General features: G+C 41.3%; 9 protein-coding genes and 1 long non-coding RNA gene across 10 annotated transcripts; 1 reads left to right on the forward strand and 9 right to left on the reverse strand.

Annotated features, from left to right (window-relative positions):
* Window positions 1-225: 225 nt before the first annotated feature.
* LOC308385071 (lactose-binding lectin l-2-like) lies at window positions 226-1,458 on the reverse strand. The gene is made up of 2 exons (XM_080863806.1): window positions 1,321-1,458; window positions 226-668 (listed from the first exon to the last, which is right to left on the reverse strand). Exons 1-2 carry the CDS (start codon window positions 1,406-1,408, stop codon window positions 241-243), a joined length of 516 nt encoding a protein of 171 aa, XP_080719932.1. The 5' UTR covers window positions 1,409-1,458; the 3' UTR covers window positions 226-240.
* Window positions 1,459-7,242: 5,784 nt separating this feature from the next.
* On the reverse strand, window positions 7,243-10,211 carry LOC308385072 (lactose-binding lectin l-2-like). Its single transcript, XM_080863807.1, has 2 exons — window positions 10,088-10,211; window positions 7,243-9,676 (listed from the first exon to the last, which is right to left on the reverse strand). The coding sequence occupies exons 1-2, from the start codon at window positions 10,161-10,163 to the stop codon at window positions 9,243-9,245; spliced, it is 510 nt and encodes a 169-aa protein (XP_080719933.1). The 5' UTR covers window positions 10,164-10,211; the 3' UTR covers window positions 7,243-9,242.
* A 530-nt stretch (window positions 10,212-10,741) lies between these two features.
* LOC308385073 (ladderlectin-like) lies at window positions 10,742-34,124 on the reverse strand (the record flags this gene model as incomplete). The annotated part of the gene is made up of 2 exons (XM_080863808.1): window positions 10,742-11,337; window positions 34,037-34,124. 2 exons carry the CDS (start codon window positions 34,122-34,124, stop codon window positions 10,904-10,906), a joined length of 522 nt encoding a protein of 173 aa, XP_080719934.1. The 3' UTR covers window positions 10,742-10,903.
* Window positions 20,909-22,210, reverse strand: LOC308385070 (lactose-binding lectin l-2-like). The gene is made up of 2 exons (XM_080863805.1): window positions 21,989-22,210; window positions 20,909-21,405 (listed from the first exon to the last, which is right to left on the reverse strand). The coding sequence occupies exons 1-2, from the start codon at window positions 22,074-22,076 to the stop codon at window positions 20,966-20,968; spliced, it is 528 nt and encodes a 175-aa protein (XP_080719931.1). The 5' UTR covers window positions 22,077-22,210; the 3' UTR covers window positions 20,909-20,965.
* Window positions 34,125-42,628: 8,504 nt separating the features above from the next.
* Window positions 42,629-43,561, reverse strand: LOC308385040 (C-type lectin mannose-binding isoform-like; the record flags this gene model as incomplete). Its single annotated transcript, XM_080863754.1, has 2 exons — window positions 42,629-43,062; window positions 43,474-43,561. The coding sequence occupies 2 exons, from the start codon at window positions 43,559-43,561 to the stop codon at window positions 42,629-42,631; spliced, it is 522 nt and encodes a 173-aa protein (XP_080719880.1).
* A 580-nt stretch (window positions 43,562-44,141) lies between these two features.
* Window positions 44,142-45,463, reverse strand: LOC308385041 (ladderlectin-like; the record flags this gene model as incomplete). The annotated part of the gene is made up of 2 exons (XM_080863755.1): window positions 44,142-44,735; window positions 45,376-45,463. 2 exons carry the CDS (start codon window positions 45,461-45,463, stop codon window positions 44,302-44,304), a joined length of 522 nt encoding a protein of 173 aa, XP_080719881.1. The 3' UTR covers window positions 44,142-44,301.
* Window positions 45,464-48,932: 3,469 nt separating this feature from the next.
* LOC308385039 (lactose-binding lectin l-2-like) lies at window positions 48,933-50,618 on the reverse strand. The gene is made up of 2 exons (XM_080863753.1): window positions 50,481-50,618; window positions 48,933-50,070 (listed from the first exon to the last, which is right to left on the reverse strand). The coding sequence occupies exons 1-2, from the start codon at window positions 50,566-50,568 to the stop codon at window positions 49,637-49,639; spliced, it is 522 nt and encodes a 173-aa protein (XP_080719879.1). The 5' UTR covers window positions 50,569-50,618; the 3' UTR covers window positions 48,933-49,636.
* Window positions 50,619-52,938: 2,320 nt separating this feature from the next.
* On the reverse strand, window positions 52,939-54,128 carry LOC308385042 (galactose-specific lectin nattectin-like; the record flags this gene model as incomplete). The annotated part of the gene is made up of 2 exons (XM_080863756.1): window positions 52,939-53,379; window positions 54,041-54,128. The coding sequence occupies 2 exons, from the start codon at window positions 54,126-54,128 to the stop codon at window positions 53,063-53,065; spliced, it is 405 nt and encodes a 134-aa protein (XP_080719882.1). The 3' UTR covers window positions 52,939-53,062.
* Window positions 54,129-56,077: 1,949 nt separating this feature from the next.
* LOC308384862 lies at window positions 56,078-57,400 on the forward strand. The gene is made up of 3 exons (XR_013969414.1): window positions 56,078-56,253; window positions 56,411-56,551; window positions 56,702-57,400. It is a non-coding gene; the product is annotated as an uncharacterized lncRNA (long non-coding RNA).
* Window positions 57,401-65,364: 7,964 nt separating this feature from the next.
* Window positions 65,365-66,727, reverse strand: LOC308385016 (lactose-binding lectin l-2-like). Its single transcript, XM_080863730.1, has 2 exons — window positions 66,593-66,727; window positions 65,365-65,987 (listed from the first exon to the last, which is right to left on the reverse strand). Exons 1-2 carry the CDS (start codon window positions 66,678-66,680, stop codon window positions 65,554-65,556), a joined length of 522 nt encoding a protein of 173 aa, XP_080719856.1. The 5' UTR covers window positions 66,681-66,727; the 3' UTR covers window positions 65,365-65,553.
* Between the last annotated feature and the right edge of the window lie 3,461 nt (window positions 66,728-70,188).

Raw genomic sequence — 70,188 nt, forward strand, 5'->3', positions numbered from 1 at the left:
ACTGTTTTGTGAAAGTTGATAAGTGTCATTAGGCCAACAGCGTTGTACAGACAGGTCTGCGTGTGTGGATTCTTTACATTCTGTCATTCAATGGTTACATACATACAGAAACAGTAGGAATACTTTATCAATTTAAAGCACAGATCAACAAAACTGACATAAAAGTTTACATTGTTATCTTTTTTGTGGAATCCCCATACATGTCAACATACCATGCCATTGCTGAATTAGTAACTTGGATTAGTCTTTGCGTTTTAAACAAACAGATGAAAAACTGAGAGAACATGGGCAGTCATTCCACTTCTTATGTGAGCTAAAGTTGTTTGTAGCACAGTGCTCTTTTCCTGCCAAGTTGTTTGGCTGGCCTGCATTCCAGTTAAAAAAGCATACCACAGAGCCATCAGACCACATCCATCTGCCCTCTCTGTGAACATCACTGAGTCCAATCCAGGTGAGTCTCTGAGCAGGATCGAAGTTCCTGATCAGGGATCTGACAAAGTTCTCTTCCTCCATGTTGTGGATGGACACCAGGTTGGCTCCCTGTGACAAACAGTGGAACTCTGCATCAGACCAGCTCATCGGTGTAGCTACATACTTATAGCAGCGGCCGTTGAAGCTCCACCAGAACGGGGGACAGTTTCCATGCTGCAGCTTCACTGCTCGGTCATCTGAAAAAGACAGAAACAAGAAGAGGAAAAAGATCATGATTTGTTTTTTAGTAACAGAAGAAACCTGAAGAGACCTGGTGTCAGGCTGCTTTTCTGTATGTACTTCAGGGAATAGAAAGAAACATTACATATTAGCTTCTCTGCGTCAGCTCCCTGCTAAATCCAGATTAAAATATAAAATCTTTCTCCTCACATACAAGGTATTAAATACTCTGTTCTGCTCTCAGACTGCTGGTTTACTTGTGGTTTTGAGGTAAAGTGTACTGGGAGGCAGAGCCTTCTACTTTAAGCCTCCTCTACTGTGGAACCAGCTCCAGTTTGGATTCAGGACACTAATCTTACTTTTAATATTAAGCTTTTCTTTTTGATGAGGCCTAAAGTTCCACCAGTCACAGCAAATGGCTGCTCCTGTCTGAGCCTGGTTCTGCTGGAGGTTTGAAATGTGGAACCAAATTAATGCATGTATCCCCAATTATACTAACACATATTTATCCTGAGCAAAACAAAACAAGAAACATGATAAAAGTGCATTTAAAATCTATTATTTGCTAAATAATATTAAAAAGACAAAAACAAAAAAGAAAACCCCCACAAAAAATAAACTACAATGAGTAAATGAAGGAAAAGAGGAGCCAGAATGTGGGACAGTTACCAAGTTGTAGCTTCACTTCATTGTCATCAGAAGGAGACTCAGAAGGAGCACCCAGAGCCAGACCGAGCAGGAAGGGGAGCAAGATCATGTTGGAGCTTTAAGTCTCAAAGTGTGATGAGGAGCTGCTGAAGCTTCTTTGTACAGGATGTTCAGATTTCTGCAGAGAGTTGGAGCTGCTTTCTTTTATAGCTGCCTGAGAGGGTGTTTTCAATCCACTGTAAACAATAACACTAAAAATGAGCCAGAAAAATACATCAAATTCCAATGAACTGAGCTGATGTGTAATTTATGTTTATGGTACCACAAAGCTATATCAGCATAATGATTAACAAACAGGGTGAATCAGATCTCTAACAGGAAGGACCAAATAGAAACTCCTGAGCTGCTCCAGTAAACAAAGACAGATTGAACTCTCCCTCTCAGAAGGATCCTCTCTATGTAGTCAACCCAGACAGAGATATGTGACTCTGCTATAGCAGCCAGTAAAGTTGAAGTAAATACACATTTTAAAATAAATTAAATAACATAATTCGGACCTTTGGTATATAGATGGATTTTTGAATACCATCCATCCATCCATTCGCTTCTGCTCATCCTTTTCAGGGTTGTGGGGGGCGCTGGAGCCTATCCCAGCTGTCATAGGGCGAGAGGCGGGGTACACCCTGGACAGGTCGCCAGTCTGTCGCAGGGCTAACACACAGAGAGAGAGACAACCACTTTCCCTCCTGCATTCACACTTATGGGCAATTTAGATTAGTCACTTAACCTATCCCCACAAACTGCATGATTTTTGAATACATGTGGTCTTTATCAAGCTTTTTGTGATCTCACAATGCTTTATATAGACATCAATGGATATCAATAAACTCATTTATTATTTGATTGCATATTGAATATCGCCTGACTGCCTCTGTGCAAGTATGCAAAAGGAGAGAGACAGAAATACTTACTTTTTACTCTACGCAGTAATAGTAATAGTAGTAAGTACACTAATAATGTTTTCATGCATTCAGATTGATACACACCTGTTGGATATGTGTGATATTTATCATGATATCAAACCAGCTGTTAAATCCTTGTCACAAAAGCTACATGTCATTAGAAAACTCTGGCATCATGACATTGAGCAGTTTATAAAAGTATTTTTGGTCACATCTTATTAATATTAATCTGAATAATTGCAGTATCAAAAAACAGACCTGAGCTACAACAGAGAGGATGATTAATGTAGCTTTGTTTTTGGCAACAACAATAATATCCAGTCAGCCTCCCCCCTCCTTATTTCATGTTTTGGTTTGGTCCAGGTGCACGTGCACGTGCTCCCAGCTGATGCTGAGCCTAGAACTGGACCTCAGCAGGAGAAAGAGACAGTAGGATGGGTCCAGTATAAGTAAGCTCTGCTTTTCAAAAAAGAAAAGCAAAACAGCTGGAAATTAAACTCATAGTGAAGTCCATATGAATGAAACTGCTTGTCTTTCCTAGTGTTAGTTAGCTTACTTCATTTCTAACAAAAGCCTCAGGACAGACATATTATTTATTTATGAGATCATCGTTGAACTTTTAGTCTTTTTTTGCAAAACTGATTTAAGTGTGTTTTGGTAAAATTATCCACAACTCAAAGACATCACTTAACTACTTATTGACACGTGTTGAGCTCTGGCCTTTTCCAGAGAACTTCACTGTTTGTTTGACTGAGTATTTATTGATTTATTATATTATAAAATCACATCATCAGCAAAATGCTTAACAGAATAGGTTACTATACCAGGAAGAGGAAATAGAAGTGTGCGATCATTCTCAGTAAACAAATCCAAAACAAACCTTGTGCACACTTTTTATTGCAGTGAACACATATAAATGAAGTGATTGTGGCCGGCCTGTTCAGAGTCAATAAAAAAGAAAGACCGTCTATGTAACTGTAAGAGTTATACACTTAATCACTCTATACATGTCTAAATAAACAAGTGAACAATGAAGAAGAAACACTGCAACTAAGGCATGCAAGGCACGAGCAACTACAAAAAAGAAAATGTGATGCACAGACAAAAAAAGAAAAAGCAAAGGCCCCCCTTTTTACATAAAAATAAAGTAAAAGAAGCACATTTTAAAAATAGAGGAGAAAAAAAAGTACAATTAATCTTTAATTTTTGTTTTTACTTTGCCACTTTATTTACAGCTTGTACAAATGTTTAAATGCCCTTGTGTCTGTTACAATTTTTAAATAAACCAAACAAAACAAAAAGATTGCAGTAAATAGACTTTTAAACTAAAGCAGATCATAACCACTGCTGTGCCAGCTAGGCTGTCCTGCAGATATTTGACACTCATGTGGGGGGTTTGTGTCGCTTTCTACCCTAAATTGTGAAGTTCAGCCTTAAAACTTTCTTCATCTTCCAGCTTTCATCTTAACTCCCACCTTATTGGTTTAAGTTTTTTAAAATAACATTTCTGACAATGAAAATTGACAGTTGGAGGTGCATTTCTATCTTTTTATAGCCTTTCAGTGGTTTTATTTAAATTATTTTTAAAATGACATGTCTGACCGTGGTTTGTATAGACAGAGGTCTTTAGTGACTCTATGTTGGCCTCCTACTCATTTTGATGAGGCTTTACTGTTATAAAAAAAGGAGAGTGAAGAGCTCACATTTTAAGATCTGATCTAAAGGTTCCACTTTGCCAAGAAGGACCTTTATGATACAATAAAACTACAACAAAGTGCAGGTACTAGGGCAGTAGTATTTAGTTACCTGAAAACATTCCTACAATCAAATTTTAGATTGTAGTAACACACATTCATCTGCCTATAAGATTTAACTGCTCATTAACCGAGGGAACCAGAATACAGTTCAGGATCCTTCCAGCCCACTTTAACCGCTGGTCATATTTAACATAAGCTTGAAAAACAGTCAAACTTCTTCTTTGGATGTTACCTTTACAGGCTGTGGCTGTAGACACTCACTGCTGTACCTCTCTCCTCACCTCCTCAGTGATATTATTCTGTGTGTGTTTTTTAGGATGAAGCCAAACTATAGATCTTAACTACATTAGAGTTTTTTCTGGTAACGATAAAGGTAGATGTGAATAATCTCCATTTGTCTCCTTTTGTAATACTTAGTGTTTATTAAATACTACTCATGAAATGTGATTACTGATGTTGCAGACATGTGTCTCGTAACCCCAGAGATACACAATGGAGGCACTGATCATGAGTTTTTATTTATAGCTTTTCAGTTCTTTTACTTTAGAGCAGTTTTAACTATTTATTTGTTCACCTAAAACAGTCTTTGCTTTCATGAATTTTGACATTGAAACGATGAGTAAATATTCCCTTTGAATGCAGCTTCCAGTGGTGTCACGGTTCTGGGTCAGTTTGACCCAGTATTTTGAGTTGTTATGTTTTTGGTGTGTTTTTGCATTTTGGATTCTTTTCTTATTATGATGATAATGATGATTATGACTCTATGTTTCCGTTATTCTTGTTTAGGGATTAGTTCGTAAGTTTTTGTGTTCTCATGTTTATTGCAGGTTTAGTTCAGTGTCTAGTCTGTCTCTCTGTGTCGTGTCTGCGTGTTTGTTTAGTGGTGTCTTGTTTCCTGTTTTACTCTGAAGGTTCATGTTCCCATCTTATGTCAGTGTTTCTAGCTTTGTTCCCCCTGTCTCATTAGGTCTTATTCCTCCCAGCTGTGTTCCCCTGTTGTCTCTAATTCCTTGATGACTTCCTCAGTGTATTTAAGCCCAGTGTGTCTTTGTGTCAGTGTCAGATTGTCTGTTATCCTCACCTCGTATTTTCGTGGTTTCCCTTATTGTGACACTGTGTTTCATGGCCTGCTTAGTTACTCTGTGTTTATAGTTTTTTCCATAGTTCCTTCACAGAGTGTCTTAGCCTTTTTAGTTTACACAGTGTTCTCTGTCTTCTTAGTTTTCCCAGTTTCCGTGTTTCCCTAGTGTTTTTGTTATGCCTTCAGCCACAATAAAGGCTTGCCTTATTTTGGAAACCTAGTTCTGTCTCCACTGTGTCTGCTCTTGGGTCTACCTCATTCTTCACACCGGCGCACCCCGCTGTGACAGTACGATCTGACTATGTCAGACCCAGCGGACAGTCTGGACGAGATTGGGGAGGAGCTGCAACGGATCAGTCGGCTCATGGCGCGCATCTGTGGGTGCACGGACCCCAGAGTGGTGTCCACTGGGTTGGAGGCCATTGACGCCATCCTTCAGAAGGCGCCACAGCTCCGGCAGTTTCCCCAGCTTTTTGAGGTGTTCGACTCTCTGGCCCCCCTGAAGGAGGAGCTTCGCGCCCGCGCGCTGGCCCAGAGGGTGTTAAACGCCGCCTCCGCACCTACGACTCAGACTCGTAAACGGTTGTCGTTGTCGTCGCCGCTGCCTCGCGAGCCGGAGGCAGTCAGAGTAGGGACTCTGAGGCTCACCGCTGCACCGCCATCGACTCACAGTTCGTCTCCGCCACTGTCAAGCTGCACAGCCCAGCGCACCAAGATGGTGGAGGCCACAGATTTCGACGACGATGAGTGACAGCAGGTATTGCTAGCTTTACGGGAGGACGAGCTTCGTTGGAAGCCCTGGCTCATTTCGGAGGAGGAACTCACAACTGTTGCACCGCCTCGGACCAGCCGCTCGCCCTCTCCACCCCGCTCGGACTTTACTTCACCTGCCTCTTTTCTGGCAAGGATGTGGGCGGACAACGAGGAGATCGCTGCCACATCACCCTCTGCTTCGGTGGCTTCAGCATCCATCCTTCCAGAAAGAACCGGCGTCAGTGCCGCCGTCGCACCGCGCTACCCCCGGGGGTGAGTGACTGTGTGTCTGCGTCTCATAATCCTTTTATAGAGAGGAGCGAGATGTGCATTGATTCGCCGGGGCCGGAAACTATGACTGAATCGTGTTCTGAGACTGACAGTACAGTGTTTAGTTGTTTAGAAAGACCTACTACGGAAATCATGGAGTCCGGCCTCTGTGAGCGGCAGCAAGCAGCTTGCACCCACGTAGAGGAGGAGCTCCGGGGAAAGCCGTGGCTCACCCCCGATTGTCAGCACATCTTTCGGGGAACACGCCTGGCTCTCGGGGGCCCTCGGAGCTGCCAGGGTCTGCCACCCCTCACTTCCCCAACAGCCAATGCTTCAGCCTCAGTGGTTTCTTCAAAGAAGAGGCGACATCCACGTCGCCGCAGCAGCTGGAGGTTGGTGGAACTCTCGTTTCCTCTCGGACTCCGTTAATAATAGAGGTTAGTGACAATCTTTCGCCTCAAAGTCTTCCTAAGTTGCTGGAATGTGACTGTCATGAAGGGTTCGCAGACGCTCCAGAGATAAAGACAATTTCTACATGTGCTGGAGGAGCGATATCGACCCAGTGCTCCTCAACACCACCCATTCTCTTAATAAACGATGAAAGTATTGATCACGAGCTCATGTTTGGTGTGAAGGGTGGTGATATAACCTCTGGTCATGAGCGGTGTGACTTAAATAATGACACCCTGTCTGTACCCGGTGATCAACTTGACTGTTCCTCAGCTCATTCATCTTGTGACTCTACTACTTGCTATGAATTGTGTAAGACCAAATTATTAGGTAAACCAGAGGAGAACAATTCAAAGCAACCTCTGAGTGATGCTCTCACTCCTGTACTCAACAAGCACAATTCACCTGAGTTTTGTGTTCCAGGTCAAGAGAACAGTAATGGGAATGTGGTTTATGTGCTGAACTCTAAAAGTGAATTGTGCCCCCCAGAAGAAGATGGGGGACACATGTCTGAACCATGTAGCTCCAGCACCCCTCAGGGCGCAGTGAATGCTGAGGCTGAGATCTGGGCCTCCGATACTGTCTCTAATGATCATGTTTTACCTTCAGTTTGTGTAAATTTGGAATCATGTTCTTTTGTTTCTAAATCATTTCAGGATGGGGTGTTGGTTGGGAGTGCTACTGATATAGTAAGCTCACAGTCTGCACCACCACTGGCAGCCATAGCTCTATTAGACTCTGTGTTAGCTGCACCTCCATTCATAGATGACTCAGAGTCTCTAAGTCAGCTTCTGGTGGGGGGCTAGCTGGGGAATGCAGGCCTGAGACTGCCAAATACCAGGCCGAGCCGCATGATTCCTGTCAGTCAGAGCGTAATGAGGCTTCAATCCCCTCTGACAGCGTCACTTTTGATTTGTTTGTGCCTAATGTGGTCTCTGCTAAAGCTAATGGCTCTGTCAAACCAATCACAGAAGAGTTTATTCAGACTCTTGGCGTTAACCTAGTGCCAGCCATCCCATCAGAAGTAAGTGTAACTGCAGTATGTGTAAGCACAGACTCTGATCAGGTTACAAGTCCACCACATGACTGCAAAATGAACGTGAATGAGTCTTCTTTAACCAGTTGTGCCGACTTAATGGATGTCCAGGAACCTAGCCATGAACTGATTAATCATGTTTCTATGAACGGTTCAGTTATACATGCAGCTCATGTGGTCGAACTAGCCCCTTTGGTGACTGAAACCCTGTCACAGGTGGAGACTGTCACAGGAAGACAACGTGACGTTTCTTCAGAGGAAATGAACTGTACTGAGAGCCTTGGGGGTCCAACTTTCGAACAGGGTTTTTCCATAACAGTTAACTTGCTTGCTAAGAATGGCGAAACTTCCGCTAGAGCTGATGCAGAGACTGTTACTGATTCTGGGCAATATTATGGGGTAGATGCTGCCTGTGTGTCCAAGATTAATCTATGTAATTCTGGTGAGGGTGAGGCAGCCAATCTGAGTTTGTGTTTTTCTGCTTCTGAGTTAAAAGAACCAAAGACTGAGACTAAAGACTCTGTCTTTATGTTTGTGAAGGAAAATGAAAATGTGAATTTGGACAAGACCTCTGAAAGGAACACACACATAGTACTTGGCTGTGACACCACTTTTTCTCAGACTGCCATGGACATTTCTGTTCTGGGTTCTGAACCACACGGTGAACAAATGAATAATGTTTTCAGGGGCGATCTGGTGGGAAATGAATTGTGTGATGTTACATTAAATTTCCCAGAGAGTCAGCGGCATCTTTCTTCTGCCAGAGTAACGGCTCAGCCCCCTGTTCAGCTCTGTTTTGCCAGGGGTCTCCATAACTGCTCATCCTGCATCTGTAGCTGGATGCCTGGGTGTGCCACCTCGGCACCTTGCAGCACCCCCGCTGCTTCATGCCTTGTCAGCTGGAGGGCCCGAGGAGCCCATCCAGCCACCACCTGCTCTACCACCTGCGACTCCGTTGCCTGCAGCACCTACGCCGTCGCCTGGTCCAGCTTCTGCTCCGCCTACGCCGTCGCCTGGTCCAGCTCCGGCTGCCACTTCCTCTCCGCCTGGTCCAGCTCCGGCTGGTCCAGCTCCGGCTGCCACGCCACCTCGGGATCGCCGGCCACTTTCCAGGCCGGCCGCCGGACGTCATTGGTGTCGTGGACGGCCTCCTGATCTGTTGCTGCAGTCTTCCTCACGGCCGGCCTCCGGACCTGTTTTACTTTGGACCCTTGTGCTGCCGCCCGCACGGTCGGCCCCCTGACCTTTTTGAGGCTCGTATTGGCTTTAGTTTGATTTTGTCAGTTTTCCTGGACTCTCACTCCTTGTTTTTGGTTGGTCTACCTCATTCTTCACACCGGCGCACCCCGCCGTGACAAGTGGTTGTTTCCACATTTATGAAAATCAAGGTTAGTTGAATTGAATACTAACTGCGTGCTGATGAAACATGCACCCGCATGTCTGTGACACCAGTTACACGCTTGCATGTTTTCTCATAGGACCTGTAACCCCAGAGTTAAACAGTGGTGGCACTGATGATGAATTTTCATGTTTAATTGTTTTTTCCTTTTTATTTGGAGCAGTTTTAAACATCTATTAATGGGCCAAAAACGATTTGCTTCTGTACAATGCAGCGAAAAGATACATTTCAGTTTCTAAGGGCAGGTTATTTGTGTTGCACAAACAGAAGCTAAATTGAGAGAACACTGGTGATCATTCCACTTCTTTTCTTTATTCACGTTGGTGTGACCACAGTGCTGATCTTTTCCATCGTTGTTTGGTTGTCCAGCACTCCAGTAGACAAAACTCACTGCACAACCATCAGACCACATCCATCTGCCTTCTTTATGGATGTCACTCAGTCCAATCCAGGTCCATCGCTCAGCATGGTCAAAGTTCTTAATTAATGATTTAACAAACTCTTCTTCCTCCCTGCTGTAGATAGACACCAGGTTGGCTCGCTGTGACACACAGTAGAGCTCTGCATCAGCCCAGCTCATGTGTGTGGCCACATATTTGTAGCAGCGGCCATTGAAGCTGTACCAGAACGGGGGACAGTTTCCACGCAGTAGTTGAACTCTGTGGTCATCTGAAGAAGACACAGCAGTCAGAGCTCGATGAAAAACAAATAACTGTTTTTGTCAGTGTGACTGACATTTTTTTTCTTTGATCTAACCTCTGAAGAATATCAGAAAAGCACGTCTGCACAGCTGACATGGTGAAAGTTAAAAAAATGCAGAGAAATAAGCTGCTCTTATTACGTTTATTAGCAGGTCTTTATCATAACTCTACAGTATAGTAGAACTTATCTGACACGGGGGGAAAAAAAATCTATGTTACAATGAAACACCAAGAATTTTGTATCACTGACTGCTGAAACAGACAACAGAAAATCTTGGAGTATTTGACTAAATTGTGATTAAGATAATAAAAAAAAAACCCCACAAAAATAAAGTTAAATAAAGGAGGGGAAGGAAGAGTCAGAATATAGGATGGTTACCATGTTGTAGCTTCACTTCACTGCCGTCAGAAGGAGCACCCAGAGCCAGACTGAACAAGAAGAGGAGCAAGATCATGTTGGAGCTTTAAGTCTCAACCTTTGATGAAGAGCTGCTGAAGCTTCTTTGTACAGGATTTCTGCAGAGAGGTGGAGCTGCTTTCTTTTATAGCTGCCTGAGAGGGAGTTTTCACCGATCACTGTGATATCATTGACCAAATGGAACAAAACTCTCCACAGTAAACATCACTAACACCGGTCAGTAAACACCATCAGATTCTAAAGAAATTAATAATTGCTGAACAGCCACGTCCTCCTGGCAGACTCAGAAGAACGTGACTGTATTTGCTGTAATTCTGCATTCATGATATGATCAAAGGCCTTTTCAGTATAATGATTAAACAAACATGAAAGGTCAGAGTTGTAACAAGAAGACAGCAGCTCACAAGCTCTAGTTATGGCCTTCTCTAATAAACAAATGTAGAACAAATACTCAACGTTAAAGAGGACTCAGCACCCAGAGTCACCCAAACAACCTATTGCTGTGCAACACTTTCATTTTATCAATTTAAAGTGATCCAGAAAAACAAACAAACAAACAAACAAATGCATGATGAAAATATCTGTTTAATATAGTATTATAGAGTCCTTAAATTTCAGTACTCCAGCCTTGCCCTTCTGTACTTCTAATATGTTTAATTAATAAACACATTAATTAGGATATATTAATATTAACATTGCTAAATTTATTGTGGAGGGACGCTACATGCCAACATAACATCAGGTTAACTGTCTAATGTTGAATTAGCGTCTTGGTTTCTAAACACAGGCATTGCGTTTTACACAAACAGAGGGATAACCACGAGAGCATGGTTCGTCATTCCACTTCTTAACAGGACCAAAGTTGTTTTGCACACAGTGTTCGTTTTTTCCCAGGTTGTTTGGCTCGCCTGTAAGCCAGTTAAAAAAGCGTACCACAGAGCCATCAGACCACATCCATCTGCCCTCTCTGTGAACATCACTGAGTCCAATCCAAGAGGCTCTCTGAGCAGGATCAAAGTTCCTGATCAAGGATCTGACAAAGTTCTCTTCCTCCATGTTGTGGATGGACACCAGGTTGGCTCCCTGTGACAAACAGTGGAACTCTGCATCAGACCAGCTCATCGGTGTAGCTACATACTTATAGCAGCGGCCGTTGAAGCTCCACCAGAATGTGGGACAGTTTCCTCTCAGGAGCTTCACTGCTCGGTCATCTGAAAAAGACAGAAACAAGAAGAGGAAAAAGATCATGATTTGTTTTTTAGTGACAGAAGAAACCTGATCTGTACTGCTAATATCCTAAAGGTGAGACCTGGTGTCAGGCTGCTTTTCTCTATGTACTTCAGGGAATAGAAAGAAACATTACATATTAGCTTCACTGCATCAGCTCCCTGCTAAATCCAGATTAAAATTTAAAATCCTTCTCCTCACATACAAGGTATTAAATACTCAGGCTACGTCTTATTTTAAGAGCAATGGAGTACTTTGCTCTCAGACTGCTGGTTTACTTGTGGTTTTGAGGTTAATTAAAAGTAGAATGGGAGGCAGAGCCTTCCGCTTTAAGCCTCCTCTAATGTGTAATCAGCCAGTTTGGATTAAGGACACAGATAATCAATAATCTACTTTTAATATTAAGCTTTTCTTTTTGATGAGGCCTAAAGTTCCACCAGTCACAGCAAATGGCTGCTCCTGTCTGAGCCTGGTTCTGCTGGAGGTTTGAAACGTGGAACCAAATTAATGCATGTATCCCCAATTACACTAACACATATTTATCCTGAGCAAAACAAAACAAGAAACATGATAAAGGTGCATTTAAAATCTATTATTTGCTAAATAATATTAAAAAGACAAAAAAAAATGCACAAAAAAAAGTTACCAAGTTGGAGCTTTACTTCATTTTCATCAGAAGGAGACTCAGAAGGAGCACCCAGAGCCAGACCGAGCAGGAAGAGGAGCAAGATCATGTTGGAGCTTTAAGTCTCAAAGTGTGATGAGGAGCTGCTGAAGCTTCTTTGTACAGGATGTTCAGATTTCTGCAGAGAGTTGGAGCTGCTTTCTTTTATAGCTGCCTGAGAGGGTGTTTTCACCCCACTCTAAACAATAACACTAAAAATGAGCCAGAAAAATACATCAAATTCCAATGAACTGAGCTGATGTGTAATTTATGTTTATGGTACCACAAAGCTATATCAGCATAATGATTAATCAAACAGGGTGAATCAGATCTCTAACAGGAAGGACCAAATAGAAACTCCTGAACTGCTCCAGTAAACAAAGACAGATTGAACTCTCCCTCTCAGAAGGATCCTCTCTATGTAGTCAACCCAGACAGAGATATGTGACTCTGCTATGGCAGCCAGTAAAGTTGAAGTAAATACAAATTTTAAAATAAATTAAATAACAAAATTTGAACCTTTGGTTTATAGATGGATTTTTGAATACCATCCATCCATCCATTCGCTTCTGCTCATCCTTTTCAGGGTTGTGGGGGGCGCTGGAGCCTATCCCAGCTGTCATAGGGCGAGAGGCGGGGTACACCCTGGACAGGTCGCCAGTCTGTCGCAGGGCTAACACACAGAGAGAGAGACAACCATTTGCACTCACATTCCCTCCTGCATTCACACTTATGGGCAATTTAGATTAGTCACTTAACCTATCCCCACAAACTGCATGATTTTTGAATACATTTAGTCTTCATCAAGGTTTTTGTGATCTCACAATGCTTTATATAGACATCAATGGATATCAACAGTGTTGGGTAAGTTACTTTAAAATAGTAACTTAGTTACATTACTAGTTACTTCTCTCAAAAGTAACTCAGTTACTTCAAGTTACTCGTTACTTTCAAAGTAACTAGTTACTAGGGAAAGTAACTATGATTTTACTCAGAATTCTCTTGTTAATATGTTTCTTCCATAACTTTGCCAGTCTTCTAGCTTGCTTACTTGCCACAAGTGCACTGTGCCACCTACCAATAGAAAGGAAAAGATAATGTGCATATTTCCACGAGAGAAATCCCACGCCTGGACCGTCATTGACTGCTGCCATGATTCTAGCCTACGTCACAGCGTCATGTGCACCTTTTACATCCAACACAAAAACTGCAGTCGTGGTGCTTTCGATTGTACTCAGAACTCGGAAATTCTGCCTTCTGAATAGGAAGATGTAGGTAACACCAGACTGCAGATGAGCTGCTTACAGGGCTGGACTGGGACAAAAAAATCGTCCTGGGCATTTTGACTAGAGACCAGCCCACCATTATAGGAAAAATCATAAAGCCTTTGAATGAAAATAAACACTGTTGTGTCAGTGATGTACACGGTTTTGATGGTATATATGCATCAATCTATCAATCGTTTGTTGTAAGATTCAGATAATTATTTTTTAAAAGCGAGACATTTTAAATGAGAATAAGAAAGAAAAGTATTTCTTTGTGCCCCCCTTTCCCTGTTAATGCCCTACATGCCCCCCTGGCAACACTTTGCTAGATCCGCACCTGCACAGTTACCAGCTGTCAGCTACTTAGAAAAGGATCCTGGTGTTATTTGTCTCTCAGAAACAGTTCATAACTTCCCTTCAACTCATTCATGTCACCTAAAAGGTAAACCTGTTTCTCCATCACCTGTTCAGCTCTGATGATTCAGTAAGGACATCTCCTGGTTTCATCTTCATGATTCCCTCTCACCAGATAACCAAACCATATCATGACCAGCAGCTTTTTTGCAGCTGTGGCTCCAGCAAACATCAGCTGATACTAGAAATTAATATTAAATAAATTCTAACAACAGCTGATCAAGCTTAAAAGTGCTGCTGTTGTTTAGCGCGACATCCGCTGGTTTCCTCTTTCGGCGCAAAGTGAGCGATAAACAAACAAGAGAGAAAAGACGATCAGCTGATCATTGATCAGTTTTCATGATTGAAGTAGAAACGGGAGAGGGAGGGGAGAGGATGAGAGAAGAAGAGGCAGCTGTGCAGCGTAAACACAGAATAACTCCAGCTTTGTGCCTTTTTCATTGTAGCTGAATTACGGGACAAACTGTTCCTTTTCACCTCAATAAGAAACGCGTAATATTTTCTCTGAATACCAGACGGACGGTTGGCAACTCTAATAACTTATGAACAAAATAAAGTTCAACATCATGAACTTCATAGCACCACCCAGCTGTATAGAAACTCCGTCATGCTAGCTAGCACGCAGTACGGAAAAAGTCAGAATAACGAAAATAAACTCCACCTAAGCTTGGTTTATATCTGACCCAGAGAGACTGCAGGTCATAACTTCTTACCTGAAGTTCAGTTCACACTTGGACCGGCGGCCGCCTCGGGTCTCTTTTCCTTCTGCGTCCCTTTTCCTTCATCCACCTGCTGGCCTCCACCACTTGCTAATGTTACTGAATCTGTGGAAACTCCGCGATAGCCACCACACGAAGTAACGAGTAACGACCCTATCTAAATCCCAGTAACGAGTAACGCGTTCCTGGTTTTGGCATAATAACTAGTTACCGTGCTCGTTACCACAATAATAACGTAGTTACTGTAACGCGTTACTTAATAACGCGTTAGTCCCAACACTGGATATCAATAAACTCATTTATTATTTGATTGCATATTGAATATCGCCTGACTGCCTCTGTGCAAGTATGCAAAAGGAGAGAGACAGAAATACTTACTTTTTACTCTACGCAGTAATTATAGTAATAGTAGTAAGTACACTAATAATGTTTTCATGCATTCAGATTGATACACACCTGTTGGATATGTGTGATATTTATCATGATATCAAACCAGCTGTTAAATCCTTGTCACAAAAGCTACATGTCATTAGAAAACTCTGGAAAATTGTGACATTAAGCAGCTTATAAATGTATTTATAAATGTTCTCCTTGACTTTCCTTTTATTAGTGAGCTTACTTCATTTCTAACACAAGGTCCAGGACAGACATATTATTTATTTATGAGATCATCATTGAGCTCTAAGTCTTGTTTTTACAGGATTCAAGTGTGTTTTGGTAAAATTATCCACAACTCAAAGACATCACTTAACTACTTATTGACACGTGTTGAGCTCTGGCCTTTTCCAGAGAACTTCACTGTTTGTTTGTCTGAGTATTTATTGATTTATTATATTATAAAATCACATCATCAACAAAATGCTTAACAGAATAGGTTACTATACCAGGAAGAGGAAATAGAAGTGTACAATCATTCTCAGTAAAAAAAACAACAACTGTCAAAACAAACCATGTGCACACTTTTTATTGCAGTGAACACATATACATGAAGTGATCGTGGGCGGCCTGTTCAGAGGCAGGTAGATAAACAATTAGAACCTTTGGTTTAGTAGATTTTTGTTTTTTATAGTATTGTAATTTGCAACTTTGAAACATATTTTTTAATTTTAACTATTGTCTCTCTTTTAATGTTTACAGTGTATGAAAAGAGCACCCCAGACAGATTGCTATTCTTAATTTATTTCTTTACTCTTGTTTTTTTGCAAACTTTATAAATGGCACAGAGTGAACATCATGACAAAAAGACTCAATATATACAATATAGAGACAGTGGAATACTGACAGGGAAACACAAAAGTTCTTTTCATTACATCTTGGACCCATGCCTGGTCGCTTGGATCTCCGACTACCTCACCGACAGACCACAGTACGTCAGGCTGAAGGACATCACGTCTGACACAGTGGTCAGCAGCACAGGAGCACCACAGGGAACTGTGCTGTCCCCTCTTCTCTTCACCCTGTACACCTCTGACTTCTGCTACAACTCTGAATTATGCCACATTCAGAAGTTTGCAGACGACACAGCCATCATGGGGTGTATCTGGGATGATCAGGAAGAGGAGTACAGAAGTCTGGTGAGGAACTTTGTCGCATGGAGTCATACAAACCACCTGCAACTCAACACCTCAAAGACTAAGGAACTGGTTGTGGACTTCGGGAGGTCTAGAGCAGGTCCACTGCCGGTTCAGATAGAGGGGGAGGAGGTGGAGGTGGTCAACAAGTACAAGTACCTCGGGCTGTGGGTGGACAATAAACTGGACTGGTCATGCAACACAGAGCACCTGTATAAAAAAGCACAAAGCCGACTGTACTTCCTCAGGAGGCTGAGGTCTTTTAACATCTGCAGGAAGCTCCTGAGGATGTTTTACCAGTCGGTGGTTGCTGGAGTACTTTTCTATGCTGTGGTGTGCTGGGGGAGCAGCACAGCAAAGAAGGACTCATCCAGGCTGGAGAAACTGATCAGGAAGGCTAGCTCTGTGGTCGGCATGAAGCTGGACACTCTGGTGACAGTGGCAGAGAAAAGGACATTAAAGAAACTGATGGACATTATGGACAATGCCAGGCATCCTCTGCACACGGCCATTAACAACCAGAAGAGTCTGTTCAGTGACAGGTTGCTTCTCCCCAAGACAAGAACTAACAGACTTAAAAACTCCTTTGTCCCACACGCCATCAAACTGTTTAACTCCTCTCTGGAGGGGAGAGGGAGGGGAAACAGGAGGACAAAGGAGGGGGGAACAACTAAGCTGTAGTGCCTCTTCACCTCACTGTGCAATACCTTGTGCAATACTTTTGTAAATAGTCAACAGTGCAATAGACTCAATACTTGAAATGTGCAATTCACTTGTATTTTTATTTTTTATTCCTATTTATTCTATTTATCCCCTTCGTATATTTTATTTATATTGTCTCTGTATTATATATATGTGTGTGTGTGTGTATATATATATATATATAATATTCTGTAACTCTGTAACTTCTGTCGGTGCTGTGCTTTTTTGGAAATCGAATTTCCCAGAGGAACCCACCCGAGGGATTAATAAAGTTCTATCTTATCTTATCTTATCTTATCTTATCTTATCTTATCTTATCTTATCTTATCTTATCTTATCTTATCTTATCTTATCTTATCTATCTTATTAATATTAATCTGAATAATTGCAGAGTCCAAAAATTGACCTGGGCCATAACAGAAAGGGAACAGAGGGTTAAAAACCGTGCACATCTCAATGACATCACAAAGCATTTTTACTTTACTATGTATTAAACTGGGCTTTGGCACTTTCAGGAGAACTTCACTGTTTGTTTGTCTGAGTATTTATGGTTTTATTATATTACAAAGTCACATTATCAGCAAAAAGAAAAACAGAATAGGTTACTGTACCCGGAAGAAACAGAGGTTTACAAGCCTCTCCAGTAAAAAATACAAAACAAACTCTGTGCACAGCTTTTATAATTGTGAACACATAAATGAAGTGATTGTGGCCAGCCTAGACCTTTAGAGTCAATAAAAGGAAAGACCGTCTATTTAACTTCTTTTTTACTTTGCCACTTTGAAATATTTACTGTGCATACAAATATTTAAGCTCCCTTTTGTCTATTACATTTTTAAATTCACCAAAATGAAATCCCTGCAGTAAATAAACGTTTAAACTAAAAGCAGATCATAACCACTGCTGTGCCAGCTAGGCTGTCCTTTGGCACTCATGTGGGGGGTTTGCCTCACTTTCTATTCTAAAATGTGAAGTGCAGTCTTAAAGGTTTTTTCATCTCAACTTCCACCATATCCCTTTACTAAAGTTTCTTGAACATACACAAAGAGATGGAAAGATGAGAGGCTTTCAGCTAGGGAGTACGGAAAGAGGGCATGACCCTCAGTAGCTTCAAGTCTTAAAGGATCATTTAGAAGGAAACTGGGCCATAGTTAGAAACAGGTAGAAACCAACACAGTTAAACATCAAACATCTAAAAACTATGTGACCTTATGAGAATAATGTTCTTTTGGTTTTTCCTGCGACGTTTCCATTTCCGACGTTGCCATCACATAACATGTAAACCTAGCATTCAGACAGGATTTTCTGAATGGACACACTGATTACAGTTTATGGATAGTGTTACTTTCTGTTAGTAACTTCACTGTAGCTTCACTGTTACACTTGTTTCCCTCTTATTCACACACATGTATTCTGTCTTGCTTCTGCTTTAATCCCTCTTCTCCTCAGAGCATATCCCCACCTCTCCAGGCCCTACTCCACCTGCTCCCTACTCTCACTACAGTTTACAATGTGATCTGCAAACATCACAGTCCGTAGAGCGTCCTGCCTGACCTCATCTACCAAATACGAAGGAGCAAAGAGACGATCTCTGATGTAATCACACGTCCACACTAATACCACGTACCTCGTGCTGTCTCTCTGTCCTTATAGATGTTCTGCACCACTCTCACATACTTGTCTGCCACTTCTGACTTCCTCATACAGTACCACAGTTTCTGTCTTGGCACTCTATCACATTCTGTCTCTAGATCCACCAAGACACAGTGAGCTGCACCGCAACTTCTGACCTCCTCTGTACTTCTCCATCAACACTCTCAAAGCAAACATTATCTGGTCTTTAAGTCTGACGTCATTAGCTTTTTCTGGGTCCAAACTCCGCTTCAGGTCCCAAAGTGAAACAAACACTGCAGGGTCACTGAGAGTTCCAAACTGTCTAAATTCATCTAATCTTTAATAAAATGATCAATGTGGCTGCTCTACAAGGTGTAACAAATAAGTTTAGCATCCAGGCATTCATGAAATCAGAATTTACGAAGTTTAACAGAGGGAGTTAGCTCACTAGTTTCCATCTAAAGGTGATATACCATGTTATGACAGAGGGATTTCTAAAAAATTAAAAAGTACAGCTCAGCCATCGCGTCCAACATAAATGAAGAAGTTGGACTAGCTGGTATATAACGATGTGCTACGTGATCACTAGCGAGTTGCGACACAGCTATGGTTAGCTATATATGTCATGATCCTGGGCCATGTGGGCCCAGTATTCTTAGTTTCTTGTATTTGTTGTATTTTGTTCCTTATTTAGGCCATGTTTCCTGAGTTGCCCTGTTGTGTTGTTCCCTAAGTGTTTTCCCTTCGTGACTCTTACCCCCTGTGTGCCCCTCTGTGTATTTATGAGCCCTCGTCTCTCTTTGTGTTTATTCCATGTTTCCCCTGCCCGTTATGTCTATGTTCTCCCTGTGCTCTCTCTCTCTCTCCTCCTGTCTGAACCCCCGTGTACTTCCTGTTTTACTTTGTGACTCTCGAGCCTGTATACGTCATGTTATGTTCACCCCGCCCTGTCTCGTTATGGTTATCTGTGTCAGCTGTGTCCCCGTGTGTTCCCACTTCCCTCGTTAACCCTCTGTGTATTTATGTGCTTGTCTCCCCCAGTCCAGTGTTGTGTCGTCAATGTCTCTTCCCCGAACCTGTGTGGCTTTCTGTTCCCTCGGTCTTCAGTTTATATTCCCGGTTTTGGTTCTGTTACTTTGCACTTCTGCAATAAAGCAGCATTTTTGAGTTCAGTTCCAGTCTCCGTGAGTTTTGCGTTTGGGTCCTCTTCTGCCTCCACACAGCCAGTTTATGACAGTATATAAATGCAGTGAACCTGGAGGATGAACGCTAACGTTTCTTCCACTCAGTGAAAGTTAACGCGAGGGTTCCCGATAGTTAGAGACAAATGCAACCGGCAAACTTCAGTCAGGAGAACAACGGAGATAATCCATCCACAATACAAGGTTAGTCATTAATGCTGCATAGTAAGGTTTTAAAAACTAAGCAAACATGCTACCAATGAATAGTGGAAATAAGAGCCGAGAGAGGCAGATAGTGATCAGTTCTTCAGATTAAATAGATCAAGATACAAAGATTAAAACGTGTTAAAAACACAACAGCCTTAATAAATGCAGAGTAGTTTGGACCTGGAAACAGGGTTCATACTGTCATGGACCTAACAACCTGATATCTGTAGTGCTTTTTCTTTGCATACTTCTGCTTTTCTTAAACTAGCTTCATAAACTATTTTTCATATCTTCATGGTATGGGTGATGAGCTTTATTCCCCTTTAGTTACTACAGGTCTGCACATCACCATTGTTGTTGAAAATCGGTACCAGTTTCTTCTTCATTTCCGAGGCATCCTCTCACTTTCCAAGACTGTGTTAAACATTCTGGTTAGTTAGTCCACTCCTCTCTGTATTATCATGGGTATGTTATCTGGACCAACTGCCTTTCCACTCTTCATCCTCTTCAAAGAGCAGACTAGAAACCCAACTTCAGGGTTAACGTTGGATTTTCTGTACTGAGAGGGTGTATCAGTGTTTACCAAGGTATATCGCCAAGCTAAACTATGTTTCAAATTTATTTTCCATTGATTCTTTCCTTGGTCTCATGTATAGGAATTTCTTTTACTTATGTATTAATCACATTATTTTATTGCATAATGCCTTGGTGCCACTGGATTTTAACATGTCTGACACTCATACAGTAAGACAAATGGTGGGGGTGTAGTAAGGAAGTTGGGGGAAGCAGACCACGCCACAGGAAGAGTCTTTTGTCTCTCTGAGGACTCTGGGAGGTAGCAAGGGAGTGTGAACCTTAAGGTGTGAAACAGCTGTGTACTGCCTTTTGTTCCTGAAGAAGGTATTTAACTGAGAGCCATGCTAGGCTCAGGGAGACTCTGCTGACCTGCCCCGCGGTCATGTAGGCTCTCCACAAGCTTGGTTTTCTGTTCTTTGTGTGTTTGGATTAAAGAATGTTAGCTACCGCTCGTCTGCAGGCTTTATTTAAATGGAAAACTTCCACAACACTCGGTACACTAAACACCACTAAGGCTGCAGCAGACGGGATGAAAAGCACAGCAAACATACTTTTTTTCTTTCTTTCTTTTTTTTATTGCTAGTTGTTCATTACACATTTAGGAAAATCAAGGTCAATGGAATTTTGTCAGTGTCACACAAACATATAAAAGACATATAACAGAAACATTGAAGGTTAAATGTATATTTTTGTTTTGTTTTATGTTTTAGGACAGGTTATTCGTGTTGCACAAACAGAAGGAGAAATTACAGAACATGGGAAGTCATTCCACTTCTTTACATTTGAATAGTTCATGTGACCACAGTGTTCAATTCCCTTCCAGTTGTCTGGCTGTTGTGGATACCAGTGGACAAACCGAACTGCACAACCATCAGACCACATCCATCTGCCTTCTTTATGAAGGTCACTCAGACCAATCCATGTGATTCCCTCAGTGTGGTCAAAGTTCTTAATTAAGGTTCTGACAAAGTTCTCTTCCTCCTGGCTGTGGATAGAAACCAGGTTGGCTCCCTGTGACACACAGTAGAGCTCTGCATCAGCCCAGCTCATATGTGCGGCGACATATTTGTAGCAGCGGCCATTGAAGTTGTACCAGAACATGGGGCAGTTTCCATGCAGTAGTTGAACTCTGTGGTCATCTGAAGAAGACACAGACACAGTTAGGATCAAGTGAAAAAGTACGAGTTAAAGAGATCGTGTTTTTGCAGAAATAAAGCTGGTCAGCTCTGGTATTTCAAGGGTGACACCTGGTGACAGACTGTTTTCTTTGGTCTAGTTTTCAAGCCTTCACATCTTCATTGTTAAACCCCTGAACTATTCAGAGAAGATTGGTTACATGTCTGTCATTTACAGATCAATGCTACAAATAACTGCCACAGTGAAAGTTGAAATGACTGTTACTGTACATGGCTTCACTTTGTAAGAAGTCTATTATCTAACTTTAATCTTACTTATTTATGGTGCCAAAATGAAAGATGAAAGTCTGCCCATCAATGTGAAAGTTAAAATACACAGAGAAGAAAGTGGGGCTTATTATGGTTATTAGCAGGTCTTTATCATAACTCTATGATTTAGCAGAAACCATCTGGTATGGGAAGAAAAGAAATCCATATTATAATCCTACACTAATACTTTTTGGATAACACTACCTGCTGAAACAAAAAACATCAGAAACATAAGGAAAACATAGAATGGTTACGAAGTAAAACATAGAATGGTTACCAAGTTGGAGCTTCATTTTATTGCCATCAGACGGAGACTCAGAAGGAGCACCCAGAGCCGGACCAAACAAGAAGAGGAGCAAGATCATGTTGGAGCTTTAAGTCTCAAAGTGTGATGAGGAGCTGCTGAAGCTTCTTTGTACAGGATTCGAGGCTGCTTTCTTTTATAGCTGCCAGAGAGGGTGTTTTCACTGCTGGTGTGACATCACTGGCCAGCTGGACCAAAATTATACACTGTAAACAACACTAAACATAAGCCAGAAAAAAAAAACAAATTCCAAAGAGATTAACAAAGGTTGTTTGTTTTTTGTTGTGTAGCGTATATTTATTGTACAATAAAGGTGTTATATGCATGATGACTAATCAAACCTAACTGACTAAACACAAGCCAGTAAAAAGGTAAAATTTCACACGTGCCTGTTTTTACTGTGCAATTATATTCTATTGTGTCATAAAAGGAATCGGTTACTAAAACAGATCAGACCAGAGCATCTACAGGAAGAGAAAAGAAAAAAACTCCTCAGCTCCTCTAGTAAACAGAGAGAGAACAAACTCTCCCGATGCAGCCCGATTTCTTTCTTTCTTTTTCTTTCTTAGAAAGAGAAGTAAATACAGTGTGAACTGCCAGCCATCTGAGATCTTCACAGACAGTGCTGTATGACTATGGAATTATATTTATGTCATAACAAGCACACAGCAAAAAATAATCTGAAAAAATAATTTCTGTTCATAATGAGAAGCATGCATCATTCCTAAGAAAAATGTAAATAGTTCTTTAGTCAGTTGAGTAAACTTAATTTGTAAACTTACATAAAAATATGACATGTGCTTATGTTGCTGCCTGTGAAACAGCTGTACACGTCTGGCTGCAGAGATCCACTCACTGTGGGTTCAGGAAACAATGAAACAATTACACTGTAAAACCCTCCACTAGGGTACATTAAATCACATCACTACTGATGTGTGGCATAAGTAGACATAAGTAGAACAAACAAGATGATGGTTTCTGTCACACTGACAGAACTGATGTGCACTGCTCAGGTGGGATCGAGATCCTAAGCCTGAACCTTTGGCACTGAAGATGAACACAAGAGCCTCCAATAACTTGGGAGTAACACTTAAAACCTGTAATGTAAAATGTAAACTTAGATGATTTTTTTGTTTGTTTTTTCATTTTCAGCATATGAATAATACCAAGATAATGTGTAACTTAACACGGATATAAAACTAGAACAGAGTATCTAACATGTTAGGCTGACTGTGCAGACAAACGTGTGTTTGGATTCTGGCCAACTCCTCTTCCTCCTCACTGTGGATAGACACCAGGTTGGCTCGCTGTGACTCACAGTAGAGCTCTGCATCAGCCCAGCTCATGTGTGTGGCCACATATTTGTAGCAGCGCCGATTGAAGCTGTACCAGAACAGGGGACAGCTTCCTTGCAGTAGTTTAACTCTGTGGTCATCTGAAGAAGACACAGCAGTCAGAACTTGATGAAAAAGTAAGAATGAAAGAGATCATGTTTTTGTTAGTGTGACAGACTTTTTTCTTTGATATTCTTCAGAGATGGTGCATCAGACAAGCACTTCAGCACAGTTGACACTGTGGAAGTTAAAACATGCAGAGAAGTAAGCTGTATCTTATTATGTTTACCAGCAAGTCATAATCATAACACTACAGTATAGTAGAATCCATCTGACATTGGTAAAAGAAATGTATGCTTCAATCCAACATCAAGAATTTTGTATCATTGACTGCTGAAACAAAAGATATAGAAGCATGAACAATATGTTCTTTGAGTGAAAAAACAAAAGACACAAATAAAGGAAAAAGTAGAGAAAAGAGGGCTTACCAATATATGGGACAGTTACCAAGTTTAAGCTTCACTAAATGGTACTACTGGTGCTGCTTAGGCTTCACTGTACAGGATGTTCATATTTCTGAATTCAAAGTTGAAGCTGCTGTCTTATGTAGCTCCCTGAGAGGGTGTTTTTACTGCTGGTGTGACATCATTTGCCACATGGACATAGGAGTAACATTTTCTTGGGACTTCCAGGAGAACGTGACTGTTTTTGCTGTAATTGTATATTTATGGTATGGTATATACTTCCCTACATTAAAGAGCATTAGCTCTCTTTTTAAAATAGGTTTTTCTATCAAATGTAATAAGTGAGAGTTTTGTTCTTTCCTCTGCTTGCATTTATAAATGCGATTCTACACAGCAAAATCTCCAGTGTCAAATTAACACTAGAGAGTGTCTATATGGGTCCACACCTCTGAGTGTTAAATACAACACTGTTGAGTGTTAAATTAACACTTTTGACAGTGTTATATGTTTAGAAGTAACCTAGTCAGTTTTGAAGATTAACAATGGCTAACACTGAGCAGTGCTGATTTTCTAACACTGGAATATTTCTAACATTTTGAGTTATTTTCCAGCGTCCGCTGTACACTGTGTGGGAAGAAAACTTCTTTCTACAGCGAAAAATTCAACTTCAAATGTGAGCAAGCACATAGCACGCCACCACAGGAATGTGAAATTAACAGAGAAACCCCCGGATCCCCCCACTGACATGAACGCTGGGGCACCGGGCAATCCTCCAATGGCCCCGCTCCAGGTAAACATGTGAAAACTGATTTAAGACTTGAATCTTTATTTTATCTATTTTTTTGCTTTGTTTTACTTACATCTATTTGAAAAGTGAGTGTAAACACAAAAATGATTTCATTTTATATGCTGGAATAAGCAGAAAATAGGTTTAAATGTTAAACAAATTTCTTCGAGTTAAAGACTGTTGCATATAATTTAATTTTAATCAGTAATTAGTAACTAATTACTAATTACTACTAATTACTAATAACTATTTTTAAGTAACTTGACCAACAATGATAACGATAGAAACAGAAATATACCAACAAGTTAAGAGAGTGATGGAATGAAGAAAATGAGAGAGACATGAGGACATCAGGAAATGCAGAGGATTAGTAAGGAGGGAGTGAGGGCAGCTACACTGTTCCAAAAAATAGTAATGCCAAAGTATTTTACTGTGTAGTTTACAGTTGTGTACTGTTTTTCTAGAATATCATTACATTTACATAAGTAGACTGTGATCTGACACGTCAAATGTAAAACAACATAACATCACTGTAAATGTAATAAAACACAATTTACTTGTTTGTTAAATATATTTTGTTGTACATATGCATATTTAGATAGTAAAAATACATCCAGGAATGTCTCCCATCATGCCTTGGGACATGTGCTGCTGTTTAGATGTTCTTGTTTTATTGTTTATGGTTACGTTACTTTAAACTGTTATCTTGAATGTTGTGTTTACGCCGTGGTGCAGAGTCACTGACAGTTGTTGTTTTGTAGAGAGCGTGCTGTACCATGAGTGACTTCTGTTGTGCTGTTGTTGAACCTTGAGGCATACTGTAGCACCACAAGTGTTTTATTAAGGAGCTCCCCCTACCAGCTTGGGGTTAAATAACAAGCTCAATCTCTCTCTGTGAGCTTCTTTGTTTAGATTTCTCTGCATGCAACAATGTAAAACATTGCATGGACACGCTGTGCTAATTATATATTTTGAAAAAGAAATGTAGAGGTAGGAATTGCAATTAATATAAATAACATGACGCTAAGCATCGGCCAATGAATGTGAACTAACAACAAGGTCGCGGGTAACGCTGCGACCGTAGGAAAAAACCCTAATATGAAGGTATTTTACTGTGCATTTTACAGTAATGTTCTGTTCTTGTAGAATATCATTAAAGTTACGTAAATAGACTTTGACTTCACATTTTGAATGTAAATTAACGTTAAATCACTGTAATGTAAGTCTGTGAAGGTTCTCAGTCATCCAGGTCATCGTAGTCAAAGGAGCTTGCAAAGAAAAGCGTCTGGACTTCTTTAAGTTGCTTGAAGACGTTTCACCTCTCATCCGAGAAGCTTCTTCAGTTCTAAGGTCAAATGGTGGAGAGTCCCAGATATAAACCTAGTGGGAGTAACCCCCCACAGAGGGACAAAAGGACCCCCTGATGATCCTCTAGTCGCCTGAGCCAAGGTGTGAAACTGGGTGTGGGTCCCAATCAGCCAGAGTTTCGGGTGTGTTCATTGTGAAACCTGGCCCCACCTTATCATGCGAATTCCTGAGGTCAGATGGCCCAGGATGTGAGTGGGCGTTAAGGCGTCTGGGAAGGGATCTCAAAACTGGATTATAGATGGCAGAGAGTTGGTGTCGTAAACCCCCGCCTCTGTTCAAAGATGGTCACTCACAGTGGACATAGATGGCTTCTTTCACTCCTCTTTCAAACCATCTGTCCTCTCTGTCCAAAATGTGAACATTGGCATCCTCAAAAGAGTGTCCTTTATCCTTAAGATGCAGATGGACTGCTGAGTCTTGTCCTGTGGAGGTGGCTCTTCTGTGTTGTGCCATGCGCTTGTGTTCACAATGAACACACCCGAAACTCTGGCTGATTTGGACCCACGCCCAGTTTCACACCTTGGCTCAGGCGACTAGAGGATCATCAGGGAGTCCTTTTGTCCCTCTGTGGGGGGATACTCCCACTAGGTTTATATCTGGGACTCTCCACCATTTGACCTTAGAACTGAAGAAGCTTCTCGGATGAGAGGTGAAACGTCTTCAAGCAACTTAAAGAAGTCCAGACGCTTGTCTTTGCAAGCTTCTTTGACCACTGTAATGTAATACAACATAATTGTCATGATTATTAAATGTATCTGTCTGTACATATGCATATTTAGATTAAAATATATTCACAAATGTATCATGATCCCACAAATATCTGTCCATTATTTGAAAGATTGAACTGTTGAATTCAAATGTAATGCTATGGAAAAGTATATAACATGATCCCTATAAGCTTGTGTTACATCACATTAGTATTATTATTGTTGCTAGTTAGGCCGTTCGTGGCTCAAGAGTTGGCAGTTCGCCTTGTGATCAGAACATTGCCGGTTCGAGCCCTGGCTCGGACACTCTCCGTTGTTGTATCCGTGGTCAGGATTCTTCACCTACCGCCTACTAGTGATGGCCAAAGGGGCCGATGGTGCGATATGGCAGCCTCGCCTCTGTCAGTCTATCCCAGGGCATGCAGTCAATTATTATTCAAACCAACTGTTAACTGTATATTTCTGTACATTTACGTATTATGATTCATATTTCCACATTCATTGACCTTGTTTATAGGTAATTTCATTGTTTGATCGCGCAAAAATGTTCCTAATTTAATGTCTAAAAGCACTTGGAAAAGGCAGAATCCCATGTCAAATTAGCGCAACAAACTGTATTTTTATGGGACAGTTATTTTCTGTTATTTTATGGTCGTATTTTGGTGCCCCAGCTGCTGGAATATTACCTTTTTTAAAGATGTTTTTTGTATCAGTGTAGTGGAAAGGCAGCTGGTCCAGATGACATAACTGTGGAGGTAGGGAGTTTTTAAGGAAATAGTGCAGTGGGCAGAAAGGAAATGGAAAAGGTAAAGATATGATTTGTGAAACAGCAAAGAAGAAACTGATGAAACTCCAGTCTTCCCTTCCATAAATTTTGAGATGAAAATGATGAGTAAATATTTCCTTCGAGTGCAGCTGCCAGTGGTTAATATGAAAATCAAGATTAGTGGAATTTTGAGACTGTCACACAAACACACAAAAGACAGATAGCATAAACAGTGCAGGTTTAATGTACAATTAGGTATCACAGTGTTCATTTGTTCCATCGTTGTCTGGTTGTCCTGCATGCCAGTAGACAAAACTCACTGCACACCCATTAGACAACATCCATCTGCCTTCTTTATGGAGGTCACTCAGTCCAATCCAGTTGTATCGCTCAGCATGGTCAAAGGGATATTAGCTTTCATTGCTGGATTGTTGTGTGACTCGGATTGCCTGGATCCCTGAGAGGATTCCTTGTCATGAGCAGAGATGGGCAGTAACGCTGCTCATCTCAGTAACTCAGTAACAGTAATGCATTACGCGTTACTGTAATCCGATTACTTTTTTCAAGTAACAAGTAAAGTAAGGGATTACTATTGCAAAAACGGTAATTAGATTACCGTTACTTTCCCATAGGAACACTGCGTTACTGCGTTACTAAAACCGTGATTTTTTTGCGAGAATGTCTCACGACAGTGATGTAAGCAAGTGCGACGTTTGTGACAACAGCTGTGTGCAGATCAACAATGGATCATATATCGAGTACGGGAGAGAGTATGAGCATGCAGCGTTTAAAGCGCGGAAGTACTGACCTTACTTTAAGTTTGATTCCATAAAAAGTGACAAAAACATTAGCGTCCATCGTGCGTGGGAAGAAAACTTCTTTTTAGAGCGAAAAAAACCCCCTAAACTTCCAAGTAAGCAGCTACGACGTAATGAGAAATTCACAGAGAAACTCGCGGATTCTTCCACTGACCGCTGCAGCACACCTGCACCAGGGTAAACCTCCGCCTACCCCACTCCTGCTTTACAGGTGAAAATAGAGCAAAAGGACCGCTGAGTCTTTGACTTTATTTATTTTCTGCTGTGTTTTACTTGCATCTATTTGAAAGACTGAGTGTAAACACAAAAAATATTTTATTTCATGTGCTGGAATGTGCAGAAAATAGGTTTAAATATTCAACTAATTTCTTCAAGTCAGAGAATGGTGCATATAATTTAAATTTTGCTTGATGGATAAAGTCAAAAGATTAAAACTAATAAAAAAAGTAAAAAAAAAAAGACTTTTCCATTTGATTACATTTTGTATGATGGATTATGCAGAAAAAGTAGAATTGGGATGAAAGATCTATCGCTTTATCACCTCTTCAGGTTGTAAATTGTGTTTTTAAAAAGTAACTAAGTAATTAATTACTTTTGAAAATAAGTAATCAGTAAAGTAACAGGATTACTTTTTTGGGGAAGTAATCATTAATTAGTTACTGATTACTTTTTTCAAGTAACTTGACCAACACTGGTCGTGAGTGATTGGAGAGTGGCTGGCAGCAAGCAGTGAGTGACCGAAGAGGAAGGAGTGTTTTCCCCCTGTCCTCCCCACCTTGGATCCCCTGGAGCCCATACTCCTGTCACCTTTGTATATAGCACTATTCCCCGAACTGTCTGTACACACACCTGGTGAAAAGTGTAGTAAATGCCACTGTGATCTTCTCAAGTTCAAGAGTCCTGCGTGTGAGTCCTCAGTGAACCGTGACACTGAATATCAGATAAGCATGTCTGCACAGTTGACACTGTGAAACATGCAGAGAAGTAAGCTGCTCTTATTGTGTTTATAAGCAGTCTTTATAATAACTCTACGGTACAGTAGAACCCATCTGACATGGGGAAAACATTTGTGTTACAATCCAGCACCAAGAATTTTGTATCACTGACTGCTGAAACATAACAAGCAGAAAATCCTGGAGTGTTTGACTAAAATGTAATTAAAATATAAAAAAAAAAAAACCCACACAAATAAAGTTAAAATACAAGAAGGGAGGGAAGAGTCAGAATATAGGATGGTTACCAAGTTGTAGCTTCACTTCATTGCCATCAGAAGGAGACTCAGAAGGAGCACCCAGAGCCAGACTGAACAAGAAGAGGAGCAAGATCATGTTGGAGCTTTAAGTCTCAAAGTGTGATGAAGAGCTGCTGAAGCTTCTTTGTACAGGATTTCTGCAGAGAGTTTGTCCTGCTTTCTTTTATAGCTGCCTGAGAGGGTGTTTTCACTAATCACTGTGATATCATTGGCCAAATGGAACAAAACTCTCCACTGTAAACATCACTAACACCAGGCAGTAAACACCATCAGATTCTAAAGAAATTAATAATTGCTGAACAGCCACGTCCTCCTGGCAGACTCAGAAGAACGTGACTGTATTTGCTGTAATTCTGCATTCATGATGTGATCAAAGGCCTTTTCAGCATAATGATTAAACAAATATGGAAGGTCAGAGTTGTAACAGGAAGAGAGCAGCTCACAAGCTCTACTTACTGCTCTAATAAACAAAGACTGAAAAAATTCTCAACATTAAAGAGGACTCAGCACCCAGAGTCGCCCAAACAAGAAGAGGAGCAAGATCATGTTGAAGCTTTAAGTCTAGAAAACTAGAGCTATAAAACTAGAACAGAGTATTTAACATGTTATTTGTCATACACAGTGTTGGGACTAACGCGTTATTAAGTAACGCGTTACAGTAACTACGTTATTATTGTGGTAACGAGCACGGTAACTAGTTATTATGCCAAAACCAGGAACGCGTTACTCGTTACTGGGATTTAGATAGGGTCGTTACTCGTTACTTCGTGTGGTGGCTATCGCGGAGTTTCCACAGATTCAGTAACATTAGCAAGTGGTGGAGGCCAGCAGGTGGATGAAGGAAAAGGGACGCAGAAGGAAAAGAGACCCGAGGCGGCCGCCGGTCCAAGTGTGAACTGAACTTCAGGTAAGAAGTTATGACCTGCAGTCTCTCTGGGTCAGATATAAACCAAGCTTAGGTGGAGTTTATTTTCGTTATTCTGACTTTTTCCGTACTGCGTGCTAGCTAGCATGACGGAGTTTCTATACAGCTGGGTGGTGCTATGAAGTTCATGATGTTGAACTTTATTTTGTTCATAAGTTATTAGAGTTGCCAACCGTCCCGCCTGGTATTCAGAGAAAATATTACGCGTTTCTTATTGAGGTGAAAAGGAACAGTTTGTCCCGTAATTCAGCTACAATGAAAAAGGCACAAAGCTGGAGTTATTCTGTGTTTACGCTGCACAGCTGCCTCTTCTTCTCTCATCCTCTCCCCTCCCTCTCCCGTTTCTACTTCAATCATGAAAACTGATCAGTGATCAGCTGATCGTCTTTTCTCTCTTGTTTGTTTATCGCTCACTTTGCGCCGAAAGAGGAAACCAGCGGATATTGCGCTAAACAACAGCAGCACGTTTAAGCTTGATCAGCTGTTGTTAGAATTTATTTAATATTAATTTCTAGTATCAGCTGATGTTTGCTGGAGCCACAGCTGCAAAAAAGCTGCTGGTCATGATATGGTTTGGTTATCTGGTGAGAGGGAAACATGAAGATGAAACCAGGAGATGTCCTTACTGAATCATCAGAGCTGAACAGGTGATGGAGAAACAGGTTTACCTTTTAGGTGACATGAATGAGTTGAAGGGAAGTTATGAACTGTTTCTGAGAGACAAATAACCCCAGGATCCTTTTCTAAGTAGCTGACAGCTGGTAACTGTGCAGGTGCGGATCTAGCAAAGTGTTGCCAGGGGGGCATGTAGGGCATTAACAGGGAAAGGGGGGCACAAAGAAATACTTTTCTTTCTTATTCTCATTTAAAATGTCTCGCTTTTAAAAAATAATTATCTGAATCTTACAACAAACGATTGATAGATTGATGCATATATACCATCAAAACCGTGTACATCACTGACACAACAGTGTTTATTTTCATTCAAAGGCTTTATGATTTTTCCTATAATGGTGGGCTGGTCTCTAGTCAAAATGCCCAGGACGATTTTTTTGTCCCAGTCCAGCCCTGTATGCAGCTCATCTGCAGTCTGGTGTTACCTACATCTTCCTATTCAGAAGGCAGAATTTCCGAGTTCTGAGTACAATCGAAAGCACCACGACTGCAGTTTTTGTGTTGGATGTAAAAGGTGCACATGACGCTGTGACGTAGGCTAGAATCATGGCAGCAGTCAATGACGGTCCAGGCGTGGGATTTCTCTCGTGGAAATATGCACATTATCTTTTCCTTTCTATTGGTAGGTGGCACAGTGCACTTGTGGCAAGTAAGCAAGCTAGAAGACTGGCAAAGTTATGGAAGAAACATATTAACAAGAGAATTCTGAGTAAAATCATAGTTACTTTCCCTAGTAACTAGTTACTTTGAAAGTAACGAGTAACTTGAAGTAACTGAGTTACTTTTGAGAGAAGTAACTAGTAATGTAACTAAGTTACTATTTTAAAGTAACTTACCCAACACTGGTCATACACAAATGCTTCCAACAACGCTCATCGTAATGGATGTAAAAGTAAGACACCTGATAATTAAAGCATCTGACATCAGGACCTTTTTCTTCTGCTGCACTCAAGTGGCCATAATGTTCATAACAGGTACTTAAATTCCAGCTGTGAAGATTCAAATTTGTAAACATTAATACTTCAAAAAACAACTGAAAAACATTTTCTGAGTTACTGTTTTGTGAATGTTGTTAAGTCTCATTAAGCTGACTGTGGAGACAAACGTGTGCTTGGATTCTGGCCACTCTGTCATGCACCGGTTACTTTTATCATATTTTGATAGCAGGGTGTGTTAGAGACACTGGCTCTAATGTCCTCTAAGCACTGATTTGCTGAACTGCAGCCTTTGTCTTCAGGGAAAACATTGTGCACCTTTTCTCACCTTTTTGAAGATTTTTAGTTTTTCTGGAGCTATTAAGTGTGTGTAGTGTGAAAGCAAGAGTGCCCCCCCCAAAAAAAGAAACATGACTTAACCTGGCTGCATATTATACAATAGTCTGTTCATACACATAACTACACAATAGAGGTACTGATCATTAAATTTCATGTTTTGTTAGTAACGTCTTTGTTTGTTTGTTTTTATCTTGGAAAGACCTCAGAAAGCTTCTGTAACTAAAAGCACAGTGAGCATGTAGAATATTATTATTATATAATCCGAATCCTTTTCAGAACATGTTTGTTACCAAAAATCATTTTACATTCTTATTATAAATTATCACTCAGTTTTGAGCTCATCAGGAGGTGTGTAAATTTATTAGTATGACTGATTAGGCATTCATGTTAAAGTTCAGTGATTTGCTATTTATATACAGACATAAACGTTTACATTGCTTTCTGTATTGTGCCACATGCATGTCACCATAGCATGTCCTTGCTGAATTAGTATCTTAATTTCTAAGCACAGACTTTGTGCTTTAAACAAACAGAGGCACAACTAGAAGAACATGGCCAGTCATTCCACTGCTTAATTGTACGATAGTTTCTTGTAACACAGTCTTCATTTCCTCTATTGTTTGGCTCGCCTTTTTTCCAGTTAAAAAAGTCTACCACAGAGCCATCAGACCACATCCATCTGCCCTCTCTGTGGATGTCACTGAGTCCAATCCAGGTGGCCCTCTCATCAGGGTCGGAGTTCCTGATCAAGGATCTGACAAAGTTATCTTCCTCCATGTTGTGAATAGACACCAGGTGGGCTCCCTGTGACAAACAGTAGAACTCTGCATCAGACCAGCTCTTTGGTGTAGCTACATACTTATAGCAGCGGCCGTTGAAGCTCCACCAGAACGGGGGACAGTTTCCTCTCAGGAGCTTCACTGCTCGGTCATCTGAAAAAGACAGAAACAAGAAGAGGAAAAAGATCATGATTTGTTTTTTAGTAACAGAAGAAACCTGATCTGTACTGCTAATATCCTAAAGGTGAGACCTGGTGTCAGGCTGCTTTTCTGTATGTACTTCAGGGAATACAAAGAAACATTACATATTAGCTTCACTGCATCAGCTCCCTGCTAAATCCAGATTAAAATTAAGAATCCATCTCCTCATATACAGTGTATTAAATACTCAGGCTACATCTTATTTTATGACCGATAGAGTGCTTTGCTCTCAGACTGCTGGTTTACTTGTGGTTTTGAGGTTAATTAAAAGTAGAATGGGAGGCAGAGCCTTCCGCTTTAAGCCTCCTCTAATGTGTAATCAGCCATTTTGGATTAAGGACACAGATAATCAATAATCTACTTTTAATATGAAGCTTTTCTTTTTGATGAGGCCTAAAGTTCCACCAGTCACAGCAAATGGCTGCTCCTGTCTGAGCCTGGTTCTGCTGGAGGTTTGAAACGTGGAACCAAATTAATGCATCTATCCCCAATTACACTAACACATATTTATCCTGAGCAAAACAAAACAAGAAACATGATAAAAGTGCATTTAAAATCTATTATTTGCTAAATAATATTAAAAAGATAAAAACAAAAAAGAAAACCCCCACAAAAAATAAACTACAATGAGTAAATGAAGGAAAAGAGGAGCCAGAATGTGGGACAGTTACCAAGTTGTAGCTTCACTTCATTGTCATCAGAAGGAGACTCAGAAGGAGCACCCAGAGCCAGACCGAGCAGGAAGAGGAGCAAGATCATGTTGGAGCTTTAAGTCTCAAAGTGTGATGAGGAGCTGCTGAAGCTTCTTTGTACAGGATGTTCAGATTTCTGCAGAGAGGTGGAGCTGCTTTCTTTTATAGCTGCCTGAGAGGGTGTTTTCACTGATCACTTGTGATATCATTGGCCAAATGGAACAAAACTCTCCACTGTAAACATCACTAACACCGGCCAGTAAACACCATCAGATTGTAAAGAAATTAATAATTGCTGAACAGCCACGTCCTCCTGGCAGACTCAGAAGAACGTGACTGTATTTGCTGTAATTCTGCATTTATGATGTTATCAAAGTCCTTTTCAGTATAATGATTAAACAAATATGGAAGGTCAGAGTTGTAACAGGAAGAGGAGCAAGATCATGTTGGAGCTTTAAGTCTCAAAGTGTGATGAGGAGCTGCTGAAGCTTCTTTGTACAGGATGTTCAGATTTCTGCAGAGAGTTGGTCCTGCTTTCTTTTATAGCTGCCTGAGAGGGTGTTTTCACCCCACTCTAAACAATAACACTAAAAATGAGCCAGAAAAATACATCAAATTCCAATGAACTGAGCTGATGTGTAATTTATGTTTATGGTACCACAAAGCTATATCAGCATAATGATTAATCAAACAGGGTGAATCAGATCTCTAACAGGAAGGACCAAATAGAAACTCCTGAGCTGCTCCAGTAAACAAAGACAGATTGAACTCTCCCTCTCAGAAGGATCCTCTCTATGTAGTCAACCCAGACAGAGATATGTGACTCTGCTATAGCAGCCAGTAAAGTTGAAGTAAATACACATTTTAAAATAAATTAAATAACATAATTCGGACCTTTGGTTTATAGACCATCCATCCATTCGCTTCTGCTCATCCTTTTCAGGGTTGTGGGGGGCGCTGGAGCCTATCCCAGCTGTCATAGGGCGAGAGGCGGGGTACACCCTGGACAGGTCGCCAGTCTGTCACAGGGCTAACACACAGAGAGAGAGACAACCATTTGCACTCACATTCCCTCCTGCATTCACACTTATGGGCAATTTAGATTAGTCACTTAACCTATCCCCACAAACTGCATGATTTTTGAATACATGTGGTCTTTATCAAGCTTTTTGTGATCTCACAATGCTTTATATAGACATCAATGGATATCAATAAACTCATTTATTATTTGATTGCATATTGAATATCGCCTGACTGCCTCTGTGCAAGTATGCAAAAGGAGAGAGACAGAAATACTTACTTTTTACTCTACGCAGTAATTATAGTAATAGTAGTAAGTACACTAATAATGTTTTCATGCATTCAGATTGATACACACCTGTTGGATATGTGTGATATTTATCATGATATCAAACCAGCTGTTAAATCCTTGTCACAAAAGCTACATGTCATTAGAAAACTCTGGCATCATGACATTGAGCAGTTTATAAAAGTATTTTTGGTCACATCTTATTAATATTAATCTGAATAATTGCAGTATCAAAAAACAGACCTGAGCTACAACAGAGAGGATGATTAATGTAGCTTTGTTTTTGGCAACAACAATAATATCCAGTCAGCCTCCCCCCTCCTTATTTCATGTTTTGGTTTGGTCCAGGTGCACGTGCACGTGCTCCCAGCTGATGCTGAGCCTAGAACTGGACCTCAGCAGGAGAAAGAGACAGTAGGATGGGTCCAGTATAAGTAAGCTCTGCTTTTCAAAAAAGAAAAGCAAAACAGCTGGAAATTAAACTCATAGTGAAGTCCATATGAATGAAACTGCTTGTCTTTCCTAGTGTTAGTTAGGTTACTTCATTTCTAACAAAAGCCTCAGGACAGACATATTATTTATTTATGAGATCATCGTTGAACTTTTAGTCTTTTTTTGCAAAACTGATTTAAGTGTGTTTTGGTAAAATTATCCACAACTCAAAGACATCACTTAACTACTTATTGACACGTGTTGAGCTCTGGCCTTTTCCAGAGAACTTCACTGTTTGTTTGACTGAGTATTTATTGATTTATTATATTATAAAATCACATCATCAGCAAAATGCTTAACAGAATAGGTTACTATACCAGGAAGAGGAAATAGAAGTGTGCGATCATTCTCAGTAAACAAATCCAAAACAAACCTTGTGCACACTTTTTATTGCAGTGAACACATATAAATGAAGTGATTGTGGCCGGCCTGTTCAGAGTCAATAAAAAAGAAAGACTGTCTATGTAACTGTAAGAGTTATACACTTAATCACTCTATACATGTCTAAATAAACAAGTGAACAATGAAGAAGAAACACTGCAACTAAGGCATGCAAGGCACGAGCAACTACAAAAAAGAAAATGTGATGCACAGACAAAAAAAGAAAAAGCAAAGGCCCCCCTTTTTACATAAAAATAAGGTAAAAGAAGCACATTTTAAAAATAGAGGAGAAAAAAAAGTACAATTAATCTTTAATTTTTGTTTTTACTTTGCCACTTTATTTACAGCTTGTACAAATGTTTAAATGCCCTTGTGTCTGTTACAATTTTTAAATAAACCAAACTAAACAAAAAGATTGCAGTAAATAGACTTTTAAACTAAAGCAGATCATAACCACTGCTGTGCCAGCTAGGCTGTCCTGCAGATATTTGACACTCATGTGGGGGGTTTGTGTCGCTTTCTACCCTAAATTGTGAAGTTCAGCCTTAAAACTTTCTTCATCTTCCAGCTTTCATCTTAACTCCCACCTTATTGGTTTAAGTTTTTTAAAATAACATTTCTGACAATGAAAATTGACAGTTGGAGGTGCATTTCTATCTTTTTATAGCCTTTCAGTGGTTTTATTTAAATTATTTTTAAAATGACATGTCTGACCGTGGTTTGTATAGACAGAGGTCTTTAGTGACTCTATGTTGGCCTCCTACTCATTTTGATGAGGCTTTACTGTTATAAAAAAAGGAGAGTGGAGAGCTCACATTTTAAGATCTGATCTAAAGGTTCCACTTTGCCAAGAAGGACCTTTATGATACAATAAAACTACAACAAAGTGCAGGTACTAGGGCAGTAGTATTTAGTTACCTGAAAACATTCCTACAATCAAATTTTAGATTGTAGTAACACACATTCATCTGCCTATAAGATTTAACTGCTCATTAACCGAGGGAACCAGAATACAGTTCAGGATCCTTCCAGCCCACTTTAACCGCTGGTCATATTTAACATAAGCTTGAAAAACAGTCAAACTTCTTCTTTGGATGTTACCTTTACAGGCTGTGGCTGTAGACACTCACTGCTGTACCTCTCTCCTCACCTCCTCAGTGATATTATTCTGTGTGTGTTTTTTAGGATGAAGCCAAACTATAGATCTTAACTACATTAGAGTTTTTTCTGGTAACGATAAAGGTAGATGTGAATAATCTCCATTTGTCTCCTTTTGTAATACTTAGTGTTTATTAAATACTACTCATGAAATGTGATTACTGATGTTGCAGACATGTGTCTCGTAACCCCAGAGATACACAATGGAGGCACTGATCATGAGTTTTTATTTATAGCTTTTCAGTTCTTTTACTTTAGAGCAGTTTTAACTATTTATTTGTTCACCTAAAACAGTCTTTGCTTTCATGAATTTTGACATTGAAACGATGAGTAAATATTCCCTTTGAATGCAGCTTCCAGTGGTGTCACGGTTCTGGGTCAGTTTGACCCAGTATTTTGAGTTGTTATGTTTTTGGTGTGTTTTTGCATTTTGGATTCTTTTCTTATTATGATGATAATGATGATTATGACTCTATGTTTGCGTTATTCTTGTTTAGGGATTAGTTCGTAAGTTTTTGTGTTCTCATGTTTATTGCAGGTTTAGTTCAGTGTCTAGTCTGTCTCTCTGTGTCGTGTCTGCGTGTTTGTTTAGTGGTGTCTTGTTTCCTGTTTTACTCTGAAGGTTCATGTTCCCATCTTATGTCAGTGTTTCTAGCTTTGTTCCCCCTGTCTCATTAGGTCTTATTCCTCCCAGCTGTGTTCCCCTGTTGTCTCTAATTCCTTGATGACTTCCTCAGTGTATTTAAGCCCAGTGTGTCTTTGTGTCAGTGTCAGATTGTCTGTTATCCTCACCTCGTATTTTCGTGGTTTCCCTTATTGTGACACTGTGTTTCATGGCCTGCTTAGTTACTCTGTGTTTATAGTTTTTTCCATAGTTCCTTCACAGAGTGTCTTAGCCTTTTTAGTTTACACAGTGTTCTCTGTCTTCTTAGTTTTCCCAGTTTCCGTGTTTCCCTAGTGTTTTTGTTATGCCTTCAGCCACAATAAAGGCTTGCCTTATTTTGGAAACCTAGTTCTGTCTCCACTGTGTCTGCTCTTGGGTCTACCTCATTCTTCACACCGGCGCACCCCGCTGTGACAGTACGATCTGACTATGTCAGACCCAGCGGACAGTCTGGACGAGATTGGGGAGGAGCTGCAACGGATCAGTCGGCTCATGGCGCGCATCTGTGGGTGCACGGACCCCAGAGTGGTGTCCACTGGGTTGGAGGCCATTGACGCCATCCTTCAGAAGGCGCCACAGCTCCGGCAGTTTCCCCAGCTTTTTGAGGTGTTCGACTCTCTGGCCCCCCTGAAGGAGGAGCTTCGCGCCCGCGCGCTGGCCCAGAGGGTGTTAAACGCCGCCTCCGCACCTACGACTCAGACTCGTAAACGGTTGTCGTTGTCGTCGCCGCTGCCTCGCGAGCCGGAGGCAGTCAGAGTAGGGACTCTGAGGCTCACCGCTGCACCGCCATCGACTCACAGTTCGTCTCCGCCACTGTCAAGCTGCACAGCCCAGCGCACCAAGATGGTGGAGGCCACAGATTTCGACGACGATGAGTGACAGCAGGTATTGCTAGCTTTACGGGAGGACGAGCTTCGTTGGAAGCCCTGGCTCATTTCGGAGGAGGAACTCACAACTGTTGCACCGCCTCGGACCAGCCGCTCGCCCTCTCCACCCCGCTCGGACTTTACTTCACCTGCCTCTTTTCTGGCAAGGATGTGGGCGGACAACGAGGAGATCGCTGCCACATCACCCTCTGCTTCGGTGGCTTCAGCATCCATCCTTCCAGAAAGAACCGGCGTCAGTGCCGCCGTCGCACCGCGCTACCCCCGGGGGTGAGTGACTGTGTGTCTGCGTCTCATAATCCTTTTATAGAGAGGAGCGAGATGTGCATTGATTCGCCGGGGCCGGAAACTATGACTGAATCGTGTTCTGAGACTGACAGTACAGTGTTTAGTTGTTTAGAAAGACCTACTACGGAAATCATGGAGTCCGGCCTCTGTGAGCGGCAGCAAGCAGCTTGCACCCACGTAGAGGAGGAGCTCCGGGGAAAGCCGTGGCTCACCCCCGATTGTCAGCACATCTTTCGGGGAACACGCCTGGCTCTCGGGGGCCCTCGGAGCTGCCAGGGTCTGCCACCCCTCACTTCCCCAACAGCCAATGCTTCAGCCTCAGTGGTTTCTTCAAAGAAGAGGCGACATCCACGTCGCCGCAGCAGCTGGAGGTTGGTGGAACTCTCGTTTCCTCTCGGACTCCGTTAATAATAGAGGTTAGTGACAATCTTTCGCCTCAAAGTCTTCCTAAGTTGCTGGAATGTGACTGTCATGAAGGGTTCGCAGACGCTCCAGAGATAAAGACAATTTCTACATGTGCTGGAGGAGCGATATCGACCCAGTGCTCCTCAACACCACCCATTCTCTTAATAAACGATGAAAGTATTGATCACGAGCTCATGTTTGGTGTGAAGGGTGGTGATATAACCTCTGGTCATGAGCGGTGTGACTTAAATAATGACACCCTGTCTGTACCCGGTGATCAACTTGACTGTTCCTCAGCTCATTCATCTTGTGACTCTACTACTTGCTATGAATTGTGTAAGACCAAATTATTAGGTAAACCAGAGGAGAACAATTCAAAGCAACCTCTGAGTGATGCTCTCACTCCTGTACTCAACAAGCACAATTCACCTGAGTTTTGTGTTCCAGGTCAAGAGAACAGTAATGGGAATGTGGTTTATGTTCTGAACTCTAAAAGTGAATTGTGCCCCCCAGAAGAAGATGGGGGACACATGTCTGAACCATGTAGCTCCAGCACCCCTCAGGGCGCAGTGAATGCTGAGGCTGAGATCTGGGCCTCCGATACTGTCTCTAATGATCATGTTTTACCTTCAGTTTGTGTAAATTTGGAATCATGTTCTTTTGTTTCTAAATCATTTCAGGATGGGGTGTTGGTTGGGAGTGCTACTGATATAGTAAGCTCACAGTCTGCACCACCACTGGCAGCCACAGCTCTATTAGACTCTGTGTTAGCTGCACCTCCATTCATAGATGACTCAGAGTCTCTGTCTAAGTCAGCTTCTGGTGGGGGGCTAGCTGGGGAATGCAGGCCTGAGACTGCCAAATACCAGGCCGAGCCGCATGATTCCTGTCAGTCAGAGCGTAATGAGGCTTCAATCCCCTCTGACAGCGTCACTTTTGATTTGTTTGTGCCTAATGTGGTCTCTGCTAAAGCTAATGGCTCTGTCAAACCAATCACAGAAGAGTTTATTCAGACTCTTGGCGTTAACCTAGTGCCAGCCATCCCATCAGAAGTAAGTGTAACTGCAGTATGTGTAAGCACAGACTCTGATCAGGTTACAAGTCCACCACATGACTGCAAAATGAACGTGAATGAGTCTTCTTTAACCAGTTGTGCCGACTTAATGGATGTCCAGGAACCTAGCCATGAACTGATTAATCATGTTTCTATGAACGGTTCAGTTATACATGCAGCTCATGTGGTCGAACTAGCCCCTTTGGTGACTGAAACCCTGTCACAGGTGGAGACTGTCACAGGAAGACAACGTGACATTTCTTCAGAGGAAATGAACTGTACTGAGAGCCTTGGGGGTCCAACTTTCGAACAGGGTTTTTCCATAACAGTTAACTTGCTTGCTAAGAATGGCGAAACTTCCGCTAGAGCTGATGCAGAGACTGTTACTGATTCTGGGCAATATTATGGGGTAGACGCTGCCTGTGTGTCCAAGATTAATCTATGTAATTCTGGTGAGGGTGAGGCAGCCAATCTGAGTTTGTGTTTTTCTGCTTCTGAGTTAAAAGAACCAAAGACTGAGACTAAAGACTCTGTCTTTATGTTTGTGAAGGAAAATGAAAATATGAATTTGGACAAGACCTCTGAAAGGAACACACACATAGTACTTGGCTGTGACACCACTTTTTCTCAGACTGCCATGGACATTTCTGTTCTGGGTTCTGAACCACACGGTGAACAAATGAATAATGTTTTCAGGGGCGATCTGGTGGGAAATGAATTGTGTGATGTTACATTAAATTTCCCAGAGAGTCAGCGGCATCTTTCTTCTGCCAGAGTAACGGCTCAGCCCCCTGTTCAGCTCTGTTTTGCCAGGGGTCTCCATAACTGCTCATCCTGCATCTGTAGCTGGATGCCTGGGTGTGCCACCTCGGCACCTTGCAGCACCCCCGCTGCTTCATGCCTTGTCAGCTGGAGGGCCCGAGGAGCCCATCCAGCCACCACCTGCTCTACCACCTGCGACTCCGTTGCCTGCAGCACCTACGCCGTCGCCTGGTCCAGCTTCTGCTCCGCCTACGCCGTCGCCTGGTCCAGCTCCGGCTGCCACTTCCGCTCCGCCTGGTCCAGCTCCGGCTGGTCCAGCTCCGGCTGCCACGCCACCTCGGGATCGCCGGCCACTTTCCAGGCCGGCCGCCGGACGTCATTGGTGTCGTGGACGGCCTCCTGATCTGTTGCTGCAGTCTTCCTCACGGCCGGCCTCCGGACCTGTTTTACTTTGGACTCCTGTGCTGCCGCCCGCACGGTCGGCCCCCTGAACTTTTTGAGGCTCGTATTGGCTTTGGTTTGATTTTGTCAGTTTTCCTGGACTCTCACTCCTTGTTTTTGGTTGGTCTACCTCATTCTTCACACCGGCGCACCCTGCCGTGACAAGTGGTTGTTTCCACATTTATGAAAATCAAGGTTAGTTGAATTGAATACTAACTGCGTGCTGATGAAACATGCACCCGCATGTCTGTGACACCAGTTACACGCTTGCATGTTTTCTCATAGGACCTGTAACCCCAGAGTTAAACAGTGGTGGCACTGATGATGAATTTTCATGTTTAATTGTTTTTTCCTTTTTATTTGGAGCAGTTTTAAACATCTATTAATGGGCCAAAAACGATTTGCTTCTGTACAATGCAGCGAAAAGATACATTTCAGTTTCTAAGGGCAGGTTAACTGTAGCGGAATACAGTTACTCATATTTTGTATTTTAAATGTGTAACGGCGGTACATGTATTCCGTTAGTCCCCAACACTGGCTGTGAGATTAAAACAATGAGTAAATATTCCCTGTGATCCACCATCAGAGCTACCAGTGGATGATTCTGTATTCATGAAAATCAAGGTGAGTGAAATTTAATGACTTTTGCACAGACACACAAAAGACAGGTTACAGTGTGCATTCACATCTTTATTGTAGCACTGTACTAGCAGGAACAGAAGGTTCGGTGCTTCTAAGGACAGGTAATGCGTGTTGCACAAACATAAGGTAAATTGGTAGCACACGTGTAGTCATTCCATTTCTTATCTGATACTACATTGGTGTGAACACAGTGTTCATTTCCTCCCGCATTATCTGGTTGTGCTGGACTCCAGCAGACAAAACGCAGTGGACAACCATCGGACCACATCCAGGTGCCTTCTTTATGCTTGTCACTGAGTCCAATCCAGGTGAGTCCCTCTGCGTGGTCAAAGTTCTGGATCAGGTTTTTCACAAAACTCTGTTCCTCTGTACTGTGGATGGACACCAGGTTGGCTCCCTGTGACACACAGTAGAGCTCTGCATCAGCCCAGCTCATGTGTGTGGCCACATATTTGTAGCAGCGGCCATTGAAGCTGTACCAGAACGGGGGACAGCTTCCACGCAGTAGTTGAACTCTGTGGTCATCTGAAGAAGACACAGCTGTCAGAGCTCGATGAAAAACAAATAACTGTTTTTGTCAGTGTGACTGACATTTTTTTTCTTTGATCTAACCTCTGAAGAATATCAGAAAAGCACGTCTGCACAGCTGACATGGTGAAAGTTAAAAAAATGCAGAGAAATAAGCTGCTCTTATTACGTTTATTAGCAGGTCTTTATCATAACTCTACAGTATAGTAGAACTTATCTGACACGGGGGGGAAAAAAAATCTATGTTACAATGAAACACCAAGAATTTTGTATCACTGACTGCTGAAACAGACAACAGAAAATCTTGGAGTATTTGACTAAATTGTGATTAAGATAATAAAAAAAACCCCCACAAAAATAAAGTTAAATAAAGGAGGGGAAGGAAGAGTCAGAATATAGGATGGTTACCATGTTGTAGCTTCACTTCACTGCCGTCAGAAGGAGACTCAGAAGGAGCACCCAGAGCCAGACTGAACAAGAAGAGGAGCAAGATCATGTTGGAGCTTTAAGTCTCAACCTTTGATGAAGAGCTGCTGAAGCTTCTTTGTACAGGATTTCTGCAGAGAGGTGGAGCTGCTTTCTTTTATAGCTGCCTGAGAGGGAGTTTTCACCGATCACTGTGATATCATTGACCAAATGGAACAAAACTCTCCACAGTAAACATCACTAACACCGGGCAGTAAACACCATCAGATTCTAAAGAAATTAATAATTGCTGAACAGCCACGTCCTCCTGGCAGACTCAGAAGAACGTGACTGTATTTGCTGTAATTCTGCATTCATGATATGATCAAAGGCCTTTTCAGCATAATGATTAAACAAACAGGAAAGGTCAGAGTTGTAACAAGAAGACAGCAGCTCACAAGCTCTAGTTATGGCCTTCTCTAATAAACAAATGTAGAACAAATACTCAACGTTAAAGAGGACTCAGCACCCAGAGTCACCCAAACAACCTATTGCTGTGCAACACTTTCATTTTATCAATTTAAAGTGATCCAGAAAAACAAACAAACAAACAAACAAATGCATGATGAAAATATCTGTTTAATATAGTATTACAGAGTCCTTAAATTTCAGTACTCCAGCCTTGCCCTTCTGTACTTCTAATATGTTTAATTAATAAACACATTAATTAGGATATATTAATATTAACATTGCTAAATTTATTGTGGAGGGACGCTACATGCCAACATAACATCAGGTTAACTGTCTAATGTTGAATTAGCGTCTTGGTTTCTAAACACAGGCATTGCGTTTTACACAAACAGAGGGATAACCACGAGAGCATGGTTCGTCATTCCACTTCTTAACAGGACCAAAGTTGTTTTGCACACAGTGTTCGTTTTTTCCCAGGTTGTTTGGCTCGCCTGTAAGCCAGTTAAAAAAGCGTACCACAGAGCCATCAGACCACATCCATCTGCCCTCTCTGTGAACATCACTGAGTCCAATCCAAGAGGCTCTCTGAGCAGGATCAAAGTTCCTGATCAAGGATCTGACAAAGTTCTCTTCCTCCATGTTGTGGATGGACACCAGGTTGGCTCCCTGTGACAAACAGTGGAACTCTGCATCAGACCAGCTCATCGCTGTAGCTACATACTTATAGCAGCGGCCGTTGAAGCTCCACCAGAACGTTGGACAGTTTCCATGCTGCAGCTTCACTGCTCGGTCATCTGAAAAAGACAGAAACAAGAAGAGGAAAAAGATCATGATTTGTTTTTTAGTGACAGAAGAAACCTGAAGAGACCTGGTGTCAGGCTGCTTTTCTCTATGTACTTCAGGGAATAGAAAGAAACATTACATATTAGCTTCACTGCATCAGCTCCCTGCTAAATCCAGATTAAAATTTAAAATCCTTCTCCTCACATACAAGGTATTAAATACTCAGGCTACGTCTTATTTTAAGAGCAATGGAGTACTTTGCTCTCAGACTGCTGGTTTACTTGTGGTTTTGAGGTTAATTAAAAGTAGAATGGGAGGCAGAGCCTTCCGCTTTAAGCCTCCTCTAATGTGTAATCAGCCATTTTGGATTAAGGACACAGATAATCAATAATCTACTTTTAATATGAAGCTTTTCTTTTTGATGAGGCCTAAAGTTCCACCAGTCACAGCAAATGGCTGCTCCTGTCTGAGCCTGGTTCTGCTGGAGGTTTGAAACGTGGAACCAAATTAATGCATGTATCCCCAATTACACTAACACATATTTATCCTGAGCAAAACAAAACAAGAAACATGATAAAGGTGCATTTAAAATCTATTATTTGCTAAATAATATTAAAAAGACAAAAAAAAAAATGCACAAAAAAAAGTTACCAAGTTGTAGCTTTACTTCATTTTCATCAGAAGGAGACTCAGAAGGAGCACCCAGAGCCAGACCGAGCAGGAAGAGGAGCAAGATCATGTTGGAGCTTTAAGTCTCAAAGTGTGATGAGGAGCTGCTGAAGCTTCTTTGTACAGGATGTTCAGATTTCTGCAGAGAGTTGGAGCTGCTTTCTTTTATAGCTGCCTGAGAGGGTGTTTTCACCCCACTCTAAACAATAACACTAAAAATGAGCCAGAAAAATACATCAAATTCCAATGAACTGAGCTGATGTGTAATTTATGTTTATGGTACCACAAAGCTATATCAACATAATGATTAATCAAACAGGGTGAATCAGATCTCTAACAGGAAGGACCAAATAGAAACTCCTGAGCTGCTCCAGTAAACAAAGACAGATTGAACTCTCCCTCTCAGAAGGATCCTCTCTATGTAGTCAACCCAGACAGAGATATGTGACTCTGCTATGGCAGCCAGTAAAGTTGAAGTAAATACACATTTTAAAATAAATTAAATAACATAATTCGGATCTTTGGTATATAGATGGATTTTTGAATACCATCCATCCATTCGCTTCTGCTCATCCTTTTCAGGGTTGTGGGGGGCGCTGGAGCCTATCCCAGCTGTCATAGGGCGAGAGGCGGGGTACACCCTGGACAGGTCGCCAGTCTGTCATAGGGCTAACACACAGAGAAAGAGACAACCATTTGCACTCACATTCCCTCCTGCATTCACACTTATGGGCAATTTAGATTAGTCACTTAACCTATCCCCACAAACTGCATGATTTTTGAATACATTTAGTCTTTATCAAGCTTTTTGTGATCTCACAATGCTTTATATAGACATCAATGGATATCAATAAACTCATTTATTATTTGATTGCATATTGAATATCGCCTGACTGCCTCTGTGCAAGTATGCAAAAGGAGAGAGACAGAAATACTTACTTTTTACTCTACGCAGTAATTATAGTAATAGTAGTAAGTACACTAATAATGTTTTCATGCATTCAGATTGATACACACCTGTTGGATATGTGTGATATTTATCATGATATCAAACCAGCTGTTAAATCCTTGTCACAAAAGCTACATGTCATTAGAAAACTCTGGCATCATGACATTGAGCAGTTTATAAAAGTATTTTTGGTCACATCTTATTAATATTAATCTGAATAATTGCAGTATCAAAAAACAGACCTGAGCTACAACAGAGAGGATGATTAATGTAGCTTTGTTTTTGGCAACAACAATAATATCCAGTCAGCCTCCCCCCTCCTTATTTCATGTTTTGGTTTGGTCCAGGTGCACGTGCTCCCAGCTGATGCTGAGCCTAGAACTGGACCTCAGCAGGAGAAAGAGACAGTAGGATGGGTCCAGTATAAGTAAGCTCTGCTTTTCAAAAAAGAAAAGCAAAACAGCTGGAAATTAAACTCATAGTGAAGTCCATATGAATGAAACTGCTTGTCTTTCCTAGTGTTAGTTAGGTTACTTCATTTCTAACAAAAGCCTCAGGACAGACATATTATTTATTTATGAGATCATCGTTGAACTTTTAGTCTTTTTTTGCAAAACTGATTTAAGTGTGTTTTGGTAAAATTATCCACAACTCAAAGACATCACTTAACTACTTATTGACACGTGTTGAGCTCTGGCCTTTTCCAGAGAACTTCACTGTTTGTTTGACTGAGTATTTATTGATTTATTATATTATAAAATCACATCATCAGCAAAATGCTTAACAGAATAGGTTACTATACCAGGAAGAGGAAATAGAAGTGTGCGATCATTCTCAGTAAACAAATCCAAAACAAACCTTGTGCACACTTTTTATTGCAGTGAACACATATAAATGAAGTGATTGTGGCCGGCCTGTTCAGAGTCAATAAAAAAGAAAGACCGTCTATGTAACTGTAAGAGTTATACACTTAATCACTCTATACATGTCTATATGCTAAGTTATACAATTAATCTTTAATTTTTGTTTTTACTTTGCCACTTTATTTACAGCTTGTACAAATGTTTAAATGCCCTTGTGTCTGTTACAATTTTTAAATAAACCAAACTAAACAAAAAGATTGCAGTAAATAGACTTTTAAACTAAAGCAGATCATAACCACTGCTGTGCCAGCTAGGCTGTCCTGCAGATATTTGACACTCATGTGGGGGGTTTGTGTCGCTTTCTACCCTAAATTGTGAAGTTCAGCCTTAAAACTTTCTTCATCTTCCAGCTTTCATCTTAACTCCCACCTTATTGGTTTAAGTTTTTTAAAATAACATTTCTGACAATGAAAATTGACAGTTGGAGGTGCATTTCTATCTTTTTATAGCCTTTCAGTGGTTTTATTTAAATTATTTTTAAAATGACATGTCTGACCGTGGTTTGTATAGACAGAGGTCTTTAGTGACTCTATGTTGGCCTCCTACTCATTTTGATGAGGCTTTACTGTTATAAAAAAAGGAGAGTGGAGAGCTCACGTTTTAAGATCTGATCTAAAGGTTCCACTTTGCCAAGAAGGACCTTTATGATACAATAAAACTACAACAAAGTGCAGGTACTAGGGCAGTAGTATTTAGTTACCTGAAAACATTCCTACAATCAAATTTTAGATTGTAGTAACACACATTCATCTGCCTATAAGATTTAACTGCTCATTAACCGAGGGAACCAGAATACAGTTCAGGATCCTTCCAGCCCACTTTAACCACTGGTCATATTTAACATAAGCTTGAAAAACAGTCAAACTTCTTCTTTGGATGTTACCTTTACAGGCTGTGGCTGTAGACACTCACTGCTGTACCTCTCTCCTCACCTCCTCAGTGATATTATTCTGTGTGTGTTTTTTAGGATGAAGCCAAACTATAGATCTTAACTACATTAGAGTTTTTTCTGGTAACAATAAAGGTAGATGTGAATAATCTCCATTTGTCTCCTTTTGTAATACTTAGTGTTTATTAAATACTACTCATGAAATGTGATTACTGATGTTGCAGACATGTGTCTCGTAACCCCAGAGATACACAATGGAGGCACTGATCATGAGTTTTTATTTATAGCTTTTCAGTTCTTTTACTTTAGAGCAGTTTTAACTATTTATTTGTTCACCTAAAACAGTCTTTGCTTTCATAATTTTGACATTGAAACGATGAGTAAATATTCCCTTTGAGTGCAGCTGCCAGTGGTTGTTTCCACATTTATGAAAATCAAGGTTCGTGGAATTTTGTGACTTTTGCACAAACACACTAAAGACAGACAGCATCAACAGTGCAGGGAAAATGTAAATTGTAGTTTCTGAGTGCAGTTTATCCATACTGCACAAACAGAAGGTAAAATGACAGAACATGGGCAGTCATTCCACTTCTTTGTGTCAGTTGTGTGGTTGTCCTGCATCCCAGTAGACAAAATCTACTGCACAACCATCAGACCACATCCAGCTGCCTTCTTTATGGAGGTCAGTAAGGTTTTGAGGAAAAAAATAAACATTTTTATAGCACAGTCTTTAAAGGATTTTATTTCTTCATCTCAGAGTTGAAGTGATTGACTGTTCATGTAAATGGACTGGTTCTTACAGAGTGCTTTACACAACTTGTTTATTCACCCAATCACACAAGCACTTTTTCCTAAGCGCTTCCTAACAGACATTAACACAGCATTCACAGTCTGATGGATGCATCAGAGAGCAACATGGGTTAGTAATTTGCCCAAGAATATTTGGTATGCAGACTGGAGCAGAGTGGGATCAATCAACTAACATTCTGGTTAGTAGATGGCCTGCTCTCCCACCTGAGCTACAGCCACCAAAACGCTGCCAAATGTGGAAACATGATTGTTAAAATCAATGTGTTTTGTGCAGTTGAGCCTGTGTGATTAAAAAATGCCCTCACTGTTTGAGAACTGCATGAAAACTTTTCTCCTGTGATAATTGAGCCAAATCGATTGATAAAAACTGTAATTAGACTTGAAGTTATTCTGGGAAGATCAATGAGGAGGTGCATTTTCTACATTCATCCTTATTTGAAATACTAACTGCGTGCTAATGAAACATGCAAGCGCATGTCTGTGACACCAGTTACACGCTTGCATGTTTTCTCATAGGACCTGTAACCCCAGAGTTAAACAGTGGTGGCACTGATGATGAATTTTCATGTTTAATTGTTTTTTCCTTTTTATTTGGAGCAGTTTTAAACATCTATTAATGGGCCAAAAACGATTTGCTTCTGTACAATGCAGCGAAAAGATACATTTCAATTTCTAAGGGCAGGTTATTTGTGTTGCACAAACAGAAGCTAAATTGAGAGAACACTGGTGATCATTCCATTTCTTTACTTCACGCACGTTAGTGTGAACACAGTGCTCTTTTGTTCCACTGTTGTTTGGCTCGCTAGTATCCCAGTAGACAAAACTCACTGCACAACCATCAGACCACATCCATCTGCCTTCTTTATGGATGTCACTCAGTCCAATCCAGGTCCATCGCTCAGCATGGTCAAAGTTCTTAATTAATGATTTAACAAACTCTTCTTCCTCCCTGCTGTGGATAGACACCAGGTTGGCTCGCTGTGACACACAGTAGAGCTCTGCATCAGCCCAGCTCATGTGTGTGGCCACATATTTGTAGCAGCGGCCATTGAAGCTGTACCAGAACGGGGGACAGTTTCCACGCAGTAGTTGAACTCTGTGGTCATCTGAAGAAGACACAGCAGTCAGAACTCGATGAAAAACAAATAACTGTTTTTGCCAGTGTGACTGACATTTTTTCTTTGATGTAACCTCTGAAGAACATCAGAAAAGCACGTCTGCACAGCTGACATGGTGAAAGTTAAAAAAATGCAGAGAAATAAGCTGCTCTTATTACGTTTATTAGCAGGTCTTTATCATAACTCTACAGAATAGTAGAACTTATCTGACACGGGGGGAAAAAAAAAATCTATGTTACAATGAAACACCAAGAATTTTGTATCACTGACTGCTGAAACAGACAACAGAAAATCTTGGAGTATTTGACTAAATTGTGATTAAGATAATAAAAAAAAACCCCACAAAAATAAAGTTAAATAAAGGAGGGGAAGGAAGAGTCAGAATATAGGATGGTTACCATGTTGTAGCTTCACTTCACTGCCGTCAGAAGGAGACTCAGAAGGAGCACCCAGAGCCAGACTGAACAAGAAGAGGAGCAAGATCATGTTGGAGCTTTAAGTCTCAACCTTTGATGAGGAGCTGCTGAAGCTTCTTTGTACAGGATTTCTGCAGAGAGGTGGAGCTGCTTTCTTTTATAGCTGCCTGAGAGGGAGTTTTCACCAATCACTGTGATATCATTGGCCAAATGGAACAAAACTCTCCACTGTAAACATCACTAACACCGGGCAGTAAACACCATCAGATTCTAATGAAATTAATAATTGCTGAACAGCCACGTCCTCCTGGCAGACTCAGAAGAACGTGACTGATTTTGTAGTAATAGGATAATAATATACAAAGGCAGAACAAATTCTCAATATAAAAGAGGACTGAGCATCCAGAGCCACCCAAACAAGAAGAGGAGCAAGATCATGTTGGAGCTTTAAGTCTCAAAGATGATGAGGAGCTGCTGAAGCTTCTTTGTACAGGATGTTCAGATTCCTGCAGAGTTGGAGCTGCTTTCTTTTATAGCTGAGTGAGAGGGTCTTTTCACTGCTGGTGTGACATCACTGGGCAAATGGCTCAAAACTCTCAACTATACACAATATTTAACATAAGCCAGAAAAAAACATCAAATTTCCAACACATGAAGAAATGTTGTTTGTTTTTTGATGTGTTATTTATATTTATTGTGTCATAAAGGCGTTATCAGCACAATGACTAATCAAACAGGACAGTTCAGAGCTCTAACAGGTAAAAACTCCTGAGTTGCTCCATTAAACAAAGACAGAATGAACTCCACACAATCAAGAGGATCCTCTCTTAGTACTGGACCCAGAGATATGTGACTCTCCTATGGCAGTAAATGACAAAATAGATCAACTATTAGCACCTTTGGTTTAGTAGAATTACTTCACTGTTTGTTTGTCTGAATAATTATGGTTTTACTATATTATAAAATCACATTATCAGCAAAAAGAAAACAGATAAATGACTGTACCAGGAAGAGGAAACAGAAGATTGTGATCTTTCCAGTTAAAAATACAAAACAAACCCTGTTTAGTTTTTTTTTTCATTTAAAAAAGACTGTGTGTTAATTCTTTTTTTACTTTTCCACTTTGAGATATTTACCTTGTATAAAAATGTCTAAGCACTCTTGTGTCTATTACAATTGTAAAGCAGCCAAAATAAAACCCCTGCAGTAACCAGACTAATCTAAAAGCAGATCATTACCACTGCTGTGTCAGCTACACTGTCCTGCAGATATTTGGCACTCATGTGAGAGGTTTGTGTGATCGTCTTAAAGCTTTGTTCATCTGAGCTTCCACCATATCCATTTACTGAAGTTTCCTGGTAACATTTCTAACAGTGGAAACTGACATTTGGAAGTGAACCTCTATCTTTTTATAGCCTTCAAGTGGTTTGTACAGTGGCTTGTAAAAGTATTCGGCCCCCTTGAACTTTTCCACATTTTGTCACATTACAGCCACAAACATGAATCAATTTTATTGGAATTCCACATGAAAGACCAACACAAAGTGGTGTACACGTGAGAAGTGGAACAAAAATCATACATGATTCCAAATATTTTTTACAAATAAATAACTGAAAAGTGGGGTGTGTGGGGGTTAACCCTAACCCTAACACTTATTTTAAAGGTACACTTTTATAAATTCAACATGATGTCACAAACTTTGCATATAATTTAAGACCAGTTTCATTAATATACTCTGGATTGCATCAGAAATGAATCTTCTATTATTAATTTTATTAAAGGACAAAACACACCAATGCCATTTACTGAGAAAGTTTCACAGACAGGTAGAGATGGCAGTAGAGGGAAGGCCCTTTTTGTCATTAAGCTGTGTGTGAATCATAAAATCAGATATAGCTACCTAGCATTAACCGGTTGGCCAACCATAAATACTAAAGCAACAGATTTCATGATGTACACATGTTAATACAAGTCACTCTCTAGTGTCTGCAAACAGCTGAACAGATGTGCTTGTAGTGATTATTTATTGTCTTCTATTGAACAGCTGTTCCTGGAGATAATTTGTCTCAGTTTACAAGCCATATTGACACAGTCAGCAGAAGAACAGGTCAGTGCTCCGCTGCTGTTCCCAAATGTTAAACTAGAAGTGTACTTGAACTTCATGAGTCAGACTCACTCCTTTGACTCACTTTCAGAGTCAAAGAGTGTTAGCTGAGAACTGTAGATCCCTAAATTGACACCCAGTGTCTTGTTTTTGTTTATAAACTTCAGAGTGGTTGTCGTAGTTGTCATAATATGAAATTGAATAAAGCTTTTGCTTTTGCACAGCTACAAAGATGATGAACAGGTCCACAAAGAACTTCATGTCCCTTGAAGTTCTACCTAACTTAACAGTCATGTGTCACATGAATCTTAGAATAGATTTTTTTTAGTAATGTGTTTCAGTTTACTACAAATAAATAACAAATATAGCCTTTTGAATACATGTTAGCAGTCTGTTAAGAGTTAGAAGAATAGTCTACAAAAAAAACCCCGCATACACACTGTGTAAAACTGACACAGTTTTACAGCAGCTCGCCTGCATTCCAGTTAACAAAACCTACCACAGAGCCATCAGACCACATCCATCTGCCCTCTCTGTGAACATCACTGAGTCCAATCCAGGTGGGTCTCTGAGCACGATCGAAGTTCCTGATCAGGGATCTGACAAAGTTCTCTTCCTCCATGTTGTGGATGGACACCAGGTTGGCTCCCTGTGACAAACAGTGGAACTCTGCATCAGACCAGCTCATCGGTGTAGCTACATACGTATAGCAGCGGCCGTTGAAGCTCCACCAGAACGGGGGACAGTTTCCATGCTGCAGCTTCACTGCTCGGTCATCTGAAAAAGACAGAAACAAGAAGAGGAAAAAGATCATGATTTGTTTTTTAGTAACAGAAGAAACCTGATCTGTACTGCTAATATCCTAAAGGTGAGACCTGGTGTCAGGCTGCTTTTCTGTATGTACTTCAGGGAATAGAAAGAAACATTACATATTAGCTTCTCTGCATCAGCTCCCTGCTAAATCCAGATTAAAATTAAGAATCCATCTCCTCATATACAGTGTATTAAATACTCAGGCTACATCTTATTTTATGACCGATAGAGTGCTTTGCTCTCAGACTGTTGGTTTACTTGTGGTTTTGAGGTTAATTAAAAGTAGAATGGGAGGCAGAGCCTTCCGCTTTAAGCCTCCTCTAATGTGTAATCAGCCAGTTTGGATTAAGGACACAGATAATCAATAATCTACTTTTAATATGAAGCTTTTCTTTTTGATGAGGCCTAAAGTTCCACCAGTCACAGCAAATGGCTGCTCCTGTCTGAGCCTGGTTCTGCTGGAGGTTTGAAACGTGGAACCAAATTAATGCATGTATCCCCAATTATACTAACACATATTTCTCCTGAGCAAAACAAAACAAGAAACATGATAAAGGTGCATTTAAAATCTATTATTTGCTAAATAATATTAAAAAGACAAAAAAAAATGCACAAAAAAAGTTACCAAGTTGGAGCTTTACTTCATTTTCATCAGAAGGAGACTCAGAAGGAGCACCCAGAGCCAGACCGAGCAGGAAGAGGAGCAAGATCATGTTGGAGCTTTAAGTCTCAAAGTGTGATGAGGAGCTGCTGAAGCTTCTTTGTACAGGATGCTCAGATTTCTGCAGAGAGTTGGAGCTGCTTTCTTTTATAGCTGCCTGAGAGGGTGTTTTCACCCCACTCTAAACAATAACACTAAAAATGAGCCAGAAAAATACATCAGAATCAGAATCAGAAAGGGTTTTATTGCCAAATGTTGAGCAGGTTTACAACATTAGGAAATTGCTGTGGTGCTTAGTGCAAACATACTGTCATATAACGCTTAAATAGACATGAAAATAAAAATAAGAATAAGAATTAAAAGTGCTAAGTAGATAGATATATACATGATATATACATGAGTGCAGGTGGTGATCAGTGCCAAACATGGAATGATGCAGTGAACACAGCGTAGGGTCATGTGTTAGTGGTGGGAACAGTCATACGGTTATTGTTCATGTGTCCAACAGCAGAGGGGAAGAAACTGTTCTTATGGCGAGAGGTCCTGGTGCGAATGGACCGGAGCCTCCTGCCTGAGGGGAGCAGGTCAAACAGACTGTGTCCGGGGTGAGAAGGGTCAGCTGAGATCCGAGCTGCACGCCTCAGTGTCCTGGAGGTGTACAGGTCCTGCAGAGATGGGAGTCTGCAGCCAATCACCTTCTCAGCAGAGCGCACAACACGCTGCAGTCTCTGTTTGTCCCTGATAGTGGCTCCAGCGTACCACACGGTGATGGAGGAGGTGAGGATGGACTCGATGATTGCGGTGTAGAATTGCATCATCGTCCGTGTTGGCAGGTTGAATTTCTTCAGCTGCCTCAGGAAGTACATCCTCTGCTGGGCTTTCTTAATGACGGAGGTGATGGTGGGCTCCCACTTCAGGTCCTGGGTGATGGTGGTACCCAGGAAGCGGAATGAGTCCACAGAGGTGATGAGGGTGTCAGTCAGGATGATGGGGGGGAGTGGGGCTGTGTGCTTCCTGAAGTCCACAATAATCTCCACTGTCTTCTGGGCATTCAGCACCAGGTTGTTGTGGCTGCACCAGGACACCAGACGTTCAACCTCCCACCTGTAGGCAGACTCATCCCCGTCCGAGATGAGTCCAATAACGGTGGTGTCATCTGCAAACTTGATTAGCTTGACAGACTGGTGGGTGGAGGTGCAGCAGTTGGTGTACAGGGAGAAGAGCAGAGGAGAAAGAACACAGCCCTGAGGGGAGCCGGTGCTGATGGTCCGAGAGTCCGAGACATTCTTTCCCAGCCTCACATGCTGCTTCCTGTCCGTCAGGAAGTCGGTGATCCACCGGCAGATGGGATCAGGCACATTCATCTGGGAAAGCTTGCCTCGGAGATGGTCTGGAAGGATGGTGTTGAAGGCAGAGCTGAAGTCCACAAACAGGATCCTGGCGTAGGTTCCTGGGGAGTCCAGATGCTGCAGGATGAAGTGTAGAGCCATGTTGATGGCGTCATCTACAGACTTGTTGGCTCTGTATGCAAACTGCAGGGGGTCCAGGAGGGGGGCCGTGAGGGTCTTGAGGTAGGAGAGAACCAGGCGCTCAAATGACTTCATGACCACAGATGTCGGAGCCACAGGTCTTTAGTCATTTAGTCCAGTGATCCTAGGTTTCTTGGGGACAGGGATTATGGTAGTGGACTTGAAGCAGGCAGGCACATGACATGCTTCCTCACACCTGCTTCATGAATATGAAGAGTTGTGGTGGGAGGAGGTGGTGAGGTGGTGTGAAATCCTCCTTTGTGTGGGGTGAGGAGGGGGGTGTTGTAGGTGAAGTGTTTGATGGTGGTGATGGCTATAGGGCTTCGGAGCGTGATGTCACGGGGGTGGGCGTGGAAAGGATTTTGGCCCGATTCACCATTTTGGGGGTCTAAGCTAGGAGCGATAGCATAGCCATGGTTCGTACTTGCTGTGTGCTCGGCTGCAATGTTCGATCTTACGACCGGTACGGGAATAAGGTTGGATTGTCTTTTTATGCTTTCCCAACCTGGAAGCAACGTGAAGGAGCTCATGTATCGGATGTTACCAAACGAAGGCGTCTAGCCTGGATAGCAGCCGTGAGACGAGCTGATATCAAGTTCTGTTACGTCTCCAGATATCAGCTGGTGTGCTCACGACATTTTCATTCCGGTAAGTTCTAAATATGTTCTTATCACACTTTATAGCTGAATAATATTACCGTTGATGGTCTCGGAAGTTATAGAAATTGCGATCAAACATCGAATGGAGTGACTTTGCAGACATATGTGCTATGTAACGATTCGCTAATTGTTTCGCACAACTGTAGGGAAGCCTGCCTATGAAATGGATCAAACAAATCCAGACTGGGTACCAACGCTACACATGGGGCACTCCGAAATCCGAACATCACATTCAGACCGTCACAGGAGGCGAACACAACGTCAACAAAATAAAGTACTATTTGGAGGTAAACGACAACCGCACCCCCAGCCACAGTCTCTTATTTTAAAAGTTGATCTTAGTCAATTAACACAAACATTTTTGAGTATTCATACGGCCTTAATGTATAAACCATTTAAAAGTTCCCTTGTGTATTTGCACTCTTTTTATTGGACAGGCTTTGACAATGGAGCAGCAGAGTGTGAAGGTGAAGCCTCAGCAGAAGTTACCACAGAAGAGCAGCCAGAGATGGACACCACCGAAGAGCAACACCATAACAACCTTGTTATTTTGGCTGAGGGACAAATTTGTGCTGGACAAGTAGAAGCAGAGGTAACGGGTGCTGATGCAGAAAACATTGATATCAGAGAGAAACAGACAGAAGATCAACAACTGACAAATGATTGTGTGCACTGTGTACAGAGCAGAGCAGAAATAAACCGGCTGCTGGAGGAGAACAGAAAGCTTAAATCAAAGTTGGACAAGACAGAGCTGAATGAAAACTTTTTAAAGGGTGACACGGAAAAAGTGAAATATTACACCGGTTTTACTTGTTTTGCTATTTTTATGTCCGTGCTCGAGAATGTAAAAGCTTTCCTACCAGCATCAAAGAAACTGTCGCATTTCCAAATGCTTTTACTCACACTTATGCGACTTAGACTTGATCTTCCTGTCCAGCATCTTAGTTATCTATTCAATGTCTCCTACAAAACTCTTTCTTCTGTCTTTTCTGATACAATTGACGTGTTGCATGCTCGCTTTGGAATACTTGTACACTGGCCAGAGAGGCACTGTTTGCAAGCAACAATGCCACCACAATTTACGGACACTTTTGGAAATCGTGTAGCCATCATTGTAGACTGTTTTGAAATTCGTACAGAACGACCATCTAATTTAAAGGCTCGTGCTCAAATGTACTCACACTACAAGGGTACACACACCATGAAATATCTGATCGGGATTACTCCACAAGGTGCAATTTCATTCATTTCTAAGGGGTGGGGGGGCCATGCATCAGATAAACACATCACAGAGCAGTGTGGCATACTTAACAAGCTGTTACCAGGGGATGTAGTTTTGGCTGACAGAGGCTTTGACATCAGAGATGCGGTGGGAATGATGTGTGCGGAGGTAAAGATCCCAGCATTTACAAGGGACTTCTGTCAACTAGATGCCAAGGACATAGAAAATACATGAGCCATTGCACACCTAAGAATCCATGTTGAACGAGTAATTGGCAGTTTGCGCAACAAATTCAAAATGCTACATACTACCATGCCAATCCGTTCTCTTCTTCCATGTGAGGGTGAAGACGTTACCTTCCTTGATAAAATTGTGAGGGTGTGTTGTGTTTTGGTTAACATGTGCCCCAGTGTGGTAGTGAAACCAGGCACACATGAGACTTGTACTTGTTAATTAATAATTGTTTAAAAAAGGAAAACCTTTTTAGTTTTTTGTATGTGTGACTGTATGAACACATTGACATTGCGTTATGTAACCATTTCTGTACCTGTATACTATAAGCGAAAGTTTATCATCACTTTGGACTCTTTGTTTCACTAAAATTACGTTATAATAAAAGCAAGATAACAAATAACTGCTTTGCACTCTTTATTTCACACTTTGACAATTGGTACATGGTAAGTGCTGCACGTTTGAAATCAAGTTATACATATTTCAATGCACTTCTGACAAAAAACATTCTGGGCTCTTGTGTTGCAGTCTTGTGCGTTCCTCTATAGCTTCTGCCTGTTCTTCAGTTACTTTAGCTGTGTTTATGTACTTTACGCAGTGCAGTTGTAGCTCGGTAAGGCCAAGGGACTGTGCACCTGTGCTGTGCAAACACGCCAGAGACAGTGGTAATGTGGATGACTGTACAGTGTGTGATGTGTAGTATTTCTCCAATCCAGACAAACACACTGCTTTATTGTGTTTTTGAAGTGTGTCTAACACTGGTGACAACTCCTCAAACGTAGCAGAGGGAATCTTTCTTTTTGAAGGACGGCTTCTTCTGCCTTTCACCACAGACGGTCCGTTTATATTTTCATCAAGTCTTTTTTTGTGCTGCTGAAGATGTAAAGTCAATGTTATGGCCAACCTCTGGCTGTATCTTGGTTGTGTTCCCCGGCAAAACCCAGTAGGCTGGTTCATCTGTGACTGTCTTTGTGCCACGTATCCTCACTGTTGCCTCCACTTTAAACAGAAGTGCAGCGACATGGGTGCAGGTCTCAGCAACTCCGGCCATACAGGTGCAGTGTGCAGTTTCGACCTTCCCTGTGGTGCTTACAATTACCCATGGTCGTAATGCAGGTTCATTCAATCTTTGGGAGTGCAGTACCTGTAACATGCAAGGACAAGGTTGATGTAAAGACAATAAATGAAATGAGACAGGGAGGACACTGATTGGCGTTAATAATTTGCCCGATTATCAATGTGTTAATTTGCATCTACTATACAATTATGGGCACATAATATGATAACGATATTTTAACAGTTCAATGATAAAGATTTAACATTAATTATGGTGGGGGGTGGAAAATGGCTATGTCACTCGATGCACTCCAGCTGACTTACCTTGGTATGAATGACGACGTACTCAGATTTTGGCGGCTTGAAAATAGCCAAATCTTGCACCCAGCCATTTGTAAATTGGATGTGCGCCTCCAGTGACTTGTAATTACGAAACTGGTTCGCAGTGTAAGCACTTACTCCACAAACAAGATAGGTGAAGATATCGGGGTAGGACAGTGGCGGTAAGTCGTCTGGGTCTTTACTCCACTGTCGTATGGGTCCAGATTTGCGATGCACTCTATTTTTTTCAAATACCGCTGCTTCGCCTCTGGACGCAATCGATCTCTATACCGTCCGTTTTCTTTCGAGCTGCTTTTAAGCATGTTTCTTGTCGTAGTCGCCATTCCAATACAGTGTATTTGTTTGGATCGTAGACCCCGAAAATGGAGCTGCGCTCCCACAATGCATTGCGGCGTGACGTCAACTCCGAAGCCCTATAGGGCTTTGGAGCGTGATGTCACGGGGGTGGGCGTGGAAAGGATTTTGGCCCGATCCGCCATTTTGGGGGTCTAAGTAAGGAGCGAAAGCATAGCCATGGTTCGTACTTGCTGTGTGGTCGGCTGCAATGTTCGATCTTACGACCGGCACGGGAATAAGTTTGGATTGTCTTTTTATGCTTTCCCAACCTGGAAGCAACATGAAGGAGCTCATGTATCGGATATTACCAAACGAAGGCGTCTAGCCTGGATAGCAGCCGTGAGACGAGCTGATATCAAGTTCTGTTCCGTCTCCAGATATCAGCTGGTGTGCTCAAGACATTTTCATTCCGGTAAGTTCTAAATATGTTCACATCACACTTTATAGCTGAATAATATCATCGTTGGTGGTCTCGGAAGTTATAGAAATTGCGATCAAACATCGAATGGAGTGACTTGATTGGTTGATGTAAAGACAATAAATGAAATGAGACAGGAAGGACACAAATTGGCGTTAATAATTTGCCCGATTATCAATGTGTTAATTTGCATGTACTTTACAATTACGGGCATATAATATGATAACGATATTTTAGCAGTTCAATGATAAATGTATAACATTAATTATGGTGGGAGGTGGAAAATGGCTATTTCACTCGATGCACTCCAGCTGACTTACTTTGGTATGAATGACGACGTACTCAGAGTTTGGCGGCTTGAAAATAGCCAAATCTTGCGCCCAGCCATTTGTAAATTGGATGTGCGCCTCCAGTGACTTGTAATTATGAAACTGGTTCGCTGTGTAAGCGCTTACTCCACAAACAAGATACGTGAAGATATCGGGGTAGGACAGTGGCGGTAAGTCGTCTGGGTCTTTACTCCACTGCCGTATTTCATATGGGTCCAGATTTGGGATGCACTCTATTTTTTTTCAAGTACCGCTGCTTCGCCTCTGGACGCAATCGGTCTCTATACCGTCCGTTTTCTTTTTTAGCTGTTTTTAAGCGTGTTTCTTGTCGTCGTCGTTCCAACACAGTGTGTTTGTTTTGATTCGTAGACCCCGAAAATGGAGCTGCGCTCCCACAATGCATTGCGGCGTGACGTCAACTCCAAAGCCCTGGAGGGGGGAGAGGTGGGGGAATGAGTGTCCAAAGTGTCTCTTTTGTTGGGGCCGTTGGAGGTGTGAAGGCTGCCTGATGGCTCGTCAAAACGGCAGTAAAAGTCGTTGAGGGTGTTGGCCAAGAGCAAGTCATCAGTGGAGTGGGGGGTTTTAGGCTTGTAGTTGGTGATATTCCTAAAACCTTTCCACACAGAGGCCGAGTCATTCTCTGAGATCTGCTGCTGCATCTTCTCGGAGTGCTGATGTTTAGCAATGTCCACTTCTTTAGTGAACCTGTACTTGGCCTCTCTGTAGCAGTCCAATGAACTGAGCTGATGTGTAATTTACAGTGGGGCAAAAAAGTATTTAGTCAGCCACCGATTGTGCAAGTTCCCCCACTTAAAATGATGACAGAGGTCAGTAATTTGCACCAGAGGTACACTTCAACTGTGAGAGACAGAATGTGAAAAAAAAAATCCATGAATCCACATGGTAGGATTTGTAAAGAATTTATTCGTAAATTAGGGTGGAAAATAAGTATTTGGTCACCTCAAACAAGGAAAATCTCTGGCTCTCACAGACCTGTAACGTCTTCTGTAAGAAGCTTTTCTGTCCCCCACTCGTTACCTGTATGAATGGCACCTGTTTGAACTCATCATCTGTATAAAAGACACCTGTCCACAGCCTCAAACAGTCAGACTCCAAACTCCGCCATGGCCAAGACCAAAGAGCTTTCGAAGGACACCAGGAAAAGTATTGTAGACCTGCACCAGACTGGGAAGAGTGAATCTACAATAGGCAAGCAGCTTGGTGTGAAAAAATCAACTGTGGGAGCAATCATCAGAAAATGGAAGACATACAAGACCACTGGTAATCTCCCTCGATCTGGGGCTCCACGCAAGATCTCATCCCGTGGGGTCAAAATGATCATGAGAACGGTGAGCAAGGATCCCAGAACCACACGGGGGGACCTGGTGAATGACCTGCAGAGAGCTGGGACCAAAGTAACAAAGGTCACCATCAGTAACACACTACAACGGCAGGGAATCAAATCCCGCAGTGCCAGACGTGTTCCGCTGCTGAAGCCAGTGCATGTCCAGGCCCGTCTGAAGTTTGCCAGAGAGCACATGGATGATACAGCAGAGGATTGGGAGAACGTCATGTGGTCAGATGAAACCAAAGTAGAACTTTTTGGTATAAACTCAACTCGTCGTGTTTGGAGGAAGAAGAATACTGAGTTGCATCCCAAGAACACCATACCTACTGTGAAGCATGGGGGTGGAAACATCATGCTATGGGGCTGTTTTTCTGCCAAGGAGACAGGACGACTGATCCGTGTTAAGGACAGAATGAATGGGGCCATGTATCGTGAGATTTTGAGCCAAAACCTCCTTCCATCAGTGAGAACTTTGAAGATGAAACGAGGCTGGGTCTTCCAACATGACAATGATCCAAAACACACCGCCCGGGCAACAAAGGAGTGGCTCCGTAAGAAGCATTTGAAAGTCCTGGAGTGGCCTAGCCAGTCTCCAGACCTCAACCCCATAGAAAATCTGTGGCGGGAGTTGAAAGTCCGTGTTGCTCGGCGACAGCCCCAAAACATCACTGCTCTTGAGAAGATCTGCATGGAGGAATGGGCCAAAATACCAGCTACTGTGTGTGCAAACCTGGTAAAGACCTATAGTAAACGTTTGACCTCTGTTATTGCCAACAAAGGTTATGTTACAAACTATTGAGTTGTATTTTTGTTATTGACCAAATACTTATTTTCCACCCTGATTTACGAATAAATTCTTTACAAATCCTACCATGTGGATTCATGGATTTTTTTTTCACATTCTGTCTCTCACAGTTGAAGTGTACCTCTGGTGCAAATTACTGACCTCTGTCATCATTTTAAGTGGGGGAACTTGGACAATCGGTGGCTGACTAAATACTTTTTTGCCCCACTGTATGTTTATGGTACCACAAAGCTATATCAGCATAATGATTAATCAAACAGGGTGAATCAGATCTCTAACAGGAAGGACCAAATAGAAACTCCTGAGCTGCTCCAGTAAACAAAGACAGATTGAACTCTCCCCTCTCAGAAGGATCCTCTCAGCCCAGACAGAGATATGTGACTCTGCTATGGCAGCCAGTAAAGTTGAAGTAAATACAAATTTTAAAATGAATTAAATAACATAATGCGGACCTTTGGTTTATAGATGGATTTTTGAATACCATCCATCCATCCATTCGCTTCTGCTTATTCTTTTCAGGGTTGGGGGGGGGGGGGGGCTGGAACCTATCCCAGCTGTCATACGGCGAGAGGCGGGGTACACCCTGGACAGGTCGCCAGTCTGTCGCAGGGCTAACACACAGAGAGAGAGACAACCACTTTCCCTCCTGCATTCACACTTATGGGCAATTTAGATTAGTCACTTAACCTATCCCCACAAACTGCATGATTTTTGAATACATTTAGTCTTTATTAAGCTTTTTGTGATCTCACAATGCTTTATATAGACATCAATGGATATCAATAAACTCATTTATTATTTGATTGCATATTGAATATCGCCTGACTGCCTCTGTGCAAGTATGCAAAAGGAGAGAGACAGAAATACTTACTTTTTACTCTATGCAGTAATTATAGTAATAGTAGTAAGTACACTAATAATGTTTTCATGCATTCAGATTGATACACACCTGTTGGATATGTGTGATATTTATCATGATATCAAACCAGCTGTCACAAAAGCTACATGTCATTAGAAAACTCTGGCATCATGACATTGAGCAGTTTATAAAAGTATTTTTGGTCACATCTTATTAATATTAATCCAAATAATTGCAGTATCAAAAAACAGACCTGAGCTACAACAGAGAGGATGATTAATGTAGCTTTGTTTTTGGCAACAACAATAATATCCAGTCAGCCTCCCCCCTCCTTATTTCATGTTTTGGTTTGGTCCAGGTGCACGTGCTCCCAGCTGATGCTGAGCCTAGAACTGGACCTCAGCAGGAGAAAGAGACAGTAGGATGGGTCCAGTATAAGTAAGCTCTGTTTTTCAAAAAAGAAAAGCAAAACAGCTGGAAATTAAACTCATAGTGAAGTCCATATGAATGAAACTGCTTGTCTTTCCTAGTGTTTGTTAGCTTACTTCATTTCTAACAAAAGCCTCAGGACAGACATATTATTTATTTATGAGATCATCGTTGAACTTTTAGTCTTTTTTGTAAAACTCATTCAAATGTGTTTTGGTAAAATTATCCACAACTCAAAGACATCACTTAACTACTTATTGACACGTGTTGAGCTCTGGCCTTTTCCAGAGAACTTCACTGTTTGTTTGACTGAGTATTTATTGATTTATTATATTATAAAATCACATCATCAGCAAAATGCTTAACAGAATAGGTTACTATACCAGGAAGAGGAAATAGAAGTGTGCGATCATTCTCAGTAAACAAATCCAAAACAAACCCTGTGCACACTTTTTATTGCAGTGAACACATATAAATGAAGTGATTGTGGCCGGCCTGTTCAGAGTCAATAAAAAGAAAGACCGTCTATGTAACTGTAAGAGTTATACACTTAATCTTTAATTTTTGCTTGTACTTTGCCACTTTATTTGCAGTGTGTACAAATGTTTAAATGCTCTTGTGTCTATTACATTTTTTAAATAAGCCAAACTAAACAAAACCATAGACTTTTAAACTAAAGCAGATCATTACCACTGCTGTGCCAGCTAGGCTGTCCTGCAGATATCCGACACTCATGTTGGGAGTTTGTCGCTTTCTATCCTAAAATGTGAAGTCCAGCCTTAAAGCTTTCTTCATCAGCTTCATCAGCTTTCTACAGCTCTCATCTTAACTCCCACCATAAAAGTTTACTTAAGATTTTTAAAATGACATTTCTGACAATGAAAGCTGATAGTTGAAAGCGCATGACTATGTTTTTCTAGTGACTCTACGTTGGCCTTCTGTAACAAAAAAGGAGTGAAGAGCTCACGTTTTAAGATCTGATCTAAATGTTCCACTTTGCCAATGAAGGACCTTTATGATACAATAAAACTACAGCAAAGTCCAGATACTTAGGGTAGTATAAGGGTACTCTATTTAATTTGTAAAATATGTGTACACACACACACACACACACACACACACACACACACACACACACACACACACACACACACACGTGTAGAAAAATATTTAGTATACACATCCAGAAATGCATATACTATTATATATTGTACATATATTTATTAGTTTCAGATGTAGCCATTCTTGTATTTTGCTTGTTTACATTATTGTATTTTGCACAACTCTGTTGCTTGTGAAGCTCGCACACAAGAATTTCACTCACATGTGCTGTACCAATGTACCTGCACATGTGATGTGACAATAAAAGTGATTTGATTTGATTTGATTTGATAATTTGGTGACCTGCAGAGAAGGTCTGAATTCAACAAGATATGAGCAGATGCTTTACAAACTAATTTCCTTGAGAGCCTAAAGCTGGTATAAAAAGTAAATTGGTGAGTTGAACTAATCAGTTTCATCACTCTAAATATAAATTCATGTCTCTTATCCTTGATGTATATCCTAACATTGACCATGAACACCACAGCCTGCAGTGGAGCAGCCCAGCACAGTTCATCACTAAAAATAACACGTTTCTACAGTTTGTTTTTCAAGACACTTCAGAAGAACATAGTTCAGCAGCATATCATGTTCAGATAAGCGAGCCGTCAGATGTCTTATTTTCTTGTTACTTATAAAGTGTCTCTGTCAGTGGACTCAACACCAGGCTGCAGTACACAACAAATTAACTCATTCCCAGTAATACACGTTCATCTGTCTATCAGACTGAGTTGCTCATTAACTGAAGGAACCAGAACAAAGTTCTGCATCGTTCCAACCCAAATAGTGCAGATTAAAAGTATTTTTCAGTTTCTAAGGGCAGTTTATCCGTGTTGCACAAACAGAAGCTAAATTGAGAGAACACTGGTAATCATTCCACTTCTTTAAGTTTGAATAGTTAGTGTGACCACAGTGTTCATTTGTTCCTGCGTTGTCTGGTTGTCCTGCATGCCAGTAGACGAAACTCACTGCACAACCATCAGACCACATCCATCTGCCTTCTTTATGGAGGTCACTCAGTCCAATCCAGGTCCATCCCTCAGCATGGTCAAAGTTCTTAATCAAAGATTTAACAAACTCCTCTTCCTCCTGGCTGTGGATAGACACCAGGTTGGCTCGCTGTGACACACAGTAGAGCTCTGCATCAGCCCAGCTCATGTGTGTGGCCACATATTTGTAGCAGCGGCCATTGAAGCTGTACCAGAACATGGGACAGCTTTCTTGCAGTAGTTGAACTCTGTGGTCATCTGAAGAAGACACAGCAGTCAGAACTTAATGAAAAAGCAGGAATGAAAGGGATCAGGTTTTTGTCAGTGTGACAGACTTTTTTCTTTGGGATTCTTCAGAGACGGCACATCAGACAAGCATGTCTGCACAGTTGACACTGTGAAAGTTAAAGCATGCAGAGAAGTAAGCTGCTCTTATTGTGTTTACCAGCAAGTATTTATCATAACTCTGTGTTATAGTAAAACTAGTGCTGTCAGCGTTAATCTCATTAAAATGACTTTAACGCCATAGCCGCATCAACGCGGGAAGGTGCAAGGTGTCAAAGCCTCAGCACAGTTAGCTCGTTAATGCATTAGTGTCGTCCAGCCCCACAGATGGGGCGATCCGTGATAACTTGCTAACGGAGATTAGCCGCGTTAAAGCGGTTATGGCTTTAATGTCACTTTAACGAGATTAACAAGAGTAGAACCCATCTGATGTTGGGAATTTTGTAGAATTTTGTATCATTGACTCTCCTTAAATAGAGACATCAGAAATATGCACAACATGTTCTCGAAGTGAAATAAAAAAGACATAAATAAAGGGAAAAGTAGAGAAAAGAGCAGTCAGAATATGAGACAGTTACCAAGTTGGAGCTTCACTTCATTTTCATCAGACGGAGACTCAGAAGGAGCACCCAGAGCCAGACTGAACAGGAAGAGGAGCAAGATCATGTTGGAGCTTTAAGTCTCAAAGTGTGATGAGGAGCTGCTGACGCTTCTTTGTACAGGATGTTCAGATTTCTGCAGAGTTGAAGCTGCTTTCTTTTATAGCTGAGCAGAGCGAGATTTCACTGCTGGTGTGACATCATTGGCCACATGGACCAAAGCTTTCCACTGTACACAATAACAATAAACATAAGCCAGAAAAAAACATCACATGCCAAAAAGTTAATAGTTGTTGAACAGTCACGTTTTCTTGGTACTTCCAGGAGAACGTGGCTGTTTTTGCTGTAATTCTATATTTATGGTTTGTTCAAAGGCCTTTTCAGCATAATGATTAAAGAAAGAGGACAGTTGTAACAGGAAGGGGCAAGCAGAGCTGCTCTCATAAATAAAGACAGAACATTCACACACGCTCATACTTCAGTTGATGCATAAGGCAGCAACTTGGGGTTATTATGTTGGCCAAGGATATTTAGCACGTGGACTGGAGCAGCCAGGGATCAAACTAGACCCTTCCAATTAGTAAATCAACACCTGCTCCACCACCTGAGCTACAGCCACCCAAAGTGGCTATATGTATATAAAATTCCCACTTGCCCCTGTTATGTCCGACTGTTATCTGCTGACCTACACTTTTCTAATGTTCATGGCTCTTTGTGAATTTAGCCAACTGAATTCAACAAGATATAAACAGATATTTCTCAAACTAATTTCCTTGAGACCATAAAGCTGGTATAAAAGGTAATTTGGTGAGTTGAACTAATCAGTATCATCACTTTAAATATAAATTCATATCTTTTACCCTTGATGTATATCCTAACATTGACCATGAACACCACAGCCTGCAGTGGAGCAGCCCAGCACAGTTCATCACTATAAACTAGCTTAGCTTGAATAAAACTGCCTGTTATAGTAAAAAAAAAAAAAAGATATTAAAAAAAAGATATGTTTCTTCAGTTTGTTTTTCAAGCCACTTCAGAAGAACATAGTTCTGCAGCACATCATGTACAGATAAGCGAGCCGTCAGATGTCTTATTTTCTTCTTACCAAGCTGTGTTTCTGTCAGTGGACTCAACACCAGGCTGCAGTACACAATAAATTAACTAATTCCTAGTAATACACAAAGCTTTCTGTTGGACACAATAAATCAAAACAGAAGACAAAGAAAATCATGAGACGCCAAAGAACTTGATAGTTTTTAAGCAGTAACATTTTCTTTGGACTTCCAGGAGAACGTGGCTGTTTTTGCTGTAATTGTATATTTATGGTATGATCAAAGGCCTTTGCAGCATAATGATTAAACAAACAGGAAAGGTTACAGTAACAGAAAGAGACAAATAGATCTGCTCTAGTAAACACAGAGCGAGCTAATTCCCTGCATTAAAGAGCATTAGCTCTCATTCTCTTTAAGTTTTTCTATAAAATTTAATAAGGAAGAGCTTTGTTCTTTCCTTTGGAGGCGATTTTAGGTTCAAACTTTTAGGGGGGTCAGCCCCAAATCATAATCTCATGCATACAGTGCTAAATAATTAATATTAATGGAATATGCTGCTTGTCATCACCCCTTTTCACATTTGCAAACTTTCAAAAGCAGCCTAATTAATTGGACGACCTTTCCCACTGTGTAAACAGATGTTGTCATTTTTGGATGTCCAATTTTGGTCCACTGAAGGAGTTGTTTTGTAACGTTTTTGATGTCCACTGAACAGCTACTGTTGATGTCCGTGCATCTTAGGCGATGAAGAGGTGAGCAGATAACCTGTGCCTTTTCCCAGGCCTGCTCACACACCTGCAACTCATTGCTTTTATCTGTACTGTGTATTTAAGGACTAGCTGTGACAACGTGTCTTCATTATGGTGGCAAATTGGCTAAACTTGTTTGATGATGACTTTTGTAAATTCTGTTCTGTCGCCTTTGTGTCTTGTCTGCTTACTAATTACCCACCTGAAGTTCCTGCCTCACTCACTGAGAAATGCACCTGCCTGGAGTCAAAGACCTGCAACTTCACTAGTACAGCAACGACACTCAGGCTTTGTAAATTTTGGAAACAAGTGGTGAGTTTTGCTTGTGTTTCCATCTGTGTATCTTGTATATATGTAGTTCTAAAATTAGATGTGATAGTTAGCACTCAGTAGCTTTACTTTAAGTTCATTTGAATGCAAGAACACACCCAGAGCCAGATCGAAAAGCTTTAATCATGAGATGCACACTGTCGTTATATCACTGGCTGGAGTCATTCATGAAGCTTAATGTACAGCCTGGATTCAATATCAGACAGTTCAGCTTCTTCTAAAATGTCACAAAACTATGATAAAATTAAAGATTTTGACAGAATAACATATAGATTTAGAATTAAGGTATGACTTCACATCAGTGATATTTACAGTTTTGATCCAGCAATAATTAACATGAAAGTCTTTGTGTCAGGGATCCTGGGTCGCTCAGACCCAGGATCCCTGAGCAGTTATGAATTATATTATTATTATTATTGTATGTATATTTGGTGTTGCTGTCATTCTCCCTGTTTGCGTGTGTGTATATGTGTTTCGGTGGGCTCCTTCAGGCCTGGTGGGTGTGGCCCTGCTGACGGTCTGGCCACACCCGAAGCCACACACCTGCTGCTGATCAGGCCTCGTCGGGGGAGCTACTTAGGAGAGTCTTGGAGCTCCCACTGACGCGGGATCATTGCTTGAGACTCCACGTTAGTCACCCAGTTGTGCTTGGTTAGTGTGTGTATATGCCCGCGGTTCTATGTGTCCTGACGGCTGCTTCTATTGTGTCCCCAGGAGAGGGGTGGAGTGCCAGACAGCAGCCAACCCTTTTCTCATTTGCAAACTTTCAAAAGCAGCCTAATTAATTGGACGACCTTTCCTACTGTGTAAACAGATATCGTCATTTTTGGCTGTCCAATTTTGGTCCACTGAAGGAGTCGTTTTGTAACGTTTTTGATGTCCACTGAACAGCTACTGTTGATGTCCGTGCATCTTAGGTGATGAAGAGGTGAACAGATAACCTGCGCCTTTTCCCAGGCTTGCTCACACACCTGCAACTCATTGCTTTTATCTGTACTGTCTATTTAAGGACTAGCTGTGACAACGTGACTTCACTATGGTGGCAAATTGGCTAAACTTGTTTGATGATGACTTTTGTAAATTCTGTTCTGTCACCTTTGTGTCTTGTCTGCTTACTAATTACCCACCTGAAGTTCCTGCCTCACTCACTGAGAAATGCACCTGCCTGGAGTCAAAGACCTGCAACTTGACTAGTACAGCAACGACACTCAGACACAGCAGTCAAAACTTGATGAAATACAAATAATAACTGTTTGACTGACTGTGTGACTGACATTCTTTCTTTGATGTACCCTCTGAATGTCACGGCCTGGTGGATCAGCAGGTAGCTGATCAGTAGCATTATTGTCTCTAGTTCTTCTTTATCTCTCTCTCTCGCTGGTGCGGAACCCACTGTGGATTCACACCCTCAGCCCACGCACCCGTTGTGTGGCTCGGATAGCCT

This window comes from Rhamphochromis sp. 'chilingali' (genome assembly GCF_963969265.1).
Source record: "Rhamphochromis sp. 'chilingali' genome assembly, chromosome: 17".
Lineage (NCBI taxonomy): Eukaryota > Metazoa > Chordata > Actinopteri > Cichliformes > Cichlidae > Rhamphochromis > Rhamphochromis sp. 'chilingali'.

Coding starts and splice junctions, on each gene's coding strand:
- LOC308385071 (XM_080863806.1), bottom strand. CDS start 1,408: ATGATCTTGCTCCCCTTCCTGCTCGGTCTGGCTCTGGGTGCTCCTTCT. Junction 669..1,320: donor TGAAGTGAAGCTACAACTTG/GTAACTGTCCCA, acceptor TGTCTTTTTCAG/ATGACCGAGCAGTGAAGCTG.
- LOC308385072 (XM_080863807.1), bottom strand. CDS start 10,163: ATGATCTTGCTCCTCTTCTTGTTCAGTCTGGCTCTGGGTGCTCCTTCT. Junction 9,677..10,087: donor TGAAGTGAAGCTACAACATG/GTAACCATCCTA, acceptor TGTCTTCTTCAG/ATGACCACAGAGTTCAACTA.
- LOC308385070 (XM_080863805.1), bottom strand. CDS start 22,076: ATGATCTTGCTCCTCTTCTTGTTTGGTCCGGCTCTGGGTGCTCCTTCT. Junction 21,406..21,988: donor TAAAATGAAGCTCCAACTTG/GTAACCATTCTA, acceptor TGTCTTCTTCAG/ATGACCACAGAGTTCAACTA.
- LOC308385039 (XM_080863753.1), bottom strand. CDS start 50,568: ATGATCTTGCTCCTCTTCTTGTTCAGTCTGGCTCTGGGTGCTCCTTCT. Junction 50,071..50,480: donor TGAAGTGAAGCTACAACATG/GTAACCATCCTA, acceptor TGTCTTCTTCAG/ATGACCACAGAGTTCAACTA.
- LOC308385016 (XM_080863730.1), bottom strand. CDS start 66,680: ATGATCTTGCTCCTCTTCCTGTTCAGTCTGGCTCTGGGTGCTCCTTCT. Junction 65,988..66,592: donor TGAAGTGAAGCTCCAACTTG/GTAACTGTCTCA, acceptor TGTCTTCTTCAG/ATGACCACAGAGTTCAACTA.